Genomic DNA, 72,089 nt, shown 5'->3' with positions numbered 1-72,089 from the left:
GTACAAACATTGTAGATTAGCCAGTGATTGTGAGTAAGACTGAAAACTATTATCAAGTACTCTAGATTTAGTATGTGTACCTTATCTGCTTTCACTAGCCTGAGGAGCAATCATGGCACTGTCAACTTTGCTTGAGATGTTGCCTGATGTGGTCTTTAAAGGAGGCTTTGGATGATGTCTTTTTAATGCTAATGGGGACATAGTTCCATTTTGTAACCACTGAACTACTATATAGTGCATCTTCAAAGCTATTGTAGCTGTTGGTGACTTCTAGTAGTAGTTTGCATGTTGATCTAAGAGGCCTTTTGGCTGAGTGATGTTGTACTAGGTTTTTGAGGGCAGGACACTTATTGGGGAGGAAATAGATAGAATGACAGTGGCAGAGCTGATTGTAGGTTAGGAAATTGGGCAGTTCAAGCCAGTGAAGCTGTCTCAAAGCAGTACAGTGATGAGTTCTATATGAGCAATTTGCAGCAAAGCGGGCAATTCTGTTATAGCAGGCTTCCATTTTGCTTAGTTCAGTTTTGTTGAGATTAGTCAGAATGGGAGATGCATAGAGTAGGGTGGATAGAAGTTGGGAGCGAGGAATGGCTGATCTTGTGTTGTTGGTAAGAAATGGTTTGATACAGTAGAGTGATCCCAGTTTGGCATGTACTTTTTTAATAGTTAAGTTGAGATGACTATCAAATTTTAGGTGGGAGTCTATGGTTATTCCCAATAGATTAGCCTGTACCACTGGAGCGATTGGAGTAACATTTGTGGAGTAGATAGTGAATTGACTGTTATCAGTGTGTTGTTGTTAGAACTGGTTATAATCATAAGCTGAGTTTTCTTTGGATGGAGGATAAGTTGGGCTTTGGTTAGGTAGTTTTCAATGTCAGAGAATGCTAGTTGAGTTGTTTGCAGGAGGGTGGGAATATTTTGTGCAGCACAGATTAAGGTAGTGTCATCTGCATACTGAATGATAGATGCATGCTGTGTGGAGGTATAGAGGTCATTTGTGAAGACTGTAAATAGTAGTGGTCCTAAGATAGAACCCTGTGGGACTCCTATAGTTATGGGCAGCTAAGGAGAAAGAGAATTTTCCCAATTCACAGCTTGGTACCTGTCAGTTAAGTAGCTTTGGAACCAGGTAAGAGTGGAATTTGATAGGTGATATTGGTTTAGTTTGTTTAGCAGGATTTGGTGTGAGACTGTGTCAAATGCTTTGGACATATCCAAAAAAAGAGTTGACACCTGTAGGCCTTCATTTTTGAGATGGTTTACTGTGTCTGTGAAGCAGAGTAGGGCTATAGTGGTACTATGGGCAGGTCTGAAACAATGCTGAGTAGGTGACAGGATGTTGCTGTCTAGGAGATAGTTTAGCATCTGGGTATGGATGCATTTTTCTAGGATTTTGGTCAGTGGGGAGAGTAAAGCAATGGGTCTGTAGTTATTAAGTTCAGTGGAGGTCCCGCCTTTATGTATGGGTGTAACATAGGATATTTTCCAGAGTTTGGGCACATCGTTTTCAACAATTGATCTGTTTATGAGAGTGGAGAGTGGGATAGCAATAGCATCTGCTGTGAGTTTCAAGAAATAGCTGGGGAGTAGGTTGGCTGCTGTTGATGAGGCCTTTAGTTTGATGAGCATGCTTTTGATTGAAGTGGTGGAAACTGTTTTGAGGGTAAAGCTTGTATTAGAGTTATTTGTGTTGGGGGGGATAGTGAGGAAGGAACTGTCCTGTGATACTAAGGATAGAATTGAGTTCACAAAGTGGGAGCTGAATTGTGTTTCGATGGGAACTTTAGTGCCAGGGGTGGTTGGTTTGGGGGTAGCCTTTAGGGTGGATTTTAGTAGCTGGTTTACATTTTTCGAAAATTTTTGGGGGTTGTGTTGGTATTTAGTTTGTACTGTTGTGTAGTAGGATTTTATGTCCAGCCTAATGCATTTTTTTGCACGGTTGTGCAGTTCTTGGTACTTAGTTCGGCTTTGTGTTTCTTTGTTTTTTTTTATAGTAAAGCCAGGCAGTGTCTCTGGACGTGAGGATTTGTTTGGTTTCTTTACTGAGCCAGGGGTTTGTAGAGATTATAACCTTGATTTTGCACAATGAAGCAACAGTGTCCAGGTGTTGTAGAAATGTTTTGTTGAAATATGCTACAGCCTGGTCAAGTGGGAGGGTTTTTAGGGGGTGGTCCAGTCACAGTTACAGAGTAAAGTGTTGAGGACCTCAGGAGAGAATTTTTTTGTGTTCCTAGTGGATATATAGTTAGTGGTCTTGCATATGCTTGTTCTACTATGTATAAAGTATATTATGTTGTGGTCACTTAAGGTGTCTGGGAGACTGCCTGTGTGAGAGTACAATGTGGAATTGTTAGTTAGGACCCAGTCAAGGATGGATTCCCTTTTAGATTTTTATCACATCTAGTTGGAATTTGGACTAGCTGCTGGTAGCCATGGAGATTTATTAGATTACTTGGTGGTTCTGATATACAGGTGAACCAATCTAGGTTGAAATCCCCCAGAATAAGGGTTTCTTGTGAGTATGTGGAAGAACACCAGGATAAGAAGTCTTCAAGGCTAGCAGGTGTATTACCAGGTGGAATATAGATCACAATTGTGGTGATGACCTTTTTAAGGTGAAGTTGAAGTTGTGAGATAAGTATGTCCCAATTATTGGGGGAGGGGGAGGGGTTTGGTAATTGATGGACAGTTAAGTTGGACTTGTACACTAAGGCAGTTCCATCCCCTTTACGAAGTGGTCTGTCTTGTCTAATGATATTGTAGCCGGTAGGGAGAACTTCTGAATTAGCTATGTTTTTAGGTTTTAGGTTTCTGTTAAAGCAACTGTGTCTGGGAAGTAGTGTGTTATTGTGGCCTGGAGTTCAGGTATTTTATTTTTGATACTTCTAATATTAATATTTAGCATTAAAAGATGGTTGGTTTTGCTGCTGTTGCAGATTTGCTCAAGGATGAAGAAAGTGGGGGTGTTATGTTCTGACATTTGTGTTGGAGCAGTTTGTGTTGGACAGGATGAATTTGGGCCTTGGTTGGGGTGGATATCCCCACTTATGGTGAGCCTGGTGTTAAAATGGTGATACAGATGTTGGAGTTTGGTGAGGAGTGTGAGAAAGTATTGCGTTTTTTTGGTGTAGGAATAAGAGCATATGTGTTTAGTTCTGAATTGGTCACACACACACACACACACACATACACACACACACACACACACACACACACACACACACACACACACACACACACACACACACACACACACATACAGTTTTGTATCAAAGAGAAATGTGTCAGATATTGCATTATAGACCAGGCAGAGATATAATTTATGTAGCATACATGAAACAAAGGCAGGGATTCATAGGCAGTGCACTGCACTGCACTGAACAAATCAGAAGGGTGCAGCCATGAGCAGTTTGTGGGTGATTCAAAGGCACATTTAGTGAGGACACATAATAATCAGCATAGTACAGTATGCAACATAATTAATTGGAGATGAGAAAAGTTTTGCAAACGAGCTACATGGAGTATGCAAATAAGGGAGTCTAAAAGGGTGGAGTGATCCAGAAATGTATAAAATGTCAGTATTGCATAGTGACACATACCCAGTTTGAATTTCATGTTTTATAGGTTCATGGGTTCATAGGTGTGTACTAGGCTAATGGCACTGGAGCCATACCTGGTCCAGAGTGCCTGCAATGCTTAAGCAGGAAAGGCTTCCACTGCCTGAATTTATAGGTGGTCTGTAATGTCAAGCCATCACTTTTAATGTGGCTGTGTCCCAACCTGGAATTTCATATAATTCACATATTTATGCCTTATGTCTTTCCTATACCAATGCTTCCTGTGAGGATACTACTCAGAGGGTCATGTGACTGACAGATGTACACACATGCTAATGTGGTAGGTATATACATAGGGGCACCATGCAAACAGGCAGCAGGCCACTCATATATGTTGCATAGTGTGTGTTGTTTGTGTTACAGGTGATGCCAGATGTGCCTTAGAGCTATACACAACCTATGCAGGAAATGGCCTATGAAGCAACCTATTGTAGAAATGTAAAGAATAGTGAAGCATGTATTTAATCAACCACCATGTTTATGAAATCTAGATACCTCAAAGGGAGCACTGCAATACAATCCAGTATGCAACAGGATATTTGTTCTAAGCACCATGCTACATAATATAGCATAGCACAAATAAATGGAACAGCAGGTGAATATCATGGAAAGGCTTTCAATTCCATTTATAGCAGCAGATAAAATCAGGATGTATAATGAAGGGGAATATGCAACAGTAGTACCACAGCTGAGGAAAACACAGGTGTACTGGCTGCCATCTGGTCCACAGTAATAGGCTATAATGTAGAAAACTCACAATAAAATGATGCATACAGTATCAAATTTAGGCTATGCAGGTCAGTGCTTGGTCTGGTGGCCACTATTTGCATCAGGCATCATGATTACCACCTAGGTTAGGGAGTGAGCAGGGCATAGTCATCATTATTTGCACAGATGGAGGGACACAGTGACAGGTGACTACAAACTGGCAGGATATAAGCTGTTTAAAGTACACTGCTCTATCCGTATCTTTAAGTTTGTTTGTGGTAGCATTTCACTCTGGACACTTCTTTACTGTGCTTTTACATTAGGAGGACTGGGATTATTTATCTAGTGACAGTAAGTATTTTCCTAGTCTATCTGAGCTGGGAAGCACACAAAGGGCTCTAAGTGTAGTCATTGTATTAGCCAGAGGGCTCAGTCAGTTTTCTGTATTTCCAGTGCTGGTACAAATTTGGCACATTTGCACACAGCTGTTTGCTGTGCCAGTGCCCTGTGCAGATGTAAACATCTGGAAACATTGCTTATTTTCATTATACTGTGAAAGTTTACTATGCTAGTTACCTTATTATAACACCTTCAGAGATCATCTGATTTGACACTGGGCAGCATCACTGGTTAGGTTAGCTGCAGATTATACCACTTAAGCACACTTATCTAATTACAAACACCCTCCACTCCTGTGCACATTAGGACCTGCTACCATGGATATGGGCACTTTCCTGCTATTTCTGCATCCAGCTTGGTGGACATGGGCATCCTGAGTCAATGTAACAATTGCCTTATGTACACTGGCAACCACTTAATTCTGGAACAGACAAATATAGTGAGAGATGTAGTTACACATTGACATCAGGGGCTAAACTCTCACATACAGACACAAAAGCAACAAACATGTTGTCAGCAACTCACACAAATCACTCACCACACCCACAAAGGTCCAGATTCATAGACCCACATATGTGGAGGTGATCACATGTAACTAACCCAAACCTCAAAAGCCTCTCAGGTGCAGTCCTCAGAAGCCCACATGCACACAAACAACACAATTCCCATCACAGCACATAAAGCCACATCTCACTGTGCCCCAGCTACCAAGTCCATAAGGCGAAACACAAAATGACCCAATATTCTGGTCATAGGAGACTCCATTGTGAGACATACTTACGTCCCCCTTACCAGGCTGGATAAGAAGAAGGTTACAGTTAGTTGCCTGTCAGGGGCCAGGATTCACCAGATCACACAAGCACTCAGATCACTTACTCTAAGTATCAGTATGACTCAGTCATAGTCCATGTGGGCGTGAATGACCTGAGCTGTACCTCCATGGGCTATATGAAGAGAGACATGAATAATCTCTCAGAATGTGTGTCACAGGCAGGTATGAGCCTAGCACTGAGCAGTGTTGTACCTTCTCCAAGGATGATGCAACAATACCAGCAAAAAATGATCAACTTTAACAATTGGCTTATGATGTCATTCCAAAGGGGTCCACTACTTGTCAGAATGGGAGGACATAGTTGATAGGCCATGCTGCTTTTAGTCAGGGATAGTCTTCACTTGTCACCTCTAGGTTTTTGGATATTGGCCAAAACATTATCCACCCCATAGTGGCTACTCAGGACAAGCTAAAGGTGTTACTGCTCAGTGTTACAAACCTCAACAAGGAACTGCACTCCCTGGAAGCTCTCCTCAGGCTGGAGAATGCTAATGTTTGTGCAGTTACTGAAACATGGTTCAAAGCCATGGAAAGCACTCCAGCAGTGCATGGCTATAATGCCTTTCATACGTTCGACCACCCACTGAACATGAAAGACCTAAAGGTGGAGGTGTATCTCTCTACATAAAGGATAAGCACATGTCAAGGCTGGTCAAATAATATGACATGTTTGAGCTACTCTATGTCCAGCTAACCATGGGAAAAATCCATTATCCTATTCTTGCTAGCTACAGGTCTCCCACTATGAACCAGGAAACCCATACATCATACCTGAAGTTACTAGAATCACTCTACATCCAGCCCAATACCATACTGATGGGTGATTTTAACTACCCCTCCATTAATTGGGAGGCATACACGACTATTAACATGCAGGTCCAAAGATTTCTTGACTTTGTAAATTCAAATGTCCTGGATCAGCTAGTCTGCACTCCCACAACAGGAACAAATATCCTAGATCTGGTACCCACAAATATGGGAGAGTGCTGCACCACCCCTCCCCGTTATGTCCTCACCAGTAAGATCAGATTACAAAGCAGTCTTCCTTGAAATAAGGATAAAACTAGTCCCCCCACCTAACCTGAAAAACTTTTAAGAACTTCTCCATTAAGGAATGGCATAGCTAGATTCCAAGCTCCTCCAAATCCAGAAAACACAGAAACTTGTGCATAGACATACACAAAAGCCCTGCATGACCATATAAACAACTGCATAAAAACAGCAGTACCAGACTGAAATAAACTCAAGTCAAACCACAAAAACACTCCATGCTGGTGGACTCCCTAGTATTAACAGGTTGTGCAACAAAAGAAAGAAAATGCTGTTGAGAAGTAAGAGGGAATGTGCACAACAGAGAAGTAAGTCCCTCATAAGTCTAAACAAGTGAATCAGAGCACTAGTCAAGTCTGTGAAAGCAGACTTTGAGGTAAAAATATCCTCCAAAGCTAAGGATAACCATAAGGCATTTTTCAGTTATGTCCGCAGTCTTAAGAGCAACACCCAACAATGTGCAGAATTAAATATCACCTATACTCAGCTGAAAGACATAGCAAATCTGCTGGCCTACAAATTCAGCTCAAATTTCACCTCCCCATCACTCCCAGTTCTTCCTCCAAAAATACCGTCCACCACTCCACTGTCAATTATCACCAAAGAACAAGTTGCCATTGTGCTCTCTAAAGATAAAAATATGGCTTCAGCAAGGCCTGACAGTATACCAGGTTTCCTCTTAAACAGCTTAAATCAGGACTTATCAGGTCCATTAGGATCTCTGTTTAACCACAACTTCCGGACTGACTTTGTCCCAATAGAGTGGAGTACAGCAACAGTCATTCCTCTGCATAAAGGGGGAGCATTTACTGACCCGGGAAATTATAGGCCCATAAGTTTGGCTAGTCTTATATGTAAGCCCATGCAAAGAATAATCATGGACCTGATAAATAATGACCAAGGAGACCTCCAAACACTGGACCTGACCCAATTTTCCTTTGCCAAGGGCAGGTCATGCCTACTGTACCTGGTGGATTTCTTTGAAAAAAAATCAGTAAACCCATGGATGAGGGGAAAACAGTGCCACCTACCACTACCTGGCCAAGACATCTGACACAATTCCCCACTCAGGTATCATAAATACACTCTCAAAACTGGGCATAAATCCTTGTGTCATGGACAGGACACGTAGTGGGTGAATCCAGATCCAGCAAGACACCAATTACTAGTGGTGTGCCACAGGGCTCAGTACTGGGAGCAATTCTGTTTGGAATATACTTCTCTGAAGTCAAGGTAAATGTGAAAGGCCTCTGGATGACAAAGTTTCCGATGATTGCAAGCTGAGGGTAATCATTGAGGTCCCCCCCCTAGCGATGTACATATTTTTAAGGAGGGTCTAGATCAGACAAATGATTGGTACCAGAACCATGGCCTAAAACGAAATGCAAAAAAATGCATTATCATACCCTTTGGGAAGTCAAACGCCCCTACAAATTACAACATCAATAGCACGCCCCTTAGAGTGGACTAAGAGGTGAGAGATCTAGATTTGCAGATAGATAGTAACCTGAACTTTGACTGTCATGTGTCCACAGTGGTGAGGAAATCCTTTTATGTAGCACAACTTATAAGTAAAGATATGGTATCTAGATCCAAGGAAATTGTAGTCTCACTGTTCTTAGGCTTCATTAGACCAGTAATCGAGTACAGTGTATCATCTGGCATGTACTTGACAAAGACGTCAGGCACTTACAGCAGCTGGATTGACCTCAGATGCTCCTCACAAAGAAAATACAGGGTGTAAACAATATGAACTATGTGGACAGAATAAAATCTCTATCCATTTAATCTGTCTCCTACCACCTATTAAGGGGTGACCTATGCCTGACCAACAAGACACTCACAAATCCAGCCTTGATGGAGCTGCTACACATCTGCAAGTCAAACAGCAAGAGGGTCACCTGATCTAGGGATTTAAACATAGTCAGTAACTCAAGGAAAAAACAAATACTGCTAGGTAAGGCACCCTCAGTTCACAAAATAAACAAAACATGCTTTAGAGACAGATATGTGACTTAGAGACTGCCCCTTTTTTGGAACATGCTTCCTATTCACATTAAGCAGAGCTCTTCCCTGGTTATCTGCAAATGCAGTTTGAATCAATGGATGGGGAATTGCAAATTCACACCTGGGGTAATGCCTATGTCCTTATGGACAGGGCAGTTTGTAAGCTAATCAATGCACAGGCACAAATCCATGCCATCCTCTTGTCCCTAGGGGCCATATAGGTAGTAAACTGAGTAGATATGCACTCCAAGATGTTATGGGGAGCCAGGGATCATATAGCCCAGTGATGGGGATCAAGGTGGCACCAAGTGGTAGTTTTTTTTTTGGTTTGTTTTGTGGGTTTGCTCTGTCAAGGCTAGATGAGGTCCATGATAGGGAGGCTGTAGAATAACTGGACCCTGTGCATGCACCCTGATGAGACATCCCATGTGCTGAGTCTATCCAGTGTAATTGTCCATAACATGGATGACTACAGTGACTGGATGTAGCAGACTGTCTGCCCACAGCTGACTTGTCCAGCTAAGTATAGTAACCAGACTTTAACATATCGCCCTGGAAACCCATGCCCCTTGTGACATGCCCTTCCCATAGTTTCTTCTTTTCACACTGTGATTCCTTCTCAGTCACAAGCAAACAGTACCATATCAACGCAAGGGTTCTCAGTTACACAGACAGATCTACATTTACCACACTCTCACTGAGATCCAACACAGGGTTTGTTGTTGTTGCTGAGGTACTTTACCTGGAATAACTCTTACCTTAGTTCTGGGAAGCTCCACATAAACAGGTTTGCTGAATTTCTTCTATTTCAGGGCCATATGTCTTAAAGTGATATTGCACTAAATGTCACTGACACTCTATATCATGCTAACAAGTGCCAATTGGTATAGCAGTGTGCTAATGAAGCCAGTCAGTGTCACTGTAAATGTGTTCTCAAAACATGTTATTGTTAGCTGTACACATCACAGTGATCACAAAGCACATGACCTGTATTCTTGTGCCACCTTGACCTGCTTCAAAAAGTGGTCAACAGAGGTTTAAGAGATGGAGCCTGAAATATACTGTAAGTATTTTTATAAATTTTTTTCAGTTATCTTAAATGTTGTACATGCGTTTTTAAGAATGCAATATTTGTTTTCTAGTGGTAGAAAAGCAAATGCATAACATGGCTGGCTGTTGCAAAGGCAAGAACACCTTTCCTGGCACTGAAGTCTTGATGATGTCTGTTCCAGTCCACTTTACAACTGCCAATGTGATTGTAGCATATGTGTGTGATAACTGTTTTACCATGGTGTCATCCTTCTGCAGGTCCAATTGTGGGACAGGAGAAGGTGAGGTTGTGGCCATCTCGGACTTTGCTGGCCACCGCCTCTGGTACTGGATCATCAGTGGCTGCCATGCCTGCATCTCAGCAGGGTGACATTGCCTCCTCCTGAAGATGACCTAGAGAAATCCCTGATGTGCTATATGTCTGCTTCTCTATTAAAAGTAGACCTTAGGAGGCTTCAATGTCTTCCCAACATCAGCTGTGGAAACTAGTGGCTGCTGAGGTGCATAGGCAAGTCAATATTTAAAAATGGGGACCATCTTCTAACATTACTTGTTTAGTTGCATAATTAGCAGGCATGACATTTGACAGTGGGCAACAAGCACATAGTATCAGCCACCCAGATGAGTTACACCTGGGTGGGTTCTTTGGACCAGCCTCCCATCCAGTCACAGTAGGATCCCACCTTATCCCATTTTTGCTCTCCCTTATGTGTCATTCTCCATTCCTTGCTTGTTATCCAGTCCTCCTCATCACCATTCGTCCATCCTCTGTACGTATGTATGTGTTCAGCAACTTTCCTACTCACCTTTTCTGTGTGTACTACTTCTGTCTGTTTGCATCTGCATTTTGTGTTTGCCTGCTAATCTTATCTGCCTTTCTCCATATATCCCATTAACTGCCATCTCTCACTACCTTCCTACATACTGTGCTCTTTCCTCCTTCCACCTCCATTATTCATGTCTTATGATTGCCCTTCTGCATCTCCCTCTGTTCACTATTCTCACATTTCTTACTTTCCAATCAACCCTGTTTTCATGATGAACAGAGTTGCTACTTTACTGTGTAAACCTACACTGACTTATCTGTTGGCAGCTGTGTGGCTATACCTGTTCTGGATGGATGTGACACGAAGCTGTGTAGCACTACAATGCATATGCAAGTGCGCATTACGTAATCACATTTCCAGACCCTCATGTCTTGTGATGTTTGTCATGTTAGTCATTTGCACTACTGTATCCTTGCTCCTGCCATATAGCCTAATGATGTTTATTCCATTGTCACTATGCCTGTCTTTAGATACGCAGTCCTTTGTTCAAAACATCAGCACTGTCCAATGCCTAATACATCTGATTAGCTGTGTGGCTCTTCAGGCAGAGATTTCTTCAAAAATTAGTTTTTTATGACCACACAGCACTTGTCCATGAATCCAGCCAAAATATGATAACAGTTCAGTTGAAGTTTTTTTTTTTTTTTTTTTTGATTATTTTTAGTTTCCAAACCCAATGATTTTTCTAGTTCAGAATTGTTGCACCTTTTCAAATTGCTTTAAGTGGCTTGTTCAAAGTATAGAAAATGCAGCATTGTAATCAATAATGGTGATATCAGTGTTACAGTTATTTCTTTTTGGTGAATAGTCGTGCCTTTGGAAGGAGATGGTCTACAGAAAATGTTTAATAATGGTGTATTTTCTATTATTTATTCATTTGTTTTGTATTGTCCTTTTTGACCAGTCTGACAGTGATACTTCTTAATCACTTTAAAGGTATATTACTTTAGGTACTTTATTGTTTTTTATTGAAATAATTATATTACTCAGTATACAGTCAGGATATTTGGCTATCCAGAGCCCATTGTTTGTTTTGTGTTTGAAACGAAAAGTTCAAAAAGAAATGACCACAGTAAGGAGTCCTGTGGGTCACCATTGGTAACATCTATTGAGATAAGCAGGTAACCCCCCCCATCTTGTTGCATTCTGTTGTTTAACCAGTGTTTTCCATATTGCATTTCTTAGGGATTAGTATTTAATGCTTTTACTTAATGATTTAGGAGTCAGAGAGCTGTATAGCCTGTTTCTGTGAGTGAAATTACATTGCCTCTTCCAGCATTAATTCTAATTCTAAAGATAATTAATTAGGTAATTTAAATTTAATTTAAAGTTAATTTATTGTAGCTAATTCTAAAGGCAGTCTAGCCACCACAGTGAGATTGGCATACCACACTGATATGATTGTTTTTAAACACAGTGCTGTATTTTATTGTCTTATTTTATTTTATTTATTTATTTTACATTTGTTGACCGGGCTAGTCTAGCTGGATATATTTCCATTTTCAGTAGAGGCCCGGGGAGAAAAGCTCCACACAGAAATAGACACAAAAAAGAATCATACAATCAAAATGAAATATCAACAGTAAAAAAAAAAAAAAAAACCAGCAATATCAACATCAAAAAAAAAAAAAACTTAATTAAGAAAATATATAAAATTATAACTTGTTTAAGTATCAAAAATTCATGTTGAAGGATGAGATGACAACATGAAATATAGGGTAACAAGTCACTGTTCAAAGAGAGTTAGAGGTTAACAAAGGGGTTAATATCAGAGAAAGAGAGCTATATCAATATAAGTGGGTATAAATGGAAGCAATCTAAGAAAGGAATATGAGCAGTCTTGCAACAAACTACTTGAAACAGCTTGAATAAAGGTACATAGATTTCATATACAAAAATCTAGGAACTATCACTGAATTTTGTCAGGGATTCATGGACAATAAAACTGGCTACTTATAGCTTTATATATGTCTGTATATATATATATATATATATATATATATATATATATATATATATATATATATATATACACACATATGTATATATAAACACTTTTATTAAATTATCACTTATGACATAGACAAATTTACATTTATACTAAAGTAATCAAAAAGGCAAGAGTCAGAGCTGGATGTGGCAGAGTTAAAGATGTTAAGATTTGCACTGGGTGTGACAAGGGTCGACAGGATTAGGAATAAGTATATTAGAGGATCAGCCCAGGTTGGACGGTTTGGAGACAAAGCCAGAGAGGTGAGATTGCATTGGTTTGGACATGTGCTGAAGAGGGATGTTGGGTATATTGGGAAAAGGATGCTAAGGATGGAGATGCCAGGTAAAAGGACAAGAGGAAGGCCTAAGATAAGGTTTATGGATGTGGTTAGAGAGGACATGCAGGTGGTTGGTGTGACAGAGCAAGATGCAGAGGACAGGAAGAAATGGAAACAGATGCTCTGTTGTGGTAACCCATAATTGGAACAGCCGAAAGAAAAAGAAGACAAAAGTAATCACACCATATTAACAAGTTCACGTTTACAAACATTATACTTCACATATATTGCTATATATCATATAACCTAAGCTTCCTTTTTTCTTTTTTTAAAAAAAAAAGATTCATCTTCATTAAATGATCACTTACAACATAGGCAATCATACATTTTACATTTATATAAATGAAAACAAACCGCACCGACACAGCTCTAGTTGCAAGCATTTTACATCACAAAACATACTGACACACTCCCAGTTGCAAACATTATGCATCACTTATAATCTACCCAAATATTTACACTCAGACATTACATAGTTCATTTAAGTCCAGAATTCTTTTAAACCTAATTCCTCCCCTGTATGTATTGTTCCCACAGTTCTCATTTTTCTTATGTAGTGTGCTCCTACCCTTTTCTTTTTTTTTTAAAACAAGTTTATTGTTTTTAACATACAAGAAAATATCATAACAATTTTATACAAGTGATTAAAATAGATATGATTATAACATTCAACAAAACAACCAAAGTATTTACAAAGACATCCACTACAATCAGATCAATTGATTTAAACTAAAATACCATGTTATTGAAGTTAAGATTTGTTTAACAAGTTTTGTAAATTATCCCATACAATATAATAAGACATTTTTCTAGTAGTTCTTAACTTCACTGTATTCAATTCTATATGGCACACTATATTCATAACATTTTTAAATTCATTAAACGAAGGAGGTGTATCTGAAATCCAATTTCTAGTTATTATTTTTCTAGCCACTGCTAGGATAGACCATAACAAGGGAAGCTTAACCTTTTTGACACTTTGGGGTACTGGTGTGTTAAATAATATAAGAGATTTAGAAATAATAAAATTATCAGTAAAAAGAGCCTGCAAAAATTCATTAATTGACTTCCAATACTCTTTCAATTTTATACAGTCATAAAACATATGAGCCCAGTCTGCATTAACTTCTACATTACATCTCTTACATAGATTATCTTTATTATTTATTTTATTCATCATCAAAGGTGTATAAAAAGATCTATGTAAAAATTTCCATGTAAAAAGTCTCCAGATAATGGAAGACGTAGTTTTATAGGCAGATTCTAATATATATTGTTTATCTTGTTGATTTGGTGGATCACCATTAATGGAAATGAAATAATTCCAGTAGGTATCTACACTGTAAAAAGTTTCTTGTCTGATAATTTTATGTATGTATGAAAGTTTACCTTTATTAGAAACTTTATGTTGTAAATTTAATATCAAGTAATCAATCAATGTTGGGACAGATTCTTTAACTGTTATAGACATTAGATCTATTTTATCAATGAGATGTTGTCTAAAGGTCTGAACCTCTAACCAGCAAGTTTCTCTTAGATTTATTTATTTATTGCAGTTGGTTTACCAGGATAGTCCATTGGGCCACTAGTTTTAAGAAATCTAGAGTTTTAACTTTATTATCAGATATCAACTGATACCAGTACTTTAAATCATTATCTGTAGTTAAATGAGTTCCTTCAGAAGTGGATGACAAGAGCATACCCCGAGTATACATTATAGGAAATATAATAAAATTCAATTCTTTATATTTAGGATGCATGAATATAAAGTTACGATAACTAATAATAATGTTTAACGGATGACTAACTATATGTTTAGGTGTAATAGGTGAAGTGCAAAATTCTTTTAGTAACCATAACATGGAATTATTAATAATCATATTTTTATGTGTTAAGGAAATTTTCATGAAGTGAATACTAATTATCTCCCAGTAATCTTTCCATTTTGCAACATATGACTGGTCGATTAATAAAGTAATAACTTTTATAATAGAAGAGATAGTATATAAATTGAAGTCAGGAAAAGAAATACCCCCTTGAGACCAGCTATTAGTATGTTTCTTTAAAGCAATCCTAGGTCTATTAGGTGCCCATAGGAAATTTAACATTAGTGTATTCAATTTTTTGATAATTATTTTTGTGGGTGGAAGTATTATTGATTGTATTAAGTATAATATCTTGGGGAATATTATCATTTTAATAATTGTGAGTCTCTCTTCCATAGTAAAAAACATATTATTCCAGGTATTAAAGAGATTTTGTATATTAAGAAGACAGGCATTATAATTATTATGTATAATAGATTTAATATCCTTAGATAATATTATACCTAAATAAGTTATCTGACCTGAATTGGGTACATATTTAGTAAAATCATTAATGAGAGCATTTTTTCGTGTATATATAGGTAATATTTTAGTTTTTTTTTCATTGAATATTAAACCAGAAATATTTTTAAAATTTATCATTTTATCAAACAGAGACTGCATAGAAGAATTAGATCCTGCTGATGTAATTAGAACATCATCTGCAAAGAGTTGAATTTTGGATGTTGTATTTTCATCTATATCAAATCCCTCTATGTCAGTACTGTTTCTGATCACATTAGCCCAAGGCTCCATTATTAAAGTGAATAATAGTGGAGAAAGTGGACACCCTTGTTTTGTACCTTTAAAAATTGGTATTTTATGTGAGACATATGTTCCTATTTTAATATAAGCCAATGTTCCTTTGTATAAATGCTCAATTAGATTTACAAATGCTTCTGAGAAGTTTATGCATTTCAGTAAGGTAAACAAGTAGTCCCAACTTACTGAATCAAATGCTGAGCTTATATCAAGACTAATAAGAGTTAAATCTTTCTTTTTCCTATTTGCAAAATCAATTAATGTTAGAGTTCTCCTTATATTATCAAAAGTATTTCTATTTACAATGAAGCCTGTCTGATCTGCATCTATAATGCCAGGGATAATTGTTTTCAGTCTATCAGCAAAAATACTCATAAACATTTTATAATCAACATTAAGTAATGAGATAGGCCGATATGAAGTACATCTAGTTGGATCTTTATTAGGTTTTAAGATTGGCGAAATAAATGTATATTGCCAAGATGGGGGGGTTGTTAGCTCATTTTGGGCCAAAATAAAAACCTTATGTATTAATGAGTATGTACTTGTAGGAAGGATTTTATATATCTCAGGTATAATACCATCATTACCTGGTGCTTTGTTTGATTTAAGCTTATTTATTTGTGTAACAACCTCTGTATATGAAATACTTTTATCCAATAGTTTAATCTGTTGTTTATTAAGTTTTTTATTCATGTTTGTGGTTATAAATTCCCTTATTTTATCTTTAGGTTCCATGTTAACGTTATTATGATTAATTTTATGAAAGTGATTTCTAAATTCATCTAGTATTTCTGGTAGACTAGAAACATTCTTCTTTTTCCTTAGAGAAAAGATTTCTTTGATATGATTTTGCTTATTCAACCTTTTTGTTTTGTTTTTAAGTCTATGTAAGTATTTGAGGCTTATTGAGTAAGACAAAAACTTGTATTTCTCTAAAGTTATTTTAACTTTATGAGTTAAAATTTCTTTGTATTTCTCATTTAGTTTGTTTATTTCTTCAATGACTTTCTTATCCATAATATTTTCTTTATTATTATGTTTATAAGAATCTAGTTTAATTTGAATATCTAACAATTCCTTATCCCAAGATTTCCTTTTATTATTATACCATCTGATACTTTGTCCATATAGATACGATTTTAAAGCATCCCAAACATAAACAATGGAGACTTCAGGAGTATTATTTATATCTAGAAAATGTTGTACTTCTGAAAGTATATATTCTTTATAGTCTTTTAATTGAGTTAAGTATGCTGGTATCCTTTTGATCTGAACATTGTGAGTATTCTTTATCATAAACTCAAAAACAATTGAATTATGATCAGATATAGGACATGAAATGATTTTAGAATTAATTAATTCTGTTACCATCTGGTTAGAAATAAAGACTCTATCTATTTTTGAATAAGTTTTGTATCTGTTAGAAAAAATGTATATGGTAATGATTTTGAATCTATCTGATTATTAATATCATTTAAATGATAAGAATTGGCAAAATCCTTTAAATGTTTTGCATTAGATGTAATTTTCCTTTTTCCTATAGTGGTAGTGTCATTTTCATGTAGTATACAATTAAAGTCACCAGCTAAAATAATATCTCCTATAGAGAATGATATGATCTTATCAAGATGGTATTTCACTGTATTAATACCAATTCCAGGTATCCAATATATATTGATTAATGTATAAGTCTTCCCATTAATTTGTATTGTAACCATACAAAACATTCCTTTATCATCTTGATAAGACTTAATAGTTTTAGGAATAGGCATACTTTTATTCCATAAAATAGCCACTCCTCTTTTTTTCTGAGTGTGCTCCGAACTAACCAATACTGTATATTTGTTTGTGGCTAGTTTATCAATATCTTTTTTCAAGAGATGTGTTTCTTGTAGAAAGACTAAGTTGGCCTTATGTAAATTAATGTATCTTATTAGGCTTGCCCTTTTACACGGATTATTCAATCCATTAATGTTTAAAGAAATTCCTTTTAGAGAAGTCATTTGGCAATTTTAAAACATAGAAAACTTATGATTAAAATAACAATGAACAGAATAAGTAATGTTATATCTCCTCCTTTAGGTGTACCTTTAGATATAGCTGTATTTATTGAGTTACTTATGGGATTTTGTATAAGATTTAATTTTGTTTGTAGTGACAATGAGCTTACAAAGTGTATTGTGGATGTCAAAACTATATACATACAACAGTAAACAAGAGAAAATAATGTAAGGATTAAACCATGCACCCAGCCTGGAGTTAAAAACTCCAACTTAGAGTAGTACATACTACTCAAGTTAACCCCCTACCCTAAGCAGCAGTACCTCAGCTGCCACCTTATCAATTTAATACTTATTATATTTAACTTAAATTAACAACTTTCAATTAGATTATCTGGTAAGACAAAACTACACATTTGATAGAACAGCATCATATAAACTAAGATAAATTTTTTAAAAAACTATTCATACTACTATATACATCTATTTAATATAATACATTAATATTCAAATAGCATTCAAATAAACTTGATGTTAGGAACCAAGAAGAGAGAAAGAAATAAAAGACGTGAGAGGAAGAGAGAGAGAGAGAGAGAGAGAAAAAAAAAAAAAAAAGGAGTGGAGGGGCATATCTACACATTAATTTATTCAAAGTTTGTAAAAATAAGTTCTAATGTTCAATTAAATCAATAACTTTGGCTAATATGGTTCATACATTACATATATTAAGATGCATTTATACTCTGTCATGTAAATGCAGTTAACAGCTTCCAAGAGACTTTAAATTACCTGTATCAGAGCTTTTTTCTCATACATATTATTGTCAGTATAATAAAATAATATATTTATAGGTATTGCTATAAATCATACTGCATAGTTAAGCAAGTTCTCAAAAACACTTGCTTTATTGTGAAGAAAGCCATCTGTATTTTGTATATCTAAACTTCTGCTTTAAGATATGGCAGATGACAGCTTCTCCCAGAATAGATTCATAAAGTTATTTATGCTTATCAATCATTTAAATCAAATGAAATATAGCAGTGTATATATTTAAATCATAAGTTTTTTACATACATTAATATGCTGCAGTCAAGTAAACTTTCAAAAACATTTGTATAAATGTTTCACTTTCTATGCCTTCTAAAAAATTACATTTGCTTAGTATGAGAAACTGCATCATTTAAAATCATTATACCGTACGTATTTTATAAATTATAACAAAAATAACTAAGTAATTATATGAAATAACTCACATTTAAATGATAATAAGTTCATTTTCCATCGCAGGGTCGCATATGCAGCAGTTCTACTTCCTGGATGAGTGTTCTTCATGAATCTGCGATGTGTCAGTGTGAATTCTGAGGTCAAAGTTCAAATTGACTGCTTTCAGCTTCTCTGCGTGAGATCTGAGTCTTGAAGCTTTAAAACAACTCGAGGACACTGTTCACGAGGTAACCCATATCCCAAATTGTCTCTCCTCAGATTTCGGCGGGAAATTTGTTAAAAACAAGTGACTGACATTCATTTTACAGTATAAGTGAAGCTAAACATAGCAAAATCTTCGCGAAGCATTTTACAAGTTATTACAGTCTCTATGAAAGTGAAATTAAGCCCAAAGTTATTAATATGTGATAGAACAGATTATTTATGCCCCAATTCAATTTTTATACAAATCTTATTATTTACTATACCTGCATGATCAAAAAAATGTCAATATATTAATATGACAGATAATAAAGAGAACAAAAAAAAAAGAGAAAGTAGGAAATAAGAGAGAGGAAAGCAAAGATAAAAAAATGTAAAAAGAAGCTACAAAAAGTATTTACATTGGAATATTATTTGCTGTTTATATTAATAAAGATGGAAATAAAACATACTATTTACTATTATTTAGTTCTAATTATTATTAATTAAAGCATGACATATTATTTGTGAATAAGCATAAGCAATATAATCAAGAAAGTGTAATTAGCAATGGCATTTAAACAGCATATAAACTTTTTACAAGGAATAAATAGATTGTCATTCCATTTATCATATTCTCATCACATTTCTCTCCCTGCCCTCCCCCACCACTTACCCACTGCATAATCTAAGTAGAATGTTATTATTTAAAAAAAAAAATAAAAAAAAAGAAGAGAAGAGAGAGAAAGAAAAAAAAAGAAAGTATCAAGTTACTGACCTGAATTCTCTTTGTCAGAAAGAGAAACATATTGAATAATAGTTTGTTATTAGTTCCTCAGATATCTTGAATGAATATGAGACAAAACAGCTCTTTGTACACAGAAAATAACTTTGATTAAATCTTTTTCAGAATATTTGTGGCTTTCTGAAAATGCAGAAACTATATTTAAAAAGATTAATAATGAAGAAAATTAAAGTGAGAGAGAGAAAAAAAGAACATGTCATTTGTTTTTTAGTCTCTTCTTCTTCTCTGAAGTTTTCCACAAAGTTTCAGTTGCCAACCTCTTTAATGAAGGACTAGCCCATTCCATTTCCTCTATTTTATCCAGAATCTTATTTTTTTTGATAAACAGCAATGCAGAGTCTAAGTCATCAAAAATTTTAGGACCATCAGGAAGGAAGATTTTTAGCTTGGCAGGAAACAGAAGGTAGGTTTTAAACTGTGCTTTTTTTAGCTCCTTTATTAATGGCAGAAAAACTTTTCTTTTAGTTATTACCAAGGCAGAATAGTCATTATCAAAACGCACAGTTGTCTCATTAACTTTATCAGGAGCTTTAGCCCAAGCAGATTTAAGAACCATCTCTTTATCAGAAGATGATATAAATCTAACTATAACTGATCTAGGATACTTTTTGTTAGAGTTAGTATTAGCTATAGATCTATGGGCTCTTTCGATACCAAAGGAGAATGCTTCTGGTAAGTCTAAAGTTTTAGGGAGCCATGCTGTTAAAAAAGAAGTAATATTGTTACCTTCAATATTTTCTGGCAGTCCAAAAATCCTAATGTTATTGCGCCTAGATCTATTTTCCAGGGCATCAAGCTTTGTTTGTAGATGTGTATTTTGTTTCAGCAAAAATTCAGTGTTGATTTCCTCCTCTTGGATTCTATTTTCCATGTCATTTACAGCCTCCTCTATGCCTGTAATCTGGATCTTCTGTTGTTGCAAGTCTATATGTAACAAGTCTATTTGTTTTGTAGTTTTTTCTATGAAGGTATCAATTTTAGTATCCAGTTTATCCATCTTGGCAGTAAGTTGCTGGATTGTAGTTATCAGAGACTGAAGTTCTTTCTTGATGCTGGAGTCTTGAGAATTTGTCTTACTGGAACTCATTTCAGACAGAGAAACTGACAGGAAAATTTCCAAAGTGATTTCTGACAGGAATATTGTTAGAATTTCCTTTCTTTTTTAGATATTGTTCAGGAACTATATAAAACAAACATATTTAGAAAGAAAATTACTTTATAAATTAATTTTTTAAGTAATTAATTCCTGTCAGTGCAATGAAATTGGTGGAGCTGAAGAAATCCGCTGCTATCCTGTGTTCATCCTAGCCACGCCCCCCGCTCCTACCCTTTTCTAAAGATCTCAGTTCCAGTTGTTTTATCTCTGTTGCTATATTCACTACTACTAGTATACTTGGTTTAGATTTTGATTTCCATTTTCTAGTAATTTTTTGGCAGACACCATAATTAGATACAAGGTCTTACCATATCTAGGGAATTCCGATTCTGTATCATAGCTCAGAAAAATCATCTTTCTTGTCACACCAATCTGCCTATCCAGCATCTCCGACAATGCATCCCATAGGGAATCCTTAAAGTGCACCAACTTACTGCACTCCCAGAAAATATGCTCCCAGTTACCTCTTTCTTTCCTTTCATACATAGAACATTTGCTGTCTACCTGAGGAAAAATTCTCTGGAGTCTACTAATGTATAAAATATTTATATAAATATTTCCAAGTAAAAATCCTAAATCTTCTAGATTTTGTTGCAGATTTGGGAGACATACATATATCCTCCCATTGTTTCTTTGTGAATTGCTTATACAGTCTCTCTTCCAAATCCTTTCTAACCTCCTCTGATTGATTCTTATTGATTTTTATAGTTATTCTGCAATGTTTTATATTCTCTACTTCCTTTTTTAATGGCATCTGATGTTCTAGATTTTACTAAAAACTCTATCAGTGCTCTTTTTTGGGGTCTATATTAGAACACCGAATGTTCAAAATTTCGAATGTTCTAATATCAAACCCTGTGAATCGAAAATTCAAAATGTTCAACATACAAAACAGCAAATCTTTTCCTAGGGAAAAAAATTGCTGTTCCAAAACACATACACACAACACAAGCACACCAAACAAACAGCAATCCACACACATACATCTAAACTCTTACACCTATCCCTACACTAAACTATACATACACCACTAACTATCCACTTACCTTAACCCAAACCCTAACCCTAAAGTCCATCACTATCGCACAGACACCTCACCCGCGCCCTAACCCTAACTCACCTACCCTGCCCTAACCCTCACGTCCACACAATCGCACACTTACCTGACCAGTGCCCTGACCCTAATTCACCTAACCTGCCCTAACCCTCATATCCACACAATCGCACACTTATCTGAACCCAACCCATAACTTTCCACCACAGCGCTGAAAATACCAAAGCAACAGAAGTGGATAACCAAATAGGAAAAATTTGGTTTTTTGTTCTTTTCTTATTTATTTATTTGCTGAAAATGGGTCAGTATTAGAACACTCAAAATTTTGAATGTTCGGTGTTCTAATAAAGACCCTTTTTTTTAGGACTCCCCCCCCCCCCACATTTATTTCTGTTTACCTATACTCTGATATCAATCTTTGATAGGGAAGGCATTCTCTAACCTGCAATACAAATAAATTCTTGGTGTCTTCCCACTCCATCATCTTTCCCTCTCTAGTTATTTGCTTCCAATACCTTGGTTTCTTTGCCAGTTTTCTCCAATAAATTCCAATTCCCTTTTGCCTATTATCTATATCCTTAATTGCAGTCATCCCTATTGGCAGCATCTCATTTCTCCATTCCCATGTTGGCTTACTTCTTAGGATACTTTCTGCTACTTTATAGATATAATATTCTGTATGATTATTGTTAGTTTCCTTAAAGGTCTGTATCTAAAATCCCTGTCTCTCCTTGTTTCTTGAGCTCCCCCCCCCTCCATCATTATCATCCTTTTCCACTTTGATTTATAGTTTTTTGCTTGTACTATATATAGGAGCCTTAACTGTGTAGCTCTGAAATACCCCTTCAAATCAGGTAATCCCAATCCACCCTGTTCTACTGAAAGAATCAACTTATTCCATGCGACTCTTGCCATCTTCCTCTCCCAGATAATGTTATTCAGCTCTTTATTAATTGCTATCCACAACTTCTTCTCTGGCTGACAAAAATATGTCTCTCCTGTGTATAATAGTAATAGGACTAAAAACATTTAAACTGTTTGTATCTTACAATCCATATCCATTTAAGAAAGCTTCCGTTTTCTCAGTTTTTTGTATTATCTTTTGTTTAGTCCCCTCCCACATATCCTTAGGTGCCACACCAGAATCATTTTTAATCCATACTCCTAAATACTTCATTTTATCATGTCCTCATAAATATGGATATTGCTGAACCAATTCATATGTGGGTACATAATTTACCTCTATTGCCTTTGTTTTAGATTCATTCATTTTGCATCCAGAAAATATATGAAACTGTCTCAGAATGCTCCACAACACTGTAATGTCTCTTTCTAGTTTTGTCAGGTATAAAATATCATATACAAATAGAGTCAGCTTTTCTTGACTACCATAACAATTATATCCTTGAATTTCTAAGTCCCAAATTTTCTTTGCCAGTGGTTCTAAATATACTGCAAATAACAAAGGGGAAAGAGGACACCCCTGCCTGGTGCTTCTGCTCAAGCTGAAATTATCAGAGAGGAGCTCCCCACTTTAACTTTCACCTCCGATCCCTCATACATTCTCCTAATCAACCTTGTAATTTGTTCAGGAAATGCAAATCCTTCCATTGTCCTGCTCATAAAGTTCCAGTTTACTCTGTCAAATGCATCAAGACCCACCAACAACAATGGTATTTCCTTACATTCTGCTTCCCTCTGGATCATCAGTCTTCTGTTAATGTTGTCAAATGTTTGCATCCCTTCCACAAAACCACATTGATCCATATCTACCAATTTTGGCACTACTTTTCCTATTCTTTTAGCCATTATAGTCATGAACACTTTATAATCATAGTTTAGCACTGAAATGGGTCTGTAAGAAGCTGGCTCTGATGGATCTTTACCCTCTCTATGTATTACAGCTACCACTGCATTATTTCAGGATGTTGGTACTCTCTTAAAATACTGTTAAACAAAACCTACCAGATCTTTATCAGTTTTTCCCTCCTAGCTTCCAAACTTCCACAGGAATACCATCTATTCCCGTGGACTTTCTTGTAGATTGGTTATACATCACACTTTTTATCTCTCCTCCTATACTAACCATTATTAATTGAGCCTCGTCTACCTCTAACCTTGGCATATTTAATTCTTCCATAAACATTTCCATTTGTTTCTTTGCTTGATGTCCATATTTCTCTTCTTCATACAGACTTTCATAGAATTTCTGAACTAGTTCTAATGTATCTACAGGACCTCTTGTTACCTTCCTTGTTATAGGCTCCCTAAGCTTGACAACAGCCTTTTCTATTTCTGTTCCCTGCGTCATTGTGCTAAATGTTTTTGTGCTCTAGTGTTATTATCAAAAAACAGTTGCTTAACAACAATCTTTCTAAACTCAAGTATATTATTGAGGTAATCCCTTATTTTCTGCTTAGCGTTCTGTAGTTGATCCTCTTCTTGTTCTGTGAGATTCCCCCTATTTTGCAATACTTTAACATTTGCCACTCCCTCTAAATACTTCTTGCTACTTCTTAATCATAGCCCCCCTTTCTTTTAGTTCCACCCTATTTTTAAACTCCACCTTAATTTTATCACACTCTCTGGCTACATTTTCAAAAGTAATTTCTATCCTCTAGCTCCTGAATAATCTCCACTACCCATTCCTTAAATTCCTCTCCTTTCAACAGATAAGTGGAAAAGCGCCAGTGTCTCATTTTTATTTCATTACCCTGTGTTTTTATTTTAGTTATTATTGGCACATGATCTGAAATAGCTGTTGGGTATGTATCAAGACCTTCAGCTAAATGCATATGTTCCTGTTAAATGTAAATTCTGTCTAGCCTAGCCAGTTTGTATATCTTGGGGAATAATACATAAATTCACTCCAGACTCCTGTTGCTGAATTCAGATCTTCCATGTCAAATAATTTCATAAATTTCTTCCAAAATCTACCCTACTTTTGTTATATTTTCCCTTCTGGGCCCTCAGACACATCTTCACTGCTGCAAATCAAATTCTAGTCCCCACCAATAAGTAATATTCCTTGCTGAGAACTAATTATTTCTCCCAGAAATTTCTTAAGCTCCATTATAGCAGTTTTAGGTGGATTATAAATATGTCCCAATGTAATCCTCCTCCCTTGCAGTAGCCCCTTAGCACTACAAATCTGTCATTATTGTCTTTTTTATCTTCTTCTATCACTATTGGAGCTTCTCTTGCACTTAATATAAGTACTCCTCTTTTCCTTTGTTCCAGATATTCTGCTGAATAACCATCCTGAAAACCTTTATCAAATTCACTTGTTCAGTTCATTCCAAGTGGGGCTCATGTAACATAGCTATTTGCACTCCACATTTTTAATATAGTTCACTATTCTCTTTTTGTATTTATCTGTGAGACCATTGACATTTAAAGACATTACAGACAGCATCATTGTATAAAAAAGTTATCATTCCCACCTTTTATGTATAAAAGCTTTTTAGTTAACTGTCTAGTTCCAGCTTTTGTATTAACATGCATGTACTGTTTGTCAAGTTGAACCTTTCTATAGTTTTATATAGTGATACCATTTGAGCCTATGTCATATCTTACAAACAATTTTCTTTTATTGAAAGCCCTCAAAAAAACAACACCCAATAACCCCCTAAAACCTATTAATTTAATACTAATACACAAAACTATGTACATCTCAAATATTGAAGTTTTACCCTCCTAATAGGAACAAATGTCCCAAACTGACAGCCGCGCTCATAGACTTGAGTTAACCTAAAATAAAGGTTATCCATGCTAAGATTTATGGTGCAGCCTGTGTTTCTAAGTGCTAACTGACTTTGTCTTATCTTTATAGCTCCCCCACTGGGAAAATCCTTTAGTCACTTCAGAGAACATTATCTCTTAGCCAGTTTCTCTTTTCTTTTTTCCCCACCCAATCACTCTCCACCAGACTGTAACCAATTTCTCTTTATTAGATTGTCTACATGGAGACATGAGAACAAGACAGCCTATTTCTCATTATCAGATTGTCACCTTGGGGACATGAGAACCAGACAATCAATTTCTCTTTATCAGATTGTTTCCATGGAGACATGAAGGCCAGATACAAAATTGCTACTAAGCATACATTCATTTGCTACAAAAAAGCTTCAGAGTATTCAATATTCTTTTTCATTTACTTGCTTTCTCTTAAAACTTGTTACAAAATCAATCTTAGGTCCTTAAATCAGTCATTCCCACCATGCACAAATGAGAATGAGATGATTTTTGCAGCGTTATCACCTCATCTGAATATCTGTTTAAAGCTTCTTCCATCTTTCCAGCCTTTTGTTGTTTGTGTTGATATACTCCATCAGTGTTTCATTTATTTTAAGCAGGTCTGTCTACATTTGTCTTACATCTTCCTGTAGGTTACTGGAAGTCATGTCTGGGGGTTGCATTGCTTTTTGCTGAACAACTATAGAACTTTCCCCAGTCAGTGTTTCTTCCTCACCTTTTTTGGCTGATTTTTTTCCCCAAGTACTCTGTATTTTTTCATGGTATCCAGGTAGTACACTTACTAGCCAGTTACTGAAATTTACCCATAATCACAAAAGTCTACTGGCCTTCTCTGGTGATTTATGCTTCCACACTGGGAGAGCTACAGTTAAGCTGTTACTTAATGTGCAGCCATCTTGGAAGTCCAGCTTCTTATACCTTCTTGAGCCATTCTCCTTTTAACTGTCTAATTTATAAGGTACTGAATTGCTCCTATTGTCCATCTGTTGCTTCAAAACTTAAACTTCAAGAGGCTGCATATCTCCTACATTTAGACAGTCTTAATGCAATTATGGTAGTAAGGCTGTTCTTAAAAAATATTATGAAAAAGCCTTCTGTAAATTAGGACCAATTTCATGGTACTCACTACAATCACAGATTTGTAAAATAAATATCTAAATCCAAAGAGAAATGCGTGTAACACTGACAGGAAGAAAATAAGTGATACTTATTTGACACCGGGTAACTAAGCATTCTATAACAGCATAAATGTGCACTTACTACCACTTCATATTGTAATTCCTGAACACAAATGCAACTGGGTTGTGACTGGATAACAGCTGTTGAAATGCAGATGTATATATATAAACATTTTAATTTTTTTTTATTGTCTATGGACTTTTCTTCTATATATTGACTGCATTTAACAAATAAGTGTACCATGCATGACTGCTATTCTATTTGCTTAGAAAAAAATACTTTCTATATTTTAGCATAACCTTTAGTGTATTTTAGCGTAACCTGTTTAAAAATTGTCTTGTTACTAGAACTACCTATTTGCTTTTAATCTCCCAGATATATTGTAATACAAGTTCCATATAATGTTGTAGCTGACTAACTCGCCCAGGTCCATGGCTGAAAAGGGTTTTCAGTGCAGATCGCTAACCCAGATCACAAAGAAAATAAATAAGTAAACTGGCTATGTCAATGTATCAAGCCTGGCTAACTCGAATGTGTAAAAATCTGTTAACCAGTTTACTGTTTAATTTAATTTAATCCTGACTTGTGCTCAGGACTAACTTTAACCTGTGGAACTTGTTTAACTTGCTTACTTATGTAATCTCTGTAAATAATCTGTTTGTAATATGTAATGATGGTATTATGTAATGCTGTATCTGCTTACCCTTGGAGCTTTTCTCCCCGGGCCTCCACTGAAAATGGACATGCATCCAGTCGGACTATCCCGGTCAACAAATGTAAAATAAATAAAATAAATAAAAATAAGTAAACAAACAAATAATTAAATAAATGAATGGAGTTTGCACTTTTTTCCCACTGCTGTGCAGCCACTGGGTTGGTATATATAAGTCTGTGAGAATCAGAAGATGTCACCCAACACAGAGGTGGTTTTGCCCCTGCAAAAAAAAAAAATATCTTGGCATTTACTGATATTCATGGTGATTGCACTCTCTGGAATTGGTGAATTAATGTGAATCTAATGGTTATCTTCTATGGAAGAGGAATAAATGACTTACAAAGGTCAAGATAAGCACCTTGCTGTTATCTTTTTAAAAGAATGCCACAAAACTGGAAAGCCATTACTTCTCCTTAACAAACTCACACTTTTCCATATCTACTGAAGCAGGTCCCTTGTGTAATTTCAAACTAGCCCTATTACAAGTCTCTCAGTTGTTTTATCTGGAATATTGGTCACCCTCAAAGGTTTAACATTGTTTGGGTTTGATGTGAGCCAACTCTTTGTGAACTGGTACTAGTACAGCCCATCTCCATAAGTCAAGCAAGTGTCCACATACAAGACATTTGTTTAACCTGATTTTCAATTAAAAGTTGGAGACCTATCTCTTTCTTACTGTTTTGCAATCTAATACAATAAGTCCATGTTCCTGTGTAATTGCAGTTCCCCGTGTTGCATAGTACTGTTAACCATTTAATGGGTCTATATTATATCCTTGAAAGTTGTAAACAGCAAATGCTATCTACAACAAAAATGTCGTACAGTGAATTCTCTATTGTGGGGGCTGTGCCCACCACACCCCCCACTAATTATATATACCAACTCCGAGATCGCACTACAGTGATGAAAGGGCAAATTTTCAAATCTTCACTGTAATGCGATCTCACTTTTTACAGTTCACTGCATGGCATTTACACTGTAGATAGCGTTCGCTGTCTACAACTTTCGAGGATATAATATAGACCCACGTTTAATACCTGACATATTTACTTAACTGATCATCCTCACAGTGATGAAACAATAATAATTCATCAGTTTTAAGTTAATAAATCTTTTACCAGGTAAATACTGCCCAATGTCCATGAAGCAGTCACAATGATTTATTTTAATTAAGTTCTTTTTAGCTCTATTTTGATGGATTTTGTTGTTTTTTCCTTTCAAATTTCAGCTGGTAAGTGTATGAATTTTGCTGCGATCAATTTGCCAAATGCTCTCCCAAAAGGAGATCTGTACATTCAGAGTGCATCAGAATCAGTGTCCCTTGATGAGTACATTCATTCTCTAGCAGAAGGTAATCTTTTGAGTGGAGGACTTGCCATGACATGTAGCAACTATGTAGCGACTGAGTTTCATTGACTAACTCTACTTCCCCCCCGATACGGGACTGGACAAACCATCAGTAAATTTTGTGTTAGGTTACATTAGCAAATAATCTGCTGTGGATGAATCTAAGAAATCCATCCATGTAAATAATGCTTGTACACTAACAGACTGCAGAGAGGTAATCATTTCCTCTTGACATCGCACAAAGGTACAAGGGGACAATATATGCATCAGAAATCATTAACAGGGATTAAGTGTGGCAGTAAGCTTTTCCAAAATGAAAGCAGTTTACTGTTTATGAATGCACTGACAGCAGAAGCTGGCAAGTGAACATACTGCTAGTCCATGTGAAAGGATGTTGCAGATGCCATTTAAATAGATGTTTGTACAGCCATTACATGATATAGCCATTGGACTACTTTATTGTACCTAGTGATTAGTGTCTCATCATCATAATCACTTTCACCATCACAACTGCCACTATCTGTGACATTCAAACTATTTAAAACTTGAATCACATGACATGTTGCAAATAACCAAGAGTTACAACAGTCATTTCCAGGATATTCCAACAGTCCACATTTTGGTGCACTTTGATATAATGGGTAACCATGGTGACAACACAAGGTGATCCATGCTGCTTTTTGTACAAGAGACCCAGTGTTTCATTTTAATATATGTGTATATCATTAACATTGAGGCCTTTAGCATCAGGATTGCCAAACCTGCAGCATTTTATTTGGTATCCAGTATGTTTTGCTCAGTCTGAAAGTAAATGTTGCTCTTAATTTGTCCACATGAAGCCTGTTTATGCCTTGTTATTTCAGCATCCTAATAATGCAAATGTGACATGATGTTATTGATTTCTTGTATTGCTTGTAATGTGTTTTTGTAATGGAGCTTTTCACCTCAGACCTTTGCTGAAAAAGGGCCACTGGCCCAGTTGGACATCCCCGGTAAACAAATGTAAAATAAATAAATGTCAAAAATAATCGTAAGTAAATCATTTCATCTTTCATATAAGGGATGATGCAACTGCAAATACCAGGAAGCTGTTTCTCTCTCCACAGCAATGTTAATGAGATTTTAAAATTATGAATACAGAAATTAAATTTCTTCCTGACACTGAATATCTGAAAAGCCAGAAAAAGTACAGTGTGCTATGTATCCACATATCGTAATAGAAGAAGCAGCGAAACTTCATACAAATGTCAGCTTTCAGGAGGGAAAAAGATAAGTAATTGTTTTAAAAACTGGAAAGAAAAGATTCAAATTAATAGATAAAGTTTGGTACTTAGATTAGACAATGTCACATACTTTAATGCAATGTCTGACCAAATATTCAAAACACTTAATTTGAAAGATTTAACTGAAGTTATCAGTCTGTATATAGCTTGCTTGTTTACTCTGGCCATCACATAAAACTGTTGGGTCAAAAAATGCTTACATGGATCGCTCTAATGACGCGCATGGATAAAACCCTGACTATGGCCCAGTCAGGCCAGGTTTGATTAGTGGCTTAGGTGACTGACTGAGCTGCAGGGAAGGATGGGCTTTCCTGTCTTGGGTGGGAGGTGATTTGTCACTGAAGGTCCCTTAGGGGAGGTGTGGTTCAAAGAGGGGAGTTTCCCCTAGAATTTAAAAAGTGACAAGTATGGGAGGCAGGGAAGAAATGTGGATAGGGCAAATAAAGAACCCCCCATGATGGAAGCAGAGATGGCCAAGCCCCCATGATGCCCTTAGGATCCATGCCAACTTCCATTTGTGGGAGGTTGGCATAATGGTTATAGACACAAAGTGCAGGGTTTGATTCTCATGTGGTGTAATTGGCTAGGTTTAGAAAGTGGCTCACAAGAGAAACTAACCTAGTATTAATCTAAACAGCTGTGTGGTGCAGCACATTAATACAGTGGTCTGCAGGTGCAATGGTCTTGGGTTCAAACTAGGGGGCAGGTGTTTACTTCAACTTAAGCCATGGCGCATGCAATAAGTACTGTGATCTGTAATTTGCAAGACTAGATAGGTAGAGGTTCTAATCTCACTGCAGGCCACTTGGTGTGTTTGTGTGTGTGTGTGTGTGTGTGTGTGTGTGTGTGTGTGTGTGTGTGTGTGTGTGTGTGTGTGTGTGTGTGTGTGTCCGTCCATATGGTATAAATATGATCTCTACAGACATAACATGCAGGCTTTGATTCTCACATGTGGTAATTGGCTGGGTTTAAAATGGGCTAGAAAGGCAGTTAGCCTAGTACTATATGAACTTATGGGTGGGAGGTTGGTATAATAGTTAAGGTGTTTACCTTACAGACATGACTAGTCCCAGCAATACCAGATTATGTCTGGGGTGGGGGTAAAAACAAACTGTTAGACCCAGCATGGACATGGGACATTGGGGTTGGGATGGTAATACAACATCCCAAGAGGGACAAAAAAATCAAAAAAGTGGTTATATGAGAATATAAGAATAACAAATACAATATGCAGTTGCAGATAGTTTATATAGATGGTGAACTATTGATTTTGTTTCATTTGGCTTGCTTGCAACTTGGCATGGTAAAAATAATTCACATTGTAAATGCATAGTTACAACATAGTCTGAAAAAGATGTGACGATTGATCATATTGCATATAGTATGAAGATTTAGTTACTGGATTTGACTATATGCTGCTTAGCACATTCAGATAAATCTTGCACTTTTACCAGTAGAATTTGTTCCAAGAGAAGTTTGAGTAGCTTTAGGGAGTAAAACTAACAAGGTGAACTACATGCAGCAAATATATGTGATTAAGGCACAGACTGAGCTTACTGAATGGCTTAACAACATGGTTACTGTTGTAAAGCCAACAAAACAACATGATTGAATTGACTATAAGATGATAACAAAGCAATTAAAGAGAATGTTAACCAGTTCATACTATTGAATAAATGCTTTATACCATGCTTGGATCAAATTATTTTTCTTCACTGGATGCAAACCAGGAAACTGACAAATTTAACTTTAAAAGGAACATTCCAAGTTGAGTACTGCCCCTTATGGGAAGATACAGATTTGTGACACTTCCATGTGCTATACTCTCAGGATCTGAATTGTTTTATAGACCTCTTGCACATATTATTGAGGGGCTTGATAGTATTGTTAATACAACTGGTGACACCTTATCAATTGGGCCAACCCTTTCAGAACGTTCCAAAATTAAAAATACTAGTTCAGTGGGTCCAGAAAATATCTCTGGATGTCTTTCGAGCTATTGTGTTTCCCTTTAATAACGGTGACCCCTCTACTGACCCTGGAAATTACTGGGCCTGGAAACTATAGGCCTATGTGTCTCAGTATTATTATATGCAAGGCCATTTAACTATTAAACATCTATATATGTTACCTTATATCCCATGGATCTGCACATGTTTGGCTTTGTAAGACATTCATGGATTCAGAAACATTTCATTTAAGATTGTGGCCAAGCCAACACTTTTTACATTGTATCAGCCTGATAGGAAAAAAGACAGGACTTGAGAATTTAACCAATGCCTTTGCTCATTGATATTCATCCAGTCAGTAAACGATCAAAATAAGCCACAAAAGCATTCATGCTGAAGTTGTCAGGAAAGCATGCACCACAAGAATTTTACACATTTGCAGACTGATAAAAAGAAAAGAAAAGCAGGCCTTAAGGGATTTGAGACCATGTCTTTGCTAGTGATATTGTCTATACCATTGAATCAGCAAGTGGAGCTATGAAAGGAGTCACACTTAAAGTGTCACAAAAACACATTTCATGTCAAATGCTACACACTTGCAGACTAAAAGCCAAAAATTGTAAAACAAAAACACAGCCTTCAGGATATTAGACCTCTCCATGCAATGCACCGACAATCGACAAATCACTTCATAAATAAAGCGAGTCATAGAAGAAGTCAAACTAATAGCCTGAGGTTTATCTTAGTTCATATTTTTCTACTGCCATGTAACATCCTTCAGCTCATGTGTGTGGCTGAGGGCAGCAAATGTCACTTTACATGAGTCATTACATCAGTTAGACTTCAGTATTCCTAGCCAGTGAGCAGTTGTACTCTTGTCAGTGTTGCATGGACATAAACAGTGCCCTCCGTTACCCACTGCAAACAGTAAGGCCAGAAAAAATAAGTGATTGAGGAGGTTCTTTCTGGTGCTAATGTGTGGTATGTTTAATTATTTTCTGACCAGAATAAATGCTGGAAATGGGACTATATGAAAGAAGTGAAAAGAGGAACTAAGAGAAGAACATAAGTGAGCATATAAGGAATGAGTAGGATGGAGGTCATATAGGAAGAAATCTTTCAACTTAATTCAAATCCAAAAATAATTAAAGTTAGAAAGGCCCAAAACCAGGGGCAGAGTTTACATATTTTTTATACCAGTGTGGGAAATATTAGAATGACAGACTTGGTATTATCATGCATCCTCTGCAGGATATGAAGTCTGACACTTAAATAATTGCAGAGCCTAGGGCCCGTGTTGGCTGGGGGGCCCTGAAATAAAATAATTTATAAATAAACAATCCAAAGACATCTGTTTGTAAACAAAAACATCCAAAAGATGGCTGTAAAACTGGAGGGCTTTAGGATCTCACAGAAGATGTCTATAAGGAAAGAGCAGCAAGCCCCAGATGCTTCTAAAGAGAGAACTGATCCATTAAGCAGACTAACAAAGGATGTTACATGTCAGTTGCAGAGTGGGAGATTTGATAGCCATCCAACAGCAGGACTAACTGAAGCCAGAGTGAGCCCAATAAAACTCGTGTGTGTGTGTGTGTGTGTGTGTGTGTGTGTGTGTGTGTGTGTGTGTGTGTGTGTGTGTGTGTGTGTGTGTGTGTGTGTGTGTGTGTGTGTGTGTGTGTGTGTGTAATGCGCCAGCTTGGGATGGCAGGTTGATTAACTTATTCAGGACCAAACCCTGTACCTTGATTACAAGAGACTAGAGTCTAAATCCTGTACACCAACTACCAAACTGTCACCAAGGACTGTTGAGTTTCTGTGCATTTTCAAAGAATGATGAGTTCCAGTGCATTTTAGTTTCTGTGCATTTTCAAAGAATGTTGACTTTCTGTGCATTTCAAGGAATATTGAGTTTCAAGGGAAGAGAAGTTTACTGTTGCTCATGCTAAGTCTGTTTTCAATGTACAACTATTTTGTTTAGCAAATGGCTATCAGCAGTGTTTGTGCTATACATTTTGAAAGTAGTGTTAGTCACACAACAGGTAGCATACTTGCCTTTTGTGCAGAAGGTTGTGGACTCTACTCTCACACCATGTAAATGGATTGCTGATACTGTAATGCCATTTAAGGAGGGATGGTGGTGCTGCACTCCTGAGTGTGTCCTCATATGGCTAAGATGCCCAATAGCTATGAACCTGTTGCCATTTGACAGCCATTCTTTTTTGTAATATTACCAGCATTTTTTTAATGTAACATGGGCACTGAATTTGTAAATGAAACACTGAAATATAAAGTTGTTTGCCAGCAGCAACATCTTCATTAGTTCTGGATCTCTTTAATGTGAAAATATTCAGATGACTTTTACTTCTGTAGAGATTTTGTTTATTGACTGATATTAGTGGATTGCAATGACAAAAATATGAGTGGCCATTTGTGGTAGAAATGTTCTGTAATGAGTAGTTTTGTCATTATTGGTTCATACATTTTGTTTCATTGCTTAGTGAAAAATGTTCAAACCATCAAATTTAAAACATACTTTAACAACTGGTGCCATATTATACAAAGAATATAATTTAATATAATCAAGCTAGTGCATCAAACAGCACATGTTTCTATGCATGGTCCTGAAAAACGTGTGCTACAGGCCTATAGGTTGAAAACAGCCCAAAGGTAAACTTAATCCACCACTGGCTAGATGCATTTTCTTTGGATGTGGGTTTCAATGCTGTTTCAATGAATGTGAGTTTAAAGGGCAGATAAGCTTACTGTTCATGCCAAGTCTGTTTTCAATGTGAAACTGTGTTGTTTTGTTTAGCAAATATCTATCAGTGTTTGTGTTATAAAATTTGAAATAAATGTTTTAAATATATCTAATCATTGTAGAAGTAAAGAAGAATATAGTATGTACACTGACAGGTTTGAGCAGTATTCATGGTAACTGGGGAGAAATAGCCAAGTAACGAGCACTGGAATGGGGGGGGGTTGCTGTAGTTAGGGGCCTTGATACATTACCCTGCCTAGGACCCCATTTACCATGATCCAGCTCTGAATAGTTATAATTATGTAATGACTTTAATCCTCAATGATTTGGCAGAAAGGTATACCTTTTATGATGAGCACATCAAAAATATGAGCAAGTCAAGTAGACATTTTTCAAATATCAGAAAAGTTTAGAGGTATGAGTGGAGGTCATAATATTCATTTTTTGTGAAACAGGTACCCTTTTTTCTAGTGAAGGGAAAGTTGGGGAAGGAAGTTAGTGAGTGAAAGGTAGTTAAAAGTCTGCAGTTAGACAGAAGACATGAATGTCAGGAGGTGGGTTAACACAATGAGGGAGGAGGAACATAATGGTGAAGAAGACCTAAAAACAGAAACATTACCCACAAAATGACCCTTTGGGAAGTCATTCCTCACAAACGTTTGATATAACTGACACCTTTACTTTATATGGGTGTCAGGAACACTGCCTGTGGGGCCTGCACACATATTGTAGATGACACCCTGTGCATTACAAATCACCCGGCAACTGACTAAGTGATACCCTTTGTGGATCCTATTCCTCCTTCCCATTTCACTAACTGGAGCCTTTATTTCAATGTGGGTACCATCTATGGACTTTAAATCCTCAGGGAAATGGGCTATATTATACAATTCTGGCATGGTGTTGGCTCTCTCCTCTGGGGTTTGTGGAAACCACATATGCTCCTCCACATGCTGAAGCATAGCATTGCAGAACTGATGTAATGTTCTCAAAGCAAAGGCCTGAAATACCTACATTATGCCCCCAGCAGGTCAATGAAGGGTCCTTCCAGCTAACAGATGTACAGCTACACATACCTTGCTATCCACTAGCATAGGTGCTTCATAACTCCAAATTATAGCTTGCTACAGATCCCCATCATGTCCTAAGATTCTCACTACACCTTTCTAAACATACTGGAAAATATTAATATAAAACCAAACACCCTAATACTGGGTGATTACAACTACCCTGCCATTAACTGGGAAAACTACTCATGTACCAACATCTTTGCCAAACTGTTCTTGGAATTCATAAATTCCAATGTTCTGGATCAACTAATCCATAGTCCCACCAGGGGCTCCAATATCCTAGACCTGGTCATTACCAACATGGTAAATTGATGCTCCACACCTATGGTCACCCTCTCATTGGTCAGGTCTGACCATAAGCTAATCGCCCTCGACATCCACATCTCTCCCCCACCTCCCAGTAAGGAAACCTCCGTAAAAAATGTCTCCAATGCCAACTTCATGCTACGCAAGTCAGAAGTGACAAACTTCATGACACCCATGCAGATGGGAACTGAAAGTTTAACTGCTGAATCCTACACTAAGGCACTATACGAGCACATCCACTCATGCATGAATTGTGCCATCCCAAATAGAACCAAGATGCTCTCCTCCAAAAAAAGGAAGCCAATCTGGTGGTCCCCTGCCATAAACAAACTTTACAACAAAAGGAAGAAACTGCTGCAGAAAAGAGAAAAATCCCAGGATGCAAAAAACTCCCTCACCAGCCTCAGTAAGAAGTTGAGATCCCTCATAAAATTCTCCAAAGCTAGTAACGAAAATAAAATTGACAAAGATTCCAAAGACAACCACAAGGCATTCTATAGTTATGTCAAGAATCTAAATACCAATGCTCAGATCTGCTCTGAGCTACAACAGAATGGCATTAAATATACTGATCCCAAGGATATTCCCAATATCCTGGCAGATTGATTCAGTGCTAACTTCACACCCCTCTCAACCCCTAAAGGGCCCATATCAATACCGAAAGATTGCCAAATTCCAGTAATAGCCACACAGGTCAAAATCACACTCACTAAAGCTAAGAATGCAGCATCCATGGGACCAGATGACATCCTGGGCTGTGTACTACATGAACTACAAAATGAAATGGCACCTCACCTAAGTGTCATGTTTAATCATACCCTCACCTCAGGCTTTGTGCTGACTGAGTGGCACACAGCTACAGTTATCCCACTCCACAAGGGGGGATCCACCTTGGATCTTGGGAACTACTGCCCCATCAGTCTGACAAGCCTGATCTGCAAGGTCATGGAATGTATTATCATGGAACTTTAAACAAAGACATTGGCAACCTTCAAACACTGGACCCCACCCAGTTTGGGTTCATGAAGGGTCAATCTTGTCTCCTGAACCTGATTGACTTCTTTGAATCAGTCTCCAGAGCTGTGGACGAGGGTAAGGAGGTTCACACAGCCTATCTGGACCTCGCCAAGGCCTTCAACACCATCCCCCACTCTGGAATCATAGATAAACTTACTAAGCTGGGCATTAATCCTTATGTCACTCGATATGTTGCCAACTGGCTTACTGACAGAACCCACACTGTAAAAGTAGTCGACGCCAAATCCAGCTCCAGATAAGTGACAAGTGGGACCGCTCTTGTTTGGCATCTACTTCTCTGAAGTACAGGCCAACACTAAGGGACTCTGGCTGACAAAGTTTGCAGATGACTGCAAACTGGGAGACATTACTGAATCCCAAAATGATGTGGATATTTTACAAAAGGGCCTTACAGAAACAGATGCTTGGTGCCAGAGCCATGGGCTCAAGCTCAGTGCAAATAAATGTATAGTTATCTCCTTTGGGAAAAAACATGTACCCATGAATTACCACATAGGTGGCAGTACACTAAACACCGAAAGTGTGATAAGAGACTTAGGGACTCAGGTGGACAGTGGTCTCACCTTCAATACCTACATTGCCACAACAGTCAGGAAATACTTCTATGTGGCACACCTCATCACTAAGGGCTTTTCAAAAAGGAGGTCATTGTCCCACTGTACTCATCCCTCATTAGACCCATTATAGAATACAATGCCCCATTTGGTATGTACCTCTCAAGACATCTGCAACAACTGGAAAGGCCACAGAAATACCTCACTAAAAGAATCACAGGCCTAAAGTAGATGCCCTATGCTGACCATCTAAAAAAACTCCAGCTATACTCTGTCGCATATCGTCTACTCAGAGGCAATCTCTGCTTAACGTACAAGGCCATGTCAAACCCAGAGCTGTTGGACATGCTACACCCCAATCCCTCAGAGCCACATGCTCCAGGGATCTAAACCTTGTCATCAAAATGAACAAAACATGCTGGAGGGATAGGTTCCTGACCCAGAGACTACCCATACATGTCAAGCAGAGCACCTCTTTGGCCCTATTCAAAAGGAACCTTGATGACTGGGTGGGAGATAGGAAATTCACCCCAGAGATCACGTCAGTCGCCCTGCTAGACAGGGGTCCAGGGAAGTAAATATTGTGTGAAGAAATAGCCATGGAATTGTTATGGATAGGCTTGTATAGGCACTAGGGCCGATAGCCTAGTACCAACCTATCCACCTATGAACCTATGAACCAAAAGGGATTCAGATGAAGCCAACACACTTCCACATTTTCTTGCATGGTGGCCCTGTCCATATGGTAATAGTTCACTATATCGATGTTGAGGAGGACATGAAATGTCAAGTGCGGTCAGATGACTTAACACCTACAGGGGTTGACAAGTTGCACCATCAGGCAATACATCAGCATTGAGAACTACCTGCAGATACACATCTACAATAGCATATTTGTGTGATGTACTACTACTACTGCACATGGCTATATGGCTGAATTCAAGTCTAAAGCAAGAGTGGTATCACTGTGAGACATTTAAACTTTTCTAAATCACTTTCCCATCTTGTTTTGCATTATTACCTAGTGCTTCATTATGTAGTCATTAACACAGAACACAGCCAACCACCTTTTTTGGCCTAGCTGCTTAGTGTGGTTGGGTTTTCTGAACCACAGTTCATCACACAAATTTGCTTAGCCTAATGTGGCAATATTTTTCTAAGTCTATCCCAAACCTATTTATTACTCCCTGTTAAACAGTGTAAAATAGGGTTAAAGAGTTCTGATAAATGGGACTGATGTCTAAAGACTTGAAATCAGACACACTATGAAAGAGCAATGATACAAATGTATCCTCCAAAAGGATACAGATTCACATGACCTGCATTCACAGCTTTCTTCAGAGATGTATGATGATATACATTTGCCATTACATTGCTTATTGGGACCAGCTTTGTAACAGTTCTGGATTACAGTGTAAAAAAAGTTTTAAAATGCTTAATATTTAGAGATAAAAAGCACTCACATTGATGCAAATATGTCCATTATATTAGATGGATGTCAATTAGAATGGTGCAGTGATGCCACAAGATTTTTTTTCTAAATAACGTTTATGGATGCCAGAAAAAAGTATGTTCATATAGAAAAATAAGTACTTGCCATAATTTATACTGGAAAAATGTTCCATGACTGTATCCATTAGGAAAACATGTTGGTTGAAATAGACCATAGGCCACAACAGACTATATTGAAGAAGTCTATATGCATGGCTTCATCTAGAATGCTGAGAACATTGTGTTGTTGTGAATTCATAAGCACAGTACAGGACAGAAAAAAGTGCATATAGAAAGTAAGCTGAGTCATTTATATTTGGCAGAAGACTTGTTTGGTGATAATCTTTAAGTTAAATGGATAATTCCACCATTAACCACTGTACCTTGGCTTAAGCTACAGTACTCCTCAATAGCACAGTGTAATACAGAAGAAAGAAATCCATGACATACTGTCATAATTTTACAGTAGGATAGCAAGATTTACAAAAAAATCACCTTATGGCCTACCAGTATTGCCTTGATTTAAAAAGTTACAGTGTACAGACTTAAATTCCAAATGGATTTCTTCAGTCACAATTTATTGCACAAGAATCATTACTGCCAGACTTCATTAACTTACTGAATTGGCACATGTTGCTTTAAATCAGGGGTGGGCAAACTTTTTGATTCGTGGGCCACATTGAGTTCTAACATTTGACAAAGGGATGGCATGCTTTGAAAATATCACCTCATTGGGGGAAAAATACACATCTTGGGATATGGAGAAAACATGTGCTTTAATTTCCAATGAAAATGAAGAAAAGCATTACAATAAAATCTCTGACTTCGAAATGAGTCTTTAAACACTGAAAATCAAATAAATGACCATTTTATTTTAAAGCACTGAAAGTTCTGTTATCCTTCAGGATATCACCATCACTCTCCTCCTGACTGTCTTTTTGGAGATGCAGATGTACTTGTCCTGTTCCCTTTATTCAATTTGTTAAGTCAACAACAGTTGCAGCAAGTCAGTCTGTACTGTTTATTTTAACAATGGAGACACACACATTTTAATGGGAGCAGTGTTGTTTCTCTCCTTTAGCAGCGCATCAAAGTCTGGAGTTAGTTTTGTTGTGGCGATTCTCAGGATGGATCTGAGGTGTAGGTCTGTTAACTTGGATCTGTGGCTGGCTTCATAGAGGACCTCAACAAAGCCAATATATCTAGAGTGCGCCATCTAGTGAGGAAACATTAGAATTGCAGGGGAAATAAAACATTAACAAGGTTAATTTATTAAATTTTTGCTTTAAATGTTTTAGATCTGCCTTTCCGTACTTACTAGCATACCTAAAACAAGCTCAAAAATGGGAAAGAGATCTTCAATGCATGTACCTCCTTAAATGCTGAAATAGATAACTCCCCACTTGGAATGTCTCTGAAAAAGTTAACAGAGAACTTTGCTAAGGTGTATCCTTGTGTCCAAACTGCATGGTTACTTGTTCCTTCTCATCTGTTATTTAAGAATGCTTCTATTAGATATGGTAAAGCTGTGCTCAGGTAATATGATTTTTACAGCTCCGTTTTCCCCTGATTACCTTGTATGCAATTATTTAATCTCGTTTTCATTAGGTGCATGTAAACACTTTGCTTGACATCCCTGCATTTACGCATCAGAGTACTCATTAGCAAAAAGGAAACTAATCTTCATTGCTTCGTTTTTTAAACTAGCATGTTAGTCTACTTGACAGTACGTTAGCAGCACTCAGTACAGGAATATCAGCATCTTTGATATTCTGTGTTGCTCACATAGGTGAGATCATATTACATGTAGTTCAAGTATAAGTAGGTGCATCATCATTACATACTGCCCACTAGATAATTATACATATTATCTGAGGACCATATGGTGAGATTTAAGTGATTCCCATTTACTACTGTATAGCTATGTCTGCTATACTCTGCCAGTCACCTACACTGTATATAGTGTCTCTAGCCACATAGACCAAATTATCACAGTATAGATATATGCTCATCTCTTTCAGAATTGATACTGGGAGCTCTGAAAATGAGATCCACCTAGCAAGCTTAATTTAGTGAACAAAAATTCATGTTGTTGCAAGTTGTAGTCTATTTCTTTCAATAGCAAGATTAGCCAAGAGTACACTGAAATAACTGAATTAAGCCAGGAGTCCTGGGGGCAACATGTCCCTCATATGTCATGGAATTTTTGATGCTCTGAGGTGCATTTTTTAGAGTTTTTCCAATCTTTTGATCCGGTAATAGCTTTAACTGAAATCTTGTCTAAAAAACAGTCTTTCTTTCTTTCAAGCAAGAAATAACCTTTGTCCAAGATTTAATCTTCAAAACTTACAAAAATAGCATTACCCAATAATCAAAGGTGAAAAATATTTACAAGGATTAATAAAGGCAAACCTGCCTACCTCTCCCCAAAATGGTAGTGACTTCCTATGTACCCCTCTCATTAGATTAGAATTAAAGTGTAAAAACAAATGGCCACACAAGTACACACACAGTAAAGTGATATTTCCCTTAAGAGCACACAGAGATCACAGTCAAACCTGCCTACCTCTCCCCAAAATGGTAGTGACTTCCTATGTACCCCTCTCATTAGATTAGAATTAAAGTGTAAAAACAAATGGCCACTGTGATACCTCTGCACCTGGCCCAGTAATCAAGGAGCCTCAGTCGTCACCACTAGCGTCAGTGAGGGACGTACACCTGGGAGGATGACAAGTACACACACAGTAAAGTGATATTTCCCTTAAGAGCACACAGAGATCACAGTCAGTCTGGGGCTGGTTTTTCCCTCTTTCTCCAGATCCCCAATAAGACTCCCCACTGGCATAGTTATAGAGTTGAGATCTCAGCTGAGTAGCCAAGCTAAGACCTCCAACATCCTCTCTGTCCAACCAGTGTTTTGTGTCCCTGCCTAAGTAGCTGACACACACACACTTTGAAATTTGATTTATATACAAACACACACACATACACACCTGGGGAAGGCTGGCACAAGTTTACTAGCTATGTCACCCTCTGCCCAGACTATAAGGTAGTTCCAGCTACCACTAGCCACTACTTATCAGCTACTTAAGGCCCTTAACAAAGGGTGCCCAATCCTATTGTGTAATGTTACTATTAATCCAAATGCTAGTCTGACCAAGAGCAAGGCTATTTAGGAGTGGCCTGTACAGTGTCACCAAATATATCTGCAAGTACTCTAAGAGTTTAAATATGTCTCACAAATAGCCACAAATATAGGTTTAAATATATTTAATAATAAATAATAAAAAAGACAATATTCAGTAACTCAACATTGGTAATTTCAGAGTTCAAAATCACAGGAAATATTTAAAATAACATTGCAGGACAGTCTCAAATAAAGAAAATATCTAAGCTGTACTTTACTATATTCCTATCTGAATCTAAAAGAGTTACTATGCCCTAAAAACTTACTTACAGCAAGGCAAGTACAGAAGGTGGTGATGATGAGTGGATGTTTACAGGTCAAAGACAAAATAAAAAATGCCCAGTCTCTCTCTCTCTCTGAAAGAGTTCTTAAATTAATATCAAATACTACTGCTGGATTAACTTGGATGACATCACTTTTTGTTACCTGACTTTAGTTCCCAAGCTAACCCCCCTTGTAGCATTTGGTATCTCCTTCTGAAAAATACTTAGCCTTCAGTTGTTTGCACCTGGTAGAGGACATAAAACAATAAAACACTTACAATACAACACAGAGAGTCCCCTAGCATAGACATCCTGTATCCTCTTGATTGAAACTGAAAGATAAATTTTATAGCATAATTGTAAAACAATTTAATTATAACTTATTTTCTTGAAGTTTTGCAAGTTAACCCTCTATGTTCTAGTTTCTACTATTAAAACATATAAATTTACACAATTACAATAGTTTATATACAATTCTATTCTAAGCCAGCAGGGCATGTCTGGTTACATTTTACCACAGTACATAACATACAGTTCTATATAAATCATATCAATATTCACAAATGACATATAAATATTTACAAAATTTCAGATAGCTGGGCTGACAGTATTTCCTTTTGTGACAGACACAATAATATATTTAAAGTTGTTGTTGTCATACATATGCACATCATGTCTCCCCAGTCCCAAAAGAATCAGGGACATATTTCCACTTTTACACTAAGGAAGTTGCTAGAATAACACATTTTGCATTTACAAGCATTTTATAAAGGATACAAAGTATGAAACCCACATTTCTGTCATTGTTTAGACACTACAATCTGCAGCATCCTATCAGAAAACCACAAATCTTGTGAGGAGTACAGCAAAGCATAAAGCAAGACTGGTGACAGTTCAGAGGAATGCCTCCTACACACACACACACACACACACACACACACACACACACACACACACACACACACACACACACACACACACACACACACACACACACACACACACACACACACACACACACACACACAAACACACAAAACAATTTCAGCCACTTGTATGACTATATGAACCCTAGATATCTGCTTGTGATTAAATAAATGCATAAATAATGGTCCAGAATTGTATTTCAGTTAGCCGCTGTTAAGAACCATAAATGTAACCCACTGTAAATCCCCCCGCCCAGTGCTCTCCCTGCTTCTTAGCCCAAGAATCTGCTGTTAGAAAATTGCTAGAGTAACAGGCTTTACATTGCATTTTCTGAAAGACATAAAGTTAAAAACTCAAATGTCTGCCTTTAATTAGTGAATGCAGTATTTAATAACTGGCCAGGAAAAAGAGCATATTTTAGAAGCCCTTAGCACTCCCCATAAATCCACCAATGAAAAAATGTGTGTTAATAAAAAACTTGCCTCATACTTCAGTAGCTGTTTCCATAAACAGCCAGTGACACATCATTCCTTTCTTTAGCTTCATAGGCTTTCTGCTCCAGTAAGGAATATTTAACCATTTGACCATGCATTTAACCAATCATTTCTGCTGTCAACTGCCCGAACCCTGGCGAAGGAGGTCCATGGAACATTTAAATTTTACCTCTTTAAGAAAAGAAATGCATTTTCCCTTAAAAATAAAGGATAAGAAAAGAAAAACAGCCTGGGGACAGGTGATAAACAGTTTGCAGATTGGCAGCAGTCCTTGACCACCCTGTCCTAGATAATTACTCAAGATCAGATCCAGTAATGAACATTGACTTCCATGAGTTACATTCAGGGCTCCATCCTTCTATGACATGGAGTTGGCTGTACTGTACTGCACTTTTGGACTGTAATATTTATTGTTGTTGCATTCTGTCTCATTAATGTCTTTTGAAGTTATATTATTTTAAACAGATGTTTGTAATTATTACTTCATGCATAGTGGCTACAGTTTCTATAACTCTATCCTTTTTTATTTAATTTTTCTTTTTTGTTCCCTCTCATTAATTAATTATTTGTACCATTATAATTTCATTTTGCCATTAATGCTTCTGTTTTTTTTCTTACTCATTTTATTTTTAAGGTCATGTGGCCCAGTCCACTCTACTAAAACTACATAAATTAATTAAATGCATAAATAAATAAATTTTGTCTAAGTTGGTGCATATTATTTAAATAGGGCTACAATGACGCCTGAGTATTTTAAAACGTTTAAAATTTGCTTGCTTGTCCTGTGCTTGGCTACTCTGACCCTATATGCTAAAAACAGCAGGTTTGTAAGCTTATACTTTAACAATATCCACAAATGAATGATGGACTCTGCAGCATTTATAGTACATATGCTGTGATGTTCATTTTACCATTGAAAACATACAGACAGACCACAGAAGAGCAGGAGATGGGCAGGATGCATGCTGCCCATGGCAAACAAAATGGGGAAGCAAGAAAATAATATATGAGAAGGAAAGAGTAGTTAATAAGATCCATTATGAGAAAGATGAAGGCCATATACCCAGCCAGCCACTAGGCTATCAAGAGTAATCAGATAATGCGGGACAGTAGGGGAAAGTAAAATGTATGCATGGTGGCAGCAACCTCTCAATGAACGGTTTAGATGCTGAGCAATGAAACAGGAGCAGTAACTGCATTTTAAGGTGTGAGGTCCCCTGAAGTGGGTGGCCTGATACAATACAAAAGTGAATAGTTAAGTTACAACAGAAGCTGCAAAACTTCAGAGACTTGGTTGTGACATTCACAAAATTAAATTTAAACTGTAAGTGTTTGCACAGTTTGACAGGTTGACATCATATGGAATACTATCACAGTTATACTACCTGTAGCCTCTCTTCTTCCATGGTGCCTACGTCCAAAACAGGGAGGACACTATAAGCACACAAACATAACAGATAATGTCTGTCAGTGCCCAGAAAGTACCTTTAATGGGAGAGTATAATCTTTTGCTGCATTTAGACCTAATTTTCTTACTGTATTTTTATTTCAAAATGAAAAGAAGCAGGAGAGTAAGCCCCCTTAGGAATGGATCATGCTAGTAATGCTTATACAGCTGCATGTGGACAGCTGAATCGTAAAGTTAAAGGAGCCTAGAACTTGCAGAGCAGAGGTAAATCAGTGTGTTAATAGTCTGTCTCACACTAGGGACAAATTTGTTGTACCCACAGTAATGTGGCTCTTTTTCTTCTTATCACATGACTACAATTTCCTACATTTACTGCTGTGAGTGTGCATTCAGTATTTTGTGTTGATGACATACTCACATATGTATGTCTGTATTTCAAAGCCAGCAAGTTCATCTGAAGCTTATCACATGCCACTGGGTGTGTGAAAGTGTGCTTCTATGTGTGGTAGCTACCCATAACCTTACAGTTTAATGCATGCTTTCCCTTGCAGACAAATCGTTCTACATGCAACGTTTAGTTGCAGAACAATTAGAACATATACAGCCTTAGAATAAACAACCTTGTCTGAATGAGTAACTATCTCATGAACAGTTACAACTGATGCACAAAAAAAGGAAATAAACTTAAGGCTCAGCACCACTCAGACAGACATGTGAACCCCCTCCCCTAAATTTAGAAACCAAATATTGTTAATTTAATCTATTTGTTGTAGCCTGCCTTGTAGTAAATAATTAGTGTTCACAATAAGAATCGTTGCAGAGCTGTTTCATATCCGAACTCTGAAATGACATTTCACTAATACAGCACAGTTTTATTTATGGGTTTGTTAACTAGGTAACTGAACTCATCCTTTTCTAATTGTTTTTACCTTCTTCTTCCTTTGGCTTTTCCGGTTTAGGAGTCACAAGAGCAGAACATCAGTCTGCAGAACAATTGGCAGTGGAATTTTACAGTGCTGAGTTGCCAGCCCAGTGCCCAACCTTCCACAGAAGGCACACGCATGCACACACTCACACCTAGGGACAATTTAAAGAGTGTCCAGTCCAACTACAGCATGTCTTTGGGATGAAACCAGAGCACCTAGAGGAAACCCATGTGACCACAGGGAGGACATGCACACTCTGCATAGAAGGAACCCCAATTGAGAATCAAACCGGAGAACCTCTTGCTGTAAGGTGGCAACACTAACTGCTGCACCACCGCAGCCATCCCTTTTAATTATTTTTACCAATGAGGCCAAAAGACAAGCATATCTTAATTCATGTAGATAGTTAAAAGATGAAACTGAACCTTCATGATGTATGTTTTCAGAAGAAAGAAAATGGAATACCCAGAGAAACCCCATACAGACTCAAGGAAATTATGCAGGCTCTAGTCACAGGTCAGGACAGAAATCCTGACCCTCAATAAGTGAGGCACAATAATAAATATGCTGCCTCCATTATGCCTAATATATTCTCAATAAAATGTATACTTCTGTTCTGCAAATAACTAGCCTTTAATGCTGTTTTTAGATTATTCAACATTTCTGTTCACCTGGAAAGATACTCACAGTACAATGTACAAGGCAGTAAGTGGAGGGATAAAAAATACACAAGGGTATTAAAGGGGCAGATCAAAAAGTAAATTAATAGAAGTGACAAGAAGGGGAAACAAAGGACTCCTAAGAATATACAGAAATGATGGAGGCAGGGACAGAGCTGGTCTCACTAAGTAAGCAACGGTTGATCAAAGAAGACAAAAAACATGGGTGTTGAACAAGCCTTTCAGCTTTCTTTATGAACCTAAATAAACCGAAAGAAGAAGAAGGATGTTGTACTGGAAAGGTGGTAGACACAATGGGTAGAGCAACAAAATGGCAACAGAGCGCAGAGAGAGAAGGGGCAGAGACAGATCTGGATGCTCCTAGCGAGGGTAAGGCACATGGCCTACTTCCCCCCAACATCTCCAGAACTGGTGCACTTATGTTCTTCTATAGACATTTACTACAGAATAATTTGCTGTCTGTATATAGATGTCTTCAGAACTATCTATGTAATGTATCTTTGTGTGACATTTGTTTTACAAAGTCATGCCATTGTTTAAATGTATCTATGTATCTAGTGAAGTTTTTCTCCTGGGGCCTCCACAGAAAATAGGCTTTGTTAAGTAGTACTTTTCCAGGTGAACAAAAACAAATAAATAAAATAAATACATTCTGCACAGTCAAATACAAAGTACTGCACTTGGGCCATAAAAATGCTGCTATGAAAATTTAATTGAGAGAGGTAGAACTGAAGGTCAAATAGCAGAAAAAGGATCTGTAGGTATTGATCATACATGGACCTATGTCAGTAATGGAGAAGGGCAGCCTGTGAGCGTTTGATGTATACAAACCTGTATCATAACCTTAAAAATTTCTTGAGGAATTGACACATAGCAGCAATAACTTGGTAAATTTGAAATAAGCTTGGCTAGGCCTAAAGCTGCCCTTCAGCCGATAGCCTACTAATCAACTATGAACTAATGAACCAGAAGGGGACTGAGACGGCAGTGGCAACAGAACACAACATGCTGGGTTGTATCCTCAGTTGGATAGATTCCAGGATAAAAGGGTGTGATGCTCCTATTCTACCAGGTTTAGTCAGGTCACACCTTGACTACTGTATGCAGTATTTGAGACCATATAGGGAAAAGAATGTCAGACTGCTCAAAAAAGATCAAGATAAAGCCACTAGTGGGATATATGGGATAGATGGAAAGGGTATGACCATAGATTTAAAGAGCTTGGTGCTTCTCACCAGATACCAGGAAAGAAAAGTGGCACTAGACAAGGGTGCAGTAGTTGTATTAGGAGATACAACGAGGTTACCCTAAACAGGATGGACCGGGCAGGACAGAACACAGGCAGCAGATTGCAGGAACCATCTACTCCCTGGATCTACAAAAGTACTTATTCACAGGAAAGTATAAACCCATGTTACAGACTATTAAAGTGGGTGGTAGAGATGGAATATATCATGGCAATCAGGAGGGTATGGAACAGGTGGAGCAAGGATGAGGGGGGAAGGAGGGATGAAGGACAGGTACAATGTTAAACTGTCCTCATAAAGCAAACCATATATGAAGGACAGGTACAATCTTAAGGTGTCCTTGTAAAGCAGACAATATATGAAGGACAGGTTTTCCCAGTTAGGGGTCACCACAGCAGAACTCCAGTCTGCTAATGATTGGCAGTAGATTTTTATGGTGCCAAGTTGCCAGCCTGATGCCCAACCTTCCACAAAGGCACACTCATTTACACATGTCTTTCGAATGCCACTCAACCACAGGGAGGACATGCAGACTCCACAAAGAAAGCACTCCAGCCAAGATTCAAACAGGAGAACCTCTTGCTGTGAGGCAACAATGCTACCGCTGTACCACCACGGCTTTATATGAAGGACAGGTACAATGTTAAATTGTCCTTATGAAGCAGACCCTATATGAAGGACAGGTACAATGTTAAAGTGCCCTTATGAAGCAGCCCATATATGAAGGACAGGTGCAATGTTAAGGTGTTCTTGTAAGGCAGACCATATATGAAGGACAGGTACAATGTTAAAGTGTCCTTATGAAGCAGACCATATATGAAGGATAGGTACAATGTTGAAGTGCCCCTATAAAGCAGACCATATAGAATGTTTCTTTCTGTAATCTGACAAATATACTAATGCATAATAGTAGAAAGAACAATAGGAGAATATTTTTTACTCTGAATATAGAAAGATCACTGATCAAGCATTAACCACTAAACAAATATCCAGATGATCATAACAAAGAATCTGTCTCAGCCTCTATAATATTCTGCTGAATTCTTATCCAGTACAGTTCAAATTCTGCTACACCTCCACATGAGGTAACATTATGTCTTAAATACATGTACACAATCATGCACAAACATATAAAAGCATACAAGAGACAAAAGGCAGTCACAATTTAACATCTCAGTCTTGAAAAAAAAACATTGTATAAACTTTTGAAAGCCAGCATTAAATGAATTATTGAAAACAACCATATAATACATGGAATTTTGGGATAATAGGAACTACAAGCAAGTAAGTGTGAAGACCACGTGTCTTGCCAAATACCATCTCCATGATGTACTCCTCCTCTCCACTTCCATGAGGGCAAAACATGCCATGCCATGGATAAAATTCCAGGTATCTATCCATTCATTAAGATTAGTCATGAAGGATGCAAGTGTGTTATTTTGCTTAGCACACAGGTGCAATTTGATCCAGAGATGGGGACCATAAGAGAAACCACTGGGTAATGAAGCTGTCCCCTAAAATGTTATCTTTATATGTTAGTGGATGCCCAAATCCTTGGATCAAGTATTTGTGTAACTATCCATCCAGTGAAGGTATAAGAGATCCATGAGACTGTTTTTTTTTTGATGGCACAGAATGCCAGACATAGATTTGTACAAAGGAGTCTATATAAGAAAAGAAATGTGGGTATACTGCTTCTTATCTGACCTTGAAGCTAAGAGTTATTTTAAGGCAATATTTTTTAGATGAAACTTTTGGGGCCTTTGTAGATACATGATATATTTGGCTAAGTACATTCTGAAAGGGACACTGTACTTACTACTCTAATTATGGCATAACTCAGAAGGACAATAACGTTCTTTGACCTAGATAAGATACCTTTAGACATTAGTAGTGCCACATAAAAGGATTTCCTAACTACTATTGCAAAATGATGTTCAATGGTGAATTAACCCAGGTGCCAAGGTCACTGAACACCCTGTCTGTATGGAGTGGAGTACCAGCTATAGTTTAAGATGTAGATAATAGATGTTTCCGAAAAGCAACAACGTTGCACATTTTGCATTTAGTTTGAATTCTTTCTCTGTATATCATTGGTTGGTTACTAAGGACTACTTTTGATGAAGCACTTCTGTATGAATGAGGGAACAGATAATGGCATCCAGCCTATACTCATATGCAAACTGGGTTAATCATAGGTCAGGGTTTGTGGTATGGATTTCAGAAAGGTATATGCCAAAAAGACAAGATATCAATACTTAGCCCAATGGCACTTCACTTATTACATGTAAGTGGCACCTGCCACCTTAATTTTGTGGGTTCTACACTTCATCCAGTTTGCAGTCTGTCTTACCATGTTAGGGTTTTCCTTTAGTTCTTTTAGCTTGTTTACAATGTCAGTATATGGTATAGTGTCAAGGGTCATAACCAGATCCAGATATACTGTGTGGACTGAGTGTTCACTGACTACTGCCTTTGTAACCTTCTCAAAGAGGTTAACCAACTTCAGAAGACATGATCACCCCTTGGCAAAGCCAGATGTTTTGTGGTTCCAATTGTATCTGATTTTTAATATTATATTTTGTGTTCATATGTGATATGTTCCATGATCTTACAAAGAAGGCTAGTTAGGCAGATGAGACTGTAATTCACAGGATCTCTGATAGGGTCCCTTTGTGCATTCACACCACTACCACTGTTTCCATGAGGAACAAGCGTGCTAAACCAGGGGTAAATTTACAGTTACCCACCCATTCATCTGGATTACTTTTGAAGAGTGTAAGAGAAGTACTTTGCTTGATGTGGACAGGGAGACAATTCCAAAAATGGGGTATTTTCTGTGATACATATCTGTCCCTCCAAGATGTTATATTTATGTTGCAAAAGAGATTTAGATCTCTTGAGCAGGTGTTTATTCCCCATTGGACTTGTTAATGTGCAGTGGGTCTGACAGGATTAGAAGTGCTGTGGCTCTCTACATAAGCTAGAGATCAGCATTTAGTAGCTTGTATGACATCGAGAAGACAGCTGAGGCTTTGAGATTATCTGCATAGCTTTTATGATTTAGGCCCTTGATTTTCTTAGCAAGAACATGTTACAGGCATTCAAGTTGTGTTGTAGTACATACTGAAGGGGGATGATGGAATGCAGTGGAAAAATCACATCTCTAGATCAGGAAAACACATGCATTCAACAGATACTAATAATACCCATTTGTTAACAATGTAGACCCACTGGACACACAATTCCATTCAGAGGCAATCTAGGAGCAATGTCTGGTAAGTGACTTGCTCATCGTCACACAGTAAGCAAATGAGAACATCAAACCTTAGACCACAGGAACTATGGCTCACAGCCTTAACTCTCTGCAAAAACTTCTAGATGATATGTCCGTATTAGGACTTGATTGGATTTAGGGTATTTAAATCTCAACTCTAGGAGCACTTGCAGGTAGATTACAAGTGTTTCCTTGACATTCGTTAGCAGTGCTTAATTCTTTGCATGCCCACAACAGTATTTGTTCAAAGACAACTTATTTCATCCTATCTTAAATGCTGTACTGCAACTCTATAAATATGTAAATACCTCTGTGTCGAAAACTGTAAAATATAAAGGATTACACTTCCAAAATGTCAAAGCTAGTTCACAAGCCCTTCAACACTGTAATTTTATCTTATATTTTTAGTCTGTATTTTATTTGATCTCCTTGTATTCTGACTGAAGAGTGCTTCACAAACAATCTGGAAATATAGCGCTGATAAGTATATTTTTTGGCATTTTAACTTTTTAGAATTTTGCACTGTCTTAGTTTTTACTTGACTGAATTATTTATATATTTGCTGACAATGTTTTCTGTTTTCTGATCTGTTCTGAAACTGGTGCCCCCCCCCCCCATTCCTGTGGTGTTCTTAAAGTTGGCAAAACTGGTCTAACAGTTTTTGTGTTATCTGATTGTTTCAAGACTTGCTGATTTAAGAATAGTCCCTGTTTGCAAATTCCTGCATAACATTGTTAGACTCTCCTTCTGTTCTGACTGAAGAGTAATTCTCAAGCAATCTGGGAATATAGAGCTGATAAGTATATTTTGTGGCACTTTAACTTTTCAGAGTTCTGCAGTGTCTTAAATTTTGCTTGACTGAATTATTTATATATTTGCTGGCATTGTTCTGTTTTCTGATCTGTTCTGAAACTGCCCCCCCCCCTTATTCCTGTGGTATTCTTAAAGTTGATAAAACTGGTCTAACAGCTTTTCTGTTATTTGATTGTTTCAAGGCTTGCTGATTTAAAAATAGTCCCTGTTTGTAAATTCCTGCATACCATTCTTAAAATCTCCTTGTGTTCTGACTGAAGAGTGCTTTTCAAACAAGCTGGAAATATAGAGCTGATAAGTATATTTTTTGGCACTTTAACTTGTCAGAGTTCTGCACTGTCTTAATTTTTGCTTGACTGAATTATTTATACATTTGCTGGCATTGTTTTCTGATCTGTTCTGAAGCTGCCCCCCCCCATTTCTGTGGTGTTCTTAAAGTTGGTAAAACTGGTATAACAGCTTTCGTGTTATCTGATTGTTTCAAGGCTTACTGATTTAAAAATAGTCCCTGTTTGTAAATTCCTGCATACCATTGTTAGACTCTCCTTGTGTTTTGACTGAAGAGTACTTCTCAAACAATTTGGAAATATAGTGCTGATAAGTATATTTTTTGGCATTTAACTTTTTAGAATTTTGCACTGTCTTAATTTTTACTTGACTGAATTATTTATATATTTGCTGGCAATGTTTTCTGTTTTCTGATCTGTTCTGAAACTGGTGGTCCCCCCATTCCTGTGGTGTTCTTAAAGTTGGCAAAACTGGTCTAACAGTTTTTGTGTTATCTGATTGTTTCAAGACTTGCTGATTTAAGAATAGTCCCTGTTTGCAAATTCCTGCATAACATTGTTAGACTCCCCTTCTGTTCTGACTGAAGAGTAATTCTCAAGCAATCTGGGAATATAGAGCTGATAAGTATATTTTGTGGCACTTTAACTTTTCAGAGTTCTGCAGTGTCTTAAATTTTGCTTGACTGAATTATTTATATATTTGCTGGCATTGTTCTGTTTTCTGATCTGTTCTGAAATTGCCCCCCCCTTATTCCTGTGGTATTCTTAAAGTTGATAAAACTGGTCTAACATCTTTTCTGTTATTTGATTGTTTCAAGGCTTGCTGATTTAAAAATAGTCCCTGTTTGTAAATTCCTGCATACCATTCTTAAAATCTCCTTGTGTTCTGACTGAAGAGTGCTTTTCAAACAAGCTGGAAATATAGAGCTGATAAGTATATTTTTTGGCACTTTAACTTGTCAGAGTTCTGCACTGTCTTAATTTTTGCTTGACTGAATTATTTATATATTTGCTGGCATTGTTTTCTGATCTGTTCTGAAGCTGCCCCCCCCCCCATTTCTGTGGCGTTCTTAAAGATGGTAAAACTGGTCTAACAGCTTTCATGTTATCTGATTGTTTCAAGGCTTACTGATTTAAAAATAGTCCCTGTTTGTAAATTCCTGCATACCATTGTTAGAATCTCCTTGTGCTTTGACTGAAGAGTACTTCTCAAACAATTTGGAAATATAGTGCTGATAAGTATAATTTTTGGCATTTTAACTTTTTAGAATTTTGCACTGTCTTAATTTTTACTTGACTGAATTATTTACATATTTGCTGGCAATGTTTTCTGTTTTCTGATCTGTTCTGAAACTGGTGCCCCCCCCCCCCATTCCTGTGGTGTTCTTAAAGTTGGCAAAACTGGTCTAACAGTTTTTGTGTTATCTGATTGTTTCAAGACTTGCTGATTTAAGAATAGTCCCTGTTTGCAAATTCCTGCATGACATTGTTAGACTCCCCTTCTGTTCTGACTGAAGAGTAATTCTCAAGCAATCTGGGAATATAGAGCTTATAAGTATATTTTTTGGCACTTTAACTTTTCAGAGTTCTGCAGTGTCTTAAATTTTGCTTGACTGAATTATTTATATATTTGCTGGCATTGTTCTGTTTTCTGATCTGTTCTGAAACTGCCCCCCCCCTTATTCCTGTGGTATTCTTAAAGTTGATAAAACTGGTCTAACAGCTTTTCTGTTATTTGATTGTTTCAGGGCTTGCTGATTTAAAAATAGTCCCTGTTTGTAAATTCCTGCATACCATTGTTAAAATCTCCTTGTGTTCTGACTGAAGAGTGCTTTTCAAACAAGCTGGAAATATAGAGCTGATAAGTATATTTTTGGCACTTTAACTTGTCAGAGTTCTGCACTGTCTTAATCTTTGCTTGACTGAATTATTTATAAATTTGCTGGCATTGTTTTCTGATCTGTTCTGAAGCTGCCCCCCCCCCATTTCTGTGGTGTTCTTAAAGTTGGTAAAACTGGTCTAACAGCTTTCATGTTATCTGATTGTTTCAAGGCTTACTGATATAAAAATAGTCCCTGTTTGTAAATTCCTGCATGCCATTGTTAGAATCTCCTTGTGTTTTGACTGAAGAGTGCTTCTCAAACAATTTGGAAATATAGCGCTGATAAGTATATTTTTTGGCATTTTAACTTTTTAGAATTTTGCACTGTCTTAAGTTTTACTTGACTGAATTATTTATATATTTGCTGGTAATGTTTTCTGTTTTCTGATCTGTTCTGAAACTGGTTTTCTCCCTCCCATGCACCCTCTTCCTGTGGTATTGTTATAGTTGGTGGCTTTGCAGTTGTCCGCCCAACTGTAAATTTGATCTGGGACACTTCTCCCAGTCTGGTGTTCATTCTACCTAATACAGAGAGAAAATCTGAGAAGGCCAACCCACTTAGGTTATTAACCTTGAATTATCTTCTGTTCCTCCTTTCTCCCTTTGCACTTTACTAAAAAAATCTCCTTATGTTCTGACTGAGTGTGCTTTTCAGCTGATAAGTATATTTTTGGCACTTTTTTAGCTGTTAAGAGTTGAATAAAACAACATCTGAATTCAGTTCAGAATGCATTTTGAATAAATTGCATTTATTTAAACTGTATTTGTTTTAATACTGCTACACACTCAAGTGTGCTAGCTTGCACTGCATTTGAATTGTTTTTAGTGCTGTTTTAGCTGCTTTCTGAAAAAAAAATTCTAAGCTTATTTCCTGCCTTTCCTGTAACTAGTGTAGTCCAGATACAGATATGCTGTATCCAGGACTGTTGGTAAGCTTCTGTGCCCCCAAGCCTTTCTGTGTTGGAGGGGAGCCTTCTAACTTATCAGTGGGAGTGGTAAGTACTAGGTAACCTATCTACCACAAGAGGAGTGTTTTCTGGCTCAGAAATTGTAGTTTATTGACCATTTGGGCAGTTTTTCCATCTCTTTCAACTTTCTGGTTTAAAAGCCCACAGTTGCCTTTGTTTCCCACCTTTCCTGTAACTAGTCTAGTCCAGGTACAGATTTGCTGTATCCAGGACTGTTTGTAAGCTTCTGCCCCCCCCCAAGTCTTTCTGTGTTGGAGGGAAGCCTTATAGCTTGTCAGTGGGAGTGGTAAGCACAAGGTAGCCTATCTACCACAAGAGGAGTAGTTTCTGGTCCAGAAATTGTAGTTTATTATAGCCGTTTGGGCAGTTTTTCTATCTCTTTCAACTTTCTGGTTTAAAACCCCACATTTGTGTTTGTTTTCCACCTTTCCTGTAACTAGTCTAGTCCAGATACAGATTTGCTGTATCCAGGACTACATGTAAGCTTCTGATTCCCGCCAAGCCTTCTAGCTTATCAGTGGGAGTGGTAAGCACTAGGTAGCCTATCTACCACAAGAGGAGTGGTTTCTGGCCCAGAAATTGGAGCTTATTGGCCGTTTGGGCAGTTTTTCCACCTCTTTCAACTTTCTGGTTTAAAACCCCACATTTGTGTTTGTTTTCCACCTTTCCTGTAACTAGTCTAGTCCAGATATAGATTTGCTGTATCCAGGACTGTTTGTAAACTTCTGAGTGGTGCCAAAGTCTGCTCTTCAATTTTTCCCTTAAATCTGCTAGTTCTCTCCTCTTCTGCACTTTTACTAGCTTAGTAGTTTAGCACTTTACCAGACTTCTTGTAGCAATTATTGTAGCACACAAAAGTGCTACCAGCAGTAAATGTTCTACAAGGAAACAGCTCCAGTACTTATTATTAATGCCCACCCCTCCAGGCATGTCTAAATGTCAGTTCTCTGTGCTTTCTCCTATTAACCTGGTGAACGTGGGCATCCTGAGGCAATGTAGCAACTGCCTCGTACACTGATAACCCTCTCCTCTTACATCCCAATACTCAGACTTGCGAAAGATGCACTTATATATATACAAAATGGAAGCCATGCACTCTCCAGCCAAGACCAGAATAGCTCTTCAAGAGGAGAGCATCAATACTTGCACCACACCACATGGAACACATAGCCCTCCAGAACACACACCAGCACTGCCTTCACATAAAAACACAAACCACCCACCCACCTTCGCAGAGGCTCTCAATAAAAATCTACCCAAACAACAGAGACCTCCAAGACAGAAATTCACTTGACCATCACAACACAACATCACACTAATCATGAGACACATAACTATCCTAAACAGTGTGCCACTCAACCAAAACCCCAAGGCAAAACAGCATGCCCAACACACTAGTCATAGGTGACTCGATAGTGAGGCATACTGATGTCCCACTTACTAGGTTGAAAAAGGAGAAAGTAACAGTCAGCTGCCAGTCAGGCACCAGGATCTGCCACATAACATATGCACTCAGGTCCCTCAACAACAGGTACAAATATGACTCTGTTATTGTACATGTGGGTGTGAATGACCTGAGATGTACCTTCGTGGACTACATGAAAAGAGACATGGAGGAGCTCTTGGATTATGTAGCCCAGGTGGGTATGAACATAGCCATGAGCAGCATTCTACCATCACCCAGAATTATACCACAGTACAAGCAGAAAATAATTGATTTCAACAATTGGCTAAGTTTCTGGTGTCATTCTAAGGGATCCATTATCTGTCTGCCTGGAATGACATGATTGACAGACCTCAATGCTTTGCCAGAGATGGCCTGCATCTGTCACCCCTGGGCTTCCAGATACTGGCCAAGGCTCTTGCCACCCCTATAGTGCCTTTTTCAGGTGGTGTTCCAAAGACCAAATTGCCACCATAACAGCTACAAATAAATGCAATCTGAAGGTCATGCTGCTCAAAGCTTGAAGTCTAAATCTCAAAATGCACTCACTCAAAACACTCCTTAAAATGGAGAACATCGACATTTGTGCTGTAACAGAGACCTGGTTCAAGGCAGCAGAAAGCACCCCTGCACCACCAGGCTATAACTCATTCCACACCTTTCGGCCCCAGAATTTGGACTGAAGCTCCAAAGGTAGTGGTGTTTCCATATTCGTAAAGGATGCACTGACCTCCAGACTGGTAGCTCAACATAATGCATCTGAGATACTTCAGGTACAGCTAACATTGAGTAAGACAGTGATTCCAGTCATAGCCTGCTAGACATCCCCAATCATGTCCCAAAACTCACACCCCATGTTCCTAAGCACGCTGGAGATTATTAGGGTCCATCCTAACACTCTCATACTGGGTGACTTCAATGATCCCTCCATTAACAGGGAAAACTACTCATGTACCAATACACTTGCCCAATGTTTCCTGGAATTCATTAATTCCAATGTCCTGGACCAGCTCATTCTTCCCCACAAGAGGAAGCAACATCCTTGACCTGGTCATTACTAACATGGGTGACCGTTGCTCTACACCAATAGTCAACTCCACCCTGGTTAGATCCGACCACAAACTAATCATCTTGGAAATCCACATCCCTCCCACCCCCCTACAAAAGTAACCACTATGAAAAACTTCTCCAAAACTAACTTTGGGATCCTAAAAACAGAGGTGGCTAACTTCACAGCACCCATGGAAATGGAGAATAGTTGCATGACCGCCGAATCATACACCAATGCACTGTACGAACACGTACACAAATGCATAGATCTCATCATACCCAATAGAACCAAGACGCTCTCCTCAAAAAAATAAATAAACCAATCTGGTGGTCCCCTTCCATAAACAAACTCTACAGCAGAAGGAGAAAACTGATGCGGAATAAGGTGAAGTCCCAAGACAGCAAAAAACTTCCTTATCAGCCTCAACAAAAAGTTGAGATCCCTCATCAAATACTCTAAAGCTAGCTATGAAAACAGAATTGCAGCAGATAGTAAAGACAACCACAAGGCCTTCTATAGTTATGTAAAGAATCTCCATGGCAATACCAAGATCTGTTCTGAGCTACTGCACAATGGTACCTCCTATACCGAGCCAAGAGATATTGCCAATATACTGGCCGACAGATTGAGTGCCAACTTTACCCCTCTCTCCCCCCAAAGGACCAATCACAATACCAGTAGATTCCCAGGTGCCCAGTATTACTGCTGCACAGGTTAAAATAGCACTGTCCAAGGCCAAGAATACAGCTTCTATGGGACCTGACAATATCCCTGGCTATGTTCTACATGAACTACAGAGTGAACTGGTACCTCACCTGTGTGTCCTGTTCAATCACACCCTCACCTCAGGCTTTGTCCCTACCGAGTGTCACACTGCTACAGTCATCCCCTCTCCATAAAGGAGTGACTACAGATCCTGGGAACTATCAACCCATTAACCTAATGAGTCTGATATGCAAAGCTATGGAACGCATCATTATGAACCTAATAAACAAGGATATAGGGAATCTCCAAACTCTGGATCCTACACAGTTTGGTTTTGTGAAGGGTAGATCATGCTGTTCAACTTGGTTGACTTCTTTGAGTCAGTCACCAGAGCTGTGGATGAAGACAAGGTGGTTCATATACCATACATTGATCTGGCCAAGGCCTTTGATACCATTCCCCAATCAGGAATCATAGAAAAACTCACTAAGCTAGGCATCAACCCCTATATCACTAGGCGGGTTGCAAACTGGCTCGCAGATAGACCCCACAGTGTGAAAGTAGCTGACTGCAAGTCAGACTGCTGACCAGTCATGAGTGGAGTCCCACAGGGTTTGGTCCTGGGTCCTGTCCTGTTTGGTATCTACTTCTCTGAAGTCCAGGCCAACATGAAGGGGCTCTGACTGACAAAGTTTGCAGACAATTGCAAGTTGGGAGCTATTATTAACTCCCCAAGTGATGATGACATCCTACAGAAAGGCCTCACTGAGACCAACGACTGGTGTCAGAACCATGGCCTTAAGCTCAATGCCAAAACGTTTGTCGTCATCCCCCTTGGGAAAAACCCAGTTCCCTTGAATTACCCCATCAATGGTAGTCCACTGAACACAGAAGGCGTTATAAGAGATCTGGGAACACAGGTTGACAGCAACCTCTCTTTTGACTACCACATTACCACTGTGGTCAGAAAGTCCTTCTATGTGGCACATCTCATTACTAAGGGTTTTGCATCCAGGAAGAAAGAGGTCATTGTCTCCCTCTACTCTTCCCTCAATAGGCCAGTCATTGAGTATAATGCCCCATTTGGCATGTACCTCACTAGACACCTGCAACAACTAGAGAGGGGGCAAAAGTACCTCACAAAGAGGATCCTAGGTATTAAACACTTGTCCTATATGGACAGACTCAGAATTTCCAATTATTCTCTGTCTCATATCGCCTACTTAGAGACACTCTCTGCCTGACTTACAAAGCCATGTCTGAACCAGCTCTGTTAGAAATGGTGCATCTAAAGAAATCCTAATCCCTCTGCACCACATGCTTCAGAGACCACAACCTCATTACCACAATCAACAGAACATGCTGGAGGGACAGGTTCATAACCCAGAGACTGCCCATACTATGAAACAGACTTCCCATACATGTCAAGCAGAGCACCTCACTGGCCTTCATCAATAGAAATCTGTATGAGTAGATGGGAAATAGAAAATTCACCCCAGGGATCACGCCAATGGCTCTACTCAACAGAGGCACTAGGAACTAAGGTCGGGTGGCATGATGCCAGGGTAATCCTATGGGCTAGGCTTGTAAAGACCCCAGGGTCATTAGCCTAGTACACACCTATGAACCTATGAACCTATGTACATTACATAATGTGCTTTCTCATATTACATTTTGAGTTCACCTATGAGCCTGCATCATTATTGAAAAGGGTCATCTTCTATCATCAGTTTCAGGCATTCCATCACACCTTAGAAATGAACCAATCAATAAACATTTGCCAACATCATAAAAATATAATCTAACACATAATTGAACCTGCCCTTTTTCCAGAAACTGTACACATCCTTCACATTACATCTTACACAAAACTCTTCCTACAAGTTAAAATAATCTAAGGTATAATTTATCTTATCCACAAGAATTACTTATTTCCTTTACTTTTCAACACATATGGACTATATTACCTTATTCTTTCTTCATTTAATATATTCATTCTCACTCCTGCCCTCACTCCATTTTAACTCTCATGACCATCTCCTGGACCACTACAACATGCCTTCATACCTATTGAATTTTTATATCCCCATTACAACTTACATAAAGTGTTACCTCTTTTCACTTATTCTTTTACTTTTTCACTCCTCCTTCTTTCTCATCAGTTCTTCTGCTCTAACTATTCATATAGCCCAGCTTTTCTTAACTTCCATTCTTTTCTCATATTTTTATCAACCTTTACTGAATTACTTTCCTCGTCTTCATCTTCTGTATATAAACTCCCCTTCTCACTATTATTGTATCAATGCTAACTGATGCTTTAGAATTTTTTGCTAATATACCAATGTTATGAATTGTTTTGTCTTTCAAATTGTTGTTCTTATTTATAACTGTTTTCAATTAATTTAGTACTTTTCTTCTCAGACCTCACTGAAAATGAACCTTTCTCAGTCAGACTATTCTCCTCAGCAAATGTAAGATAAAATAAATAAATATTCAGCTTTGGTCTGTCTGCTTCTTCACTGCTTGTTTTTAGTTCCTTGTTGATCATTTGCATTGTTTGATGTGGGTGGATTTGTTATGCAACTTTATTTTTTTTTTCTTTTGTTGTAAAGCTTTTTTTTAGTGGTGGACTGCCAAGATGGCTTATTTTTAAATTTCCAATTATATTTGATTCTAGTATTAAGTGCTAGTTTTATGCACTTTTATGTAGGAGTAGAATACATATAAAAAATATCAGCTGAGGGGCGGAGCCATGATGGCCAACTGAAAGCAGCAAGTTTTAACAGCTCTCTAAGAATATTGTCAATTAGAGGAAAAAAATTAATCTTTTGTAGCAAAACATATGAAATATTATAGATAATAATCAGTCTATCAAACGTAAAACTTTTGTGGAGCTAATTGAAAATTTTCCTGTCAAATCAAGCTGGAGACGATTTCGTCATAAGAAAACAAACAACTCTAAGAACTCCCACGCAGATACATCCCTGAAGAAAGAACTACAACTAGTAACTTCTACTCTTCAAGAATTGTCATTACAAATTGATGGAGTCCAAGAAAATTTAGAAACCCTTAGAAAAAACTGCCAAAAACAGACTGATGTCTTTAAAGAACTGCTTCAGCAAAAGCAAACTAAAATAACAGACACTGAAACTTCCTTAAATGACATAGATGGAAGACTTAAAGAAGAAGAAGTACAAACAGATTTTCTTCTCAAACAAAACACTTGGATGCTAAACAAAATAGATTACTTAGAAAACAGAGAGGAGATGCAACATCAGAATTTTTGGTTTTCCTGAGAAATGTGAAGGTAAGTACATTATTTCCTTCTTAAACTCCTGCATACCTGAGAGGGCTTTTCTCATGGCATAGAAAGAACTCACAGAGCTACAGGAAAACCAACACCAACTTCATCGTCATTACCTCCTAGATCCATAGTAATAGAATTTTTATTCTATACAGACAAAGATCTTGTTTGTAAAATAGCATGGAAGAAAGCCCCACTAAAATGCAAACAAATACAAATCAGATTTGATAAGGACTATTCCCCCAAAGTGTTAGACATGAGGAAAAAAAACACTGGCCTCTTGTTAAACTATTAAAACAAGACAATATCAAAGCTCAAATCATTTATCTAGCTAAAATTAAGATTCACCTATCAAACAAAGTAAGAACTTTTAACAACATGAAAGAAGCTTCCTCCATTAAGAACAACAAAGCAATTCCTATTCCAGAGGATATGGATTGGTTATCTCCTTCACTAAAAAGATCTTTGGACAACAAATTTTGGACTGATTTAAACAAGAAGAAACTTCTTCTTTCGGCTTTTTCCCAGTTAGGGGTCGCCACAGCGGATCACCTGTCCGCTCATGATTGGCAGTGGAGTTTTTACAGTGTCGAGTTGCCAGCCTGGCACCCAACCTTCCACAGAAGGCACACACATGCACACACACACACACACACAAGAAACAAAATACTGAATCTAATGCTACCACTGCTACCAAATCTCTCAAAGCATCTACTTCTAAATGAATCAAGTTTTTATCACTTCTTAATGATTTACTTTCTTCAATTTCTAACATAAGTTTCATATAACAATTCAACAACTGCAGATACTTCTGTTTTCTTAACATCAAAGTAAATTATCTTGAAATGTGAACAAATATTCCTGTACATTGGACCTGGATATTTACTTCCTGCTTTCTAAGTTTTTTTTTTTCATTTTGAGTCATATAACATAGTTTTTAATATTTAATAATTTATTAGTATCACTTGTTTATTTCCCCATGGTTTCATGTACTTATAGAGATACTGATATAGTGTTTTGATAGCTTTAACTCACTTTTTTTTGTTTCTTTGTTTTGTTTTTGCACTATATTTCTTTAAAGTTCCTACTTGATTTCTTTAGTAAAGTATTTCCTTAATAGCTTGGATGATTTGACTGTGATGGAAAAGTCATTCATGTCACAGTGAAGTTTGAAATGTGTCTTCTTTATTATAACTATTTATTTTGCTTACTCATTTATTTTTAAGGTTTGTGCTGATATTATTTTGGCAATACACTGAAATGAAAACTGTTAAAGCTTTGCAAGACATGTGCATACCTGATGATAAACTACACTCATAGCTTCAGTTAACAAACCTTTGTGTGTGTGTGTGTGTGTGTTCATTTTCAAAAGGAAAAAAAAACAGCAATGAGTAAAAAGTAAAGCTTTGCTCACCTTGAGATGCTTCATGAGCTACTTTAACATTTTCTTCTTTGCTCACAGCTTCTGGCATCTAGCAATCAACTCTCTTAGCTTCACAAAACAAGAAACGTGAATTTGCAACCAGATTCGCTTCCATAACTAAGGTATCATACCCGATCTCCCTTCCCAGTTGAAACAAATCCTTTACATAAGAAAATGAAAAATAATATTCAGAAAATAATACATTCTAAAAAGAAAGTTAAAAGGAGTAGTAGATTAAAGAAAAAATAATGTATAAGAAAAAGTAATGTGTACTTAGTCTCTCATGACATGTATTAATTACATATAACAAAAGTCTGTACATAAAATGTTAATAAGTTTAAGTCATTAGCTCCAAGATTAATTTCTATACTTTAAACATGTGTACAGTATATGGTGTGTCAAAAATGAATGGTTTTTACCAGCCTGAGATTATTTAATTTCTTTTATTAGAGAAAATGTACACACACACACACACACACACACACACACACACATATATATATATATATATTACCCAATAATGTAAAACAAAACCAGACAACAGAAAACCAAATTAAGTGCACCCCACACCCCCCTAACTATATATACTAACACCAGGATCACACTACAGTGGGGAAAAGGACATATACCTTTGACTTGCCTTAGAGTACTACTTGTCAGTGAAATGAGTTTTAGGTGAAATGAACTTTCAGTAAAATGAACTTTAGGTGATTTGGTCTCAGTGAAATTGGTGTCAGTGAAATGGTCTTTCAATGAAGTGATACAAATCCATATCTATATATATATATATATATATATATATATATATATATATATATATATATGATATACATATATCCCGAATTTCAGTATTTTGAAATTATAACACTGAAGCCTTGAAATCCTGAAACACCAGAAGTGAGAAATTCAAAATCTCAAAGTACGGAGATTTTGAATTAGTGCTTCTAGTGTTGTGGTGTGTGAATGGTTAGGTGTTAGTTCGGGTATGTATATGTGTGTAAGTGTGTTGGTTAGGGGCTTTAGTGTATGTCAGTGTGTGTTGTGACTTTGATGTGTGTGTGTGTGCGAGGGACTGTGAAATGTGTGGGTGTGAGTTACCTTTGTGTGAATGATTGTGTGATCTGGGAGTTAGCATATATAAGTAGGGGGGTGTGGGGGTGAAGCCCTCCACATGGGGGGTGCAGGGGGGCTTGCCCCCCTGCTTAGATGTGGTCTAGGTTTGTCTACTTGCGGGGGGAAGTTGTGCGTATGTTTATGTGTGTGCTCTGTGTGCAGTGTAGGTTCGGGATTTTGAGTTTCACGATTATGGGTTTTAGGGATTTGAAGGTTTCGGCTATGTAATTTCGAAATACTGAAATTCGAGATTTCAGTATTTAGAGATTTCATAATGAACCTATATATATATATATATATATATATATATATATATATATATATATATATAAATCTTAGACTAGAAATTTTGTTAATTTCAGGTTTGTTATTGGAATTTAACTTTTTTTGTTAATATGTTTTACATAATACTTTTTCAATCATTTTTTCTATCTAGGCCTGAAATAGTGCACACTAAGTTTCTAAACAGAAATAGTACTTCTTTGTTTACATTATTTAATTCTGTTGGTATATCTAAAATATCACATGTAAGAAAGAGTAATTGGAACTTGATTAGCACTAATAATAGACTTATAAAATTTAATTTAATTTTATGGAACTAACGTTATTATCTTTAAATGCTAATGGTTTAAATAATCCAAGAAAAAAGATTGAGCTTGACAAGATATCTAAATATATATAAAGTACAGCTAGTTTTTCTTCAAGAAACTCATTTCAAAACATCTGAAAGTAATATCTGGAATCCTAGTAATCATTCAATAATGGGTTCATTATTCTTACAAAACAAAGACTAGAGGGGTAAATACTATTTTGAAAAGAAATATTATTAATCCTCAGATTATTTTTAAATATGAGGATCAAGAGGGACTTCTTTCTGTTGTTATCTTAAAGTCTAATAACCAGATCTGGACTTTAGTTAATCTTTATTGGTTTCCTGGCATAGCAGTAGGGACTGCTAAAAAGCATCTAGATCTTATCACAAAAACATACAAGGGTAATTAAATAGTAGGTGGAGATTTTAATTGTATTTTAGACAATTCTGATACTACCAATAGGAGAACTTTAAGACTTACCTCCACTGCAAAATCTCTTAAAAATGGACTGAGACATTTAATTTAATTGATATTTTCAGTATAAAATAAACTAATTCATTAAAGTTTACACATTATGGTTACAAATTTGTGATTCAGACAGGAATAGATGAAATATTTGTTTCTCAAGATTTATTTTCAAAAATTACATTTTTATGCCTTAACTGCGGTGGTGGTGCTGTGGTAGCATTGTCGCCTCACAGTAAGATGCTGTCCAGTTTGATTCTCAGCTAGAGCATCTTCTGCATGGAGACATGCATGAATGGGCGTACCTTCGTTGAAGGTTGTGCGTCAGGGATGGCAACTCGGCATGTAAAAATCTACTGCCAATCATTAGCAGACCGGAGTTCTGCTGTGGTGACCCCTAACCGGGAAAAGCCAAAAGACGCAACAACATTTTTTATGCCTTACTCCACTGTCCTATATCCGATCATAACTCCCTTATCCTTAAGTTTCAAACTGACAATAAAGGCTAACCTTGACAACTAGGATCCCTGCTTATATAACAAAAATTAAAACATTCAAACTTTTGCTTCTCTCAGAATTACATTTTTTTTCTAGAAAAAATTATACATCAGAAGTAAACATATTTATGGTATGGGATAATCTAAAAGCTTATATTTATGGTAAAATTCTTACATGATCCAAAAACAAAATTAAATAATGGGATTCAGAATTATAAAATATTCAGTCTCAGCTTTTATCAATCAAATCTAATGATTCCAAGATTTTTTCTGATAATTAAAAAGAAGAACTAAACAAGAAATATACAGACATTTTATCCCATAAAACTAATATAGCCTTAGAAAGATTAAAAATAAACTCATACACTTTACCTCCCAAGCATATGCATAACTTATCAATGGGAGTGAAAATTCATTCCATATCTATTAATACTGTTAAATTATTTCATGAAGGACAAAAGAAGAAAGGATCTGATATATGGGATATTCTTGAGACCTTTAAATATCCCTAAACAGATCATAATAAAACTAATAACTTACATGATCATTTCTTAAACCCAGGCCTATCTTCCCTCAATATTAAGAAAATTCCAGAAAAATTAAAAATTTATATTCAATCTCAAATTTTGTATAAGGAAGTCACTGACAAAATCAAAAAAAATAAAATAAAACTAACAAAACTCCAGGAATGCATGGTATAATTATAGAAATATACAAAATATTTCCTACATCTGTCACCTCACTTTTCCATAAAACCTTAATAGAAGTACAAACACAAGGTAGTATTCCTCCTTCTTGAAAATATTCACTGATTAATTCCATTCTAAAAGAAAACAAAGATCAACAAATTTGTAGTTCTTATATGTTAACTTCTCTCCTAAATAACGATTATAACATTTTTATGTCCATCTTAGCTGAAAGAATAAAAATTCAATTGTCCCATATGATTAATGAAGATCAGTCAGGACTTATTCATAACAGGCATTTACATGATAATATTAGAAGAATATTAACTCTTTTTGGTTATTTAAATTGGGACTATTTGTTTAAAATTCTAAGTTTATTTGCTTTTCCTTCTTCTTTTATTTCACTTATAAAAAATATATAAAAACATAATCAAGCTCACATTAAACTTGGACCCTTTACATCAGAATCTATTCCTTAAACTAAAGGGACCAAAAAAGGGTGTCATATTGTCTCCCATTTAATTTGCCCTTGCTGTTGACATTTTTACTATATAATATAAAATAACCCAAAAATCACTGGCATTGATATCTATAACCAGTATAACTCAAAATGAATGATATTCACAGATGATATTCTACTTACACTACCTAATTCAAGGGTGGTTTTATCAGAACTAGAATGTTTAGTAAAAAAAACTTCAATCACTTCTGGTCTTCAATTTAATAAATTAAAATCAAAATACATAATACTAAATAAAAAGAAAAAAGTTTAAGCTGTTAAAAAATCGCATTATTGGTAAACAAGCAAACTCTCTTGATTATTTGGGTATTATCTTATGTAGTACTATTGATAAGATATAGATACAAATTATAACAATATTATAAACATAATTAAAACTTATACAGACAAATGGGATAGAACATTTTTTTCTTTTGAAAATAGGTTACAACTAATAAAATTCTTCTTCTTCTTCCAAAAATCGTATATATAGCTCATGCCATATCTGTGCTCCCTAAAAATCATTTCCTTAAGATATAAATAAGCTTTTATTAAAATGTTTTGGTTCCCTAACAGAAATAGAATTGCATTTTTATATCATATTTGACCATGGGATCAAGGAGGGCTTAATTTGCCAGACATAGAAACTTTTATCAATGCTTCAATATTCAGAACCATTATAAATTGGGTTGCTCCAAATTATACTTCAAATTGGAAATCTTAACATGTAACCATAGTACAAAATGAAAATAATTATTTAACTCTTTTTTTTTCTAAACGATAAATCCAACACATTTTGGCATCTTCTTTGTTATAGTGTGCAATATAATATATCAAAATTCATGAAACTGAATTATATAAATTGCATCATTAACAACTTTAGGAAATACATTGCTGCTAATATAGACATTAAAATTTGGTATGAATTACTAATACCTTTTAGCATTACAAAAAAACAAATTCAGTGAGGTACATATAAATACCTTTATTTCTTGGGAATCAAAAAAAAAATATTTGCTGGCAACAATGTAATAAAGGTCATAAAGTACTAGATACCCAACACTTTATGGAAAATTATGACTTGCATTCCCAACATTGGTTACTTTTACAAAGCATTTTGACTTTCTCTCAAGACCTTTGTAAAAAATTAGTAATTCCTCCTTTAATAAAAAAAACAAAATTAATAACATATTTATATGAACTCTTGTATAATGATTTTAACATAGAAACATCACTTTAAACTATATAAAATATTAATAAATAACAAAACAAAACCCATCAAAATTATTGATCTTATATTACTGTGGAACAATCTCCTAATTTATCTCGAGTAACTAAATCTAACTACTATCTATCAAATTTACTTCATAGTCACAATACTGGAGAATATATATTTGGAAATTTTTACACAGGGTATTTTTAAGTCCTGATAAGATAGCTACATTTAGCAAATCTAATAAAATTTCATGTTGGAGATGTTCTCAAACTTGTAAGGCTGACTGGGTACATATTTCTTATGATTGTTCTAAACTAAACTAAAACAATTTTGGAGTGATGTTTTCAATTTTTAAAAGCTTTATTTTCTGTCTTATTTACTCTAACAAAAGCATTCATTTTATTTAATGTCAATGAAATCTATCATCTGAGAAAAGACTGCTTGTTTTTATTATGGACAATATTAGCAATTGCTACAAATGTATTTGCAGAAAATGAAATCCCAGTGTGGTTCCACTTCTTGAAGACTTTTTAACTCTACTAAAAGAAATGGTGCTCAAGGATGTCAAGGTTAAAGAACTCAGAATTTACCCCAAGCCCTTAGTCAACAATCCTTGGAGGAAAGTATTATCTCTCATTGAAAATCTACAAATGGACTCTAATTCTCTCTAAAGAAATGTTCAACATAATTGTATTTTATTATTAACTTTTTTGGAAGATATTATAGTAATGTTTCTTTTTCTTTGTTTCTTTCATTTTTAGGTCAAATGTAAATATTATATATAGTTATTTTGTTTAATTTGATTATTTGATTAAGTTATAAATATTTTTTTCAGTTTAAAATGTCAGTATTTATGAAAAATAAAAAAATGAGTAATAAAAAATATCAGCTGAAGCTTCACGGTAGTGATGATATTGAAGAAAAGTTAGATAGTTATCATAAAATGTAAGCAAGTTTGTATGTTTAAAATCGTTGATTTCAAAATTTTTACCACTGTGAAGTTGGTGGCTTTAAAGGAGTAGGTTACTAATTTGTGGCCTAATGCATCCAAAATGGAGACCCCAAAGGCCTCATTATAAATGCTTATTAAGGTATATACCTTCAGTATAGGTACAGAATGAAAGAAGGGCAGTATCACATTTCAGAGAACTGTATTATACTGAATAACCGTGGTGCTTATATGTATAAAGGGAAAGACTATAAAAGAAACAACAGGAAGAAAGCATCTATCTCTGTACAACAGTGCAATTCAGCTATTTATCCTTCACACAACACTAAATGTAGTACAAGAAGCACACTGATTACACCACAAAAATCTGTGAATGGATAAGGTTTTCATGCATCTTTGCAACAGTAAAGAGATACATATCAACTTTTGTTATTCATCCTTGAATGCTGTCATGCCTGTATCTTGCTCTTTAACATACATGGCAGCCAACACAGAATAGTGTTGCAAGTATTTGCACTAATCTAATAGGTATAATGTACCTTGCAATGCAAAAAAAAAAAAAGAAAGAAAGAAAGAAACAGAAGTGTGAAAGCTTCTCTGTGACATCACAAAGTGTTACAGCTTTGAAGCTATAAAAAGTTTTGCTCCATTACTTTTCCCTACCTCTAACTTGTAGTATATCGGGGAACTAAAGCTCTGTGTAGTATAAAGAATTATGATCAGGTTTCCAGTCATTACTGCTTGGTAATTTGTTCTTGAATCTACTTCTCAAACACATTGCCAAACTGGTTAGTATAGGTAACCTGATCCTAATCCACTATGTTATTAGTCACTACCTCTGTATTTGACTAACTCAAATATTCCCTGAAAAAGAAATTCATCTCCTTTCCCAAAATTAGTAGCATGCTTAGCTAAAGCACTGCCTGCAGTCATCCCTCTAATAGCTTTAAAGATGTATTAATATGTATTCCCCATAGTTCATTTAATTTTTTTGTGTGTAGTAAAGACTGCACTGAAAATGGCATCTTCCCAGCTGGGCATTCACACTTTAAACATTGCAATTCAACTAATTAGTAATCGACCAGTCAGTTAATTAATTGTTTTATTTATTTGTTTATTTATTTATTTGCTTGTCCATCTATCTATCTATCTATCTATCTATCTATCTATCTATCTGTTTGTTTGTTTGTTTGTTTGTCATTTGTTAACTGGGTTAGTCCAATTGAGCCAAAAGCCCATTTTCAGTGGAGACCTGAGGAGAAAAGCTCCAAATATACTAAAAACAATGCAAGTACAAAACTGTACAAATTAAATTTAACAGTTACAAAAATCCAAAGCTGTATAAATTAAATTTAACAATTGCATACATGTTTTTAAGATAAACAGACAGGTTCTAAAGAACAAAGATAAAATAAACAGGTTATAAAGAGCAAAGACAGACCAAAGCCGAAATAACTATGTAGGTCTATAGCATAGAAGTTAATATCCATGTTACATAAAATGTATATAGAATAAAGCTGCTGATAGTTTGTCATTGGCCTCATATATACCTAAGAGCTACATAATAAAAAAAAAAAAAAAATATATATATATATATATATATATATATATATATATATATATACACAAAAACGCTGCTGAAAGCTTCTCATTGGCCTACTAGTGGTTATTTATTCTACATGCCTAGGAGATATAAGATTATAAAATAAAGAGAGACAGAAAGGAGGGGGTGGTGATTAAGTTGGTTCCTGACATGGGCAGGAGCTAGAGTTGCCAAGGAGGTATTACAGTTCTTTTTTGAAGCTGTTTGTATGTTTGATATTACGAATATTAGAACAGAGTTTTTTCCAGGCTTGGGCCACAGTGCTTTTGTAAAATGGTTTACCTATGTTTTATTAGGTTTGCATATATCAAGAAGGAGATGATTGGAGCTATGGAGAGTAGGAGTAGGGGAATAGAGGGATACTAGAAAGGAGAGGGAAGGGCAGGCCAAATGTTTATTGATTAAGGAGTGAGTGATTTGTAGCTGGGATAACAGCAGTAATTGGGAGAATTCAAGCCATTGGAGCTGTTTTAGAGTAAGGCAGTGGTGAGATCTGTTAGGTTGGTTGATTGCTTGCTGGCAAATCTAGCTATTTTGTTATATGTTTGTGCAAGCTTTTGGATTAAGGTGGATTAAAGATATGTAAGAATAGGAGAGGCATAAAGAAGGAAGAGAAGGAGGAGTGCTTGTGCCAGAGAGGGTTTGGAGTCAGAAGACAAAAAAAACTCTGTTTCTGTAGAGTAGTCATTTTAATACATTGTTGAATATGGAGGTCAATTTTTAATTTGTCGTCACTTGTGGTACCCAGAAGCTAAGTGTGTGATTCAGTTTTGATAATAGCATTATCAAAAGATGAGATGGAGAAAGTGGTTTTGTGATGGGAGAGACATTTAGGAATGAAGAGAAGGAGTTTGTTTTTTTAGG

Source organism: Protopterus annectens, chromosome 5.part0 (assembly GCF_019279795.1).
Source record: "Protopterus annectens isolate FY-2018-M chromosome 5.part0, PAN1.0, whole genome shotgun sequence".
Lineage (NCBI taxonomy): Eukaryota > Metazoa > Chordata > Ceratodontiformes > Protopteridae > Protopterus > Protopterus annectens.
This window is presented reverse-complemented; position numbering follows the sequence as displayed.